Raw genomic sequence first — 72,089 nt, forward strand, 5'->3', positions numbered from 1 at the left:
GACTTTTAAGTTTTGTTAAAGAATAACCTCCATTTGATAATAGGCGTATGATATATTTTTTTGTTTACCAATATAAATCTTTCTATATAACGATACAACAGAAATGTGCTCCTATTCGAAGGTTCAGTATTGTAGTTAATTCGTCGAACTATCAATGTCTATATTAAGAAGGCATAATATTTGTCAAGGGACTACCACCTTAAATACCTAATGAGCACTTGTTATTCTTGAGTAATAATATTGTTAACATTCAAACACCTTTCTGCAGATAGACACAGCACGTATTAAATCGTAATACTCTTTGTCATACGATAAGTTCACTATGTGACTAGAAGAAAAAAAAAAGAAAAAAAATCAATTTGGTTCAACAACTCTTTCAAAGGTAGTATGCATGTGGCAATACTATAAAGACCTTGCCTTGTCAATTGACACGCCCTTCGTCTGACCATCGTGACCTTCGTCAACCCTAACCCACTTGTGCAACAACAAAACATTTCAAAAAGAACATGTGAACATTATAACTCTAAACTCTTGCCACACAGGACAGTGTCAGAACTACAATGCACAGTTACAATGACAGTCAAGATGTGTTCTTAGGAAAAGTTGAATTTGGTTTAACAATGTATTCAAAGGTATAATACCACAAGTATGCTCGTAGCAATACTGTAGAGACCTTGATTGTTGTCTCGCTCAGTATATTAAGCCTATCATTACAGATTACGCTTTAATCTTGCTAACGCATTTAGGAATGTGTATTATTCTTAAATTAGTGAAGGAGAATATTACTCCATCTCTTCAATGTGTGCCTATCTAGAAAAAGATCAGGCGTGTATCACTTTTTGGAATTTAAGATTGAAAGGCATCCGCTTTATGTTCAAATTAACAATAAGCTTGGCATAATGTTAAAGAGCATGACATACAATCAAGAATGTATCCGATTGCACTATTCGAAAATTCAGAAAATACCAAATTCCTCTTTTCTTTGATACGTCAGTATCTGGATCTAATAGGTATACACTTAAGTTTACTCTCATGGATTTGTTTTTGTCTTGTTTTAAATAAACGTTTTATAGACAAACAACTTACAGTAATTGTCATAAGACATTCACCTATTGGTGATAAGCATAATGATCGAAAAACCTTTGTCTTCAACGATACCTTCATTGAGGAATGTGCCACTGTTCAAATGTCTTCGAATTATCAATGAGTGCATTGATCATGTAATCAAACCGTCTTGATTATGACGGTCAAGTGACACGCCCAACGGCTGACCGTCGTGACTTTCGTCAACCTTATAACCCACTTGTGCAAGAACAAAACATTTCAAAAGAACATGTGAACATTACAACTCCAAACTCCTGTCGTATAGGACAATATCAGAATTACAATGCACAATTACAATGATGGTCAAGATGTGTTCTTAGGGGGAAAAAAAAATCAGTTTGGTTTAACAATTTATTGTACGTGACGATACTATAGCCTAAAGACCTTGCCGTGTCAAGTGACACGCCCTACGACTGACCGTCATGACCTTCGTCAACCTTAACCCACTTGTGCAGCAACAAAACATTTCAAAAGGAAAATATGTGAACATTACGATTTTAAACTTCTGTCCTATAGGACAATGTCAGAATTGTAACGCACAATTACAATGATAGCCAAGATGTGTTCTTAGGAAAAGTTCAATTCGGTTTAACAATAATATTCAAAGGTATAGTACCACAAGCATGCTCGTGACAATACTAAAAAGACTTTGAGTGTTGTCTAGAAAAAGATCAGGCGTGTATCGCTTTTGGAATTTAAGATTGAAAGGCATCCATTTTATGTCCAAACATCAAGTTTGGCACAATGGTAAAGAGCACGACATGCAATCAAGAATGTAACCTATTGCACCCTTCGAGTATTAAGACAATACCGAATTCCTCTTTTCTTTGATATATGTCAGTATCCAAATCTAATAGGCGTACACTTTAGCTTACTATCAGGGATTTTTTTTCTTCTTCTTTTAAATAAATAAAACAACTTGCAATTGTTGTCATAAGACATTCACCCATTGATGATAAGCATACTGATCGAAAAACTCATGTCTTCAACAATACATTCAGTGAGGAATGTGCCACTGTTTAAATGTCTTTGAATTTTAAATGAGTGCATTGATCATGTTGCTGTTCATTAATCGATTGCAAAAGTTTCAAAATAGTATCGGATCATTAAAAAAATTAAATCTGATAGAACATAAATACACATTGAAATATGGTTCAGGAGGAAATAGAAAGTAAAATTCTAGCGATGAATGTGTAAAACGAATTGGACTTACGGAATAATAATTGACATATGAAATCACACAGGGAAAAGTTTCGTTCATTTACATTGTTTGCAATATTATCCCTTGTCAGTAAAAACAACTTTAATTGTCTAATATCCAGACATGTGTGCTATTTTGTAAAACATTGCTATTTTTGTGAAATGTACTAATAAAACTAAAAATGCATTTTTAACGTTATTCATTGGCTGTTGTCAGGGTTTCACTGATATAAGTTTATTATGGTTCATTTATTTAAAATTATCATCCCAGCTGAAAGATGAAAAAATACAGATGCTTTTAAATTACATGATACAGACAAAAAGACATTAATGAACATTCAAAAACCATTATTACTCAACTTGAATTTGTTATGATAGAAAACGGGAAGGTATGAATGAACAAATAGCTTTATATGAGAGTATAATAAATATATAAAGCAGACGTCGATACATTATAAAAGTTTGACACAATTTGAATGAAGAAAAAATTGAGAGAACTGTGATGAAAGAGAGAAAAGACGAGAGCTGAACAGAAAAAAAGAAAATAATAGAATTAGAAAAGAAGACGAAAACGAAGAAGAAGAATAAAAGAAAATATGAAGTATGCTGTAGCCCTCCATTGTTAATAATAAAACATGACCTTGGCTTTTTGTTTGTTCTTGTATATATTTGTTTTTAACTATCTATTCAAGACAGTGTATGTATTTACATATTTCTAGCTGTCTCTTCCTGGATCTTGGATCTGAAATTGAACTCGAGCCTGAACTTTATTGGAACACATTTTGGTCCCATTGGGGCATATAAAGGCTTAAAGGAGCAAACAAATTAAACAATTATACAATCTACATTTACAGCATATTTACAAGGTATATACAATTGTCGCTAAGTTTACGACCCGATGAGGGGGGGGGGGGGGGGGAGGGGGGTACTCAGATTTGGTTTGGCTGGGGGTGTGCGGCTTAGGCGTCTTAACCCATACCCATTGTCAAGGGTCATTTTGGCAGAAAATGGGCATTATTAGGGACTTCCATTTAAAACGCAACCCATGTTTAAGATTTTAGGACCATCGGCGATGACTTTTTCCTTGACTTTCACGATGTGATTTCCATGAAAGCTAAAAGGTCCGAAAATTGTCCATAAATATAGGTTTGTGATATCATACATTCGTGTCTTTACACATACCTTCATCTCAAGAGTTAGGACATTCAAAAGTGGGAGTGCTGGTATACATGTAGGGTATATCAGTGGGAAAAGTAGCACTGTGCTTTCCGGCAATAATCTGCCTAAACATTGGCACAAATGGAGTGATTGAAAGACGAAGGCGTTAATGCAAATGTTCAGACAATCTACTCCTAACATATACTGTACAGTAATGGCGCTTGTATACTGAAGAAAATGAGGCTAACGTTTATGTTTAGTTCTGTTCTAAGGGGAATTGTTACAGTTTAAATCTAAAAAGACCGGGCTATTTTGTTACACAATTCAATTCAATTCAAATAATTTTATTTCTAAAAAATGAGTTCTCGAGTATCATGAAAATGTATTTCTGCTATTTCTACCATTAACCAGTCTACTGCACAAGAGCAAAACCAAGGTATTTGGCCATTTGGGGTATTATATGCATGACCACATATATTATGGTTTTCTAAATATGATTGACATCAGATGCGTTTGCGACTTTATATTTAGTCTGATCCAAGCTCTAGTAAGGCTATTGGCTTAATACATGAATCAGATATACTAAACTCTGAGATGTGGACAGAATATATGAAACACACTAGCCCTAAAATAAGTCAGACCGTTACTACTCGTTGGGGATCAAGTCATTGGTCCTGAGATTAATGGTTAGACTTTTCACCAGTTTATTCCAGAAAAAATCGTGTCCTCTCACGTCCTCGGTCCAATGTAGGTAGGGTCTGCCATCACTTAAATATAACCTTGCCAGAAATGGTATATCCTCGTCAGGGATGTCTTCGAGAAAGACCACGACTACGAATTCGGTCTCGGTGTCGCTCACATGGTCCATGGCGGTGCGAAGTTTAAGCATGAACCAGCGATCGTGCACGGCAGCTCTGCTGAGTAGAATGAGTGTTTTATAACTATGACTCACCACGTAGTCGACGGCGTCCAGGTAGTGCATACCAGGAATGAGGTCTTGATCACCAAAGACATTCCTCTGGAACTGCGGAAGCCGTGCTTCCAGAGCTGGTTGGAGTTGTTGACGAGCCCATTCTTCGTCGTCATCGTAGAAGATGATATTCAAGTCAAACTCATAGTCGTTGTGGTCCCGGGCGTCCCGCATCTCTTTATATCCAATTACCATTAGTTTCAAGAGAAAGAGTTTGTACTTCAACTGCAATCGGTTGTGATAAAGGACTGCAACGATGACAACCAAGAAAATGCCGGCGAGAGGAGTCAAACACACAAGAACAATATTGAGTCCACAAAGTTTATTTGGATCAAAATCAAGCAAAGGTTTCTCGCGAAGAGGCTCTAAAGAGGCCGATGAACAGACTGTTCTGTTTTCGTCAATGACGTCAATATGTCTACTCATCCAATCGCGGAACCATCGTAGATCGCAATTACAGTCGATAGGGTTCAATGACAAATCGAAAGATAGAAGCGAAGATTTTATCGGTTCAAATGTCTTTTCGTTGAGAATGGTTAATTTATTGTTTGATAGCAATAGAGTAGTCAGTCTGGGATTGTTTGAGAATAGTTGTTCATCGAGGTATGCCAAAAGGTTGTCATGAAGATCGATAATAGTCACTTGATCTAACATTTTGAATATATCAAAATTAAGTTGTTGAATTACGTTTCCACTTAAATTTAGCACCCGAAGCGATTCCAATCCCGTAAAAGCTAATGGATGAAGGCATGAAATATGACAGGCTTCTAAACTAAGGTTCTGGAGAGCAGAGAGTTGTTTGAAGATCCTAGCTGGAAAATCAGATGGAAAGTAGTGGTCTAAATAATTTTGGCTAAGATCCAAAGTAATAAGATTTGACAATCCGTCAAAAAGAGAAACATTCAGGATTTCATCCCAGAGATTGAAATTCGACAGCCCCGAATTACGGATTTCCAAATTCTCAAGGCCTTGTGAATCTTCGAAGGTTATTCCAGGTGCCATCATGATCATTTCGGCGATCATGTTATTCATGAAAAGGGTTGTTAAGTTCGGGGCTACCGGTTGAAATATGTCCTTAATGCAAAAGTTGCAAAAGTTCAAGGCGATGGTTTGAATTCCCATCAGTTCCGAAAACGACGTGATATTCAGGACCTTAAGGTCTTTGTTCAAGCTCAGATCTAACAGCGTTAGATTTCGCAAACCGAAAAATGCGAATTCTGAGATTTCTGTCAAAGAATTGCTGCGTAAGTACAACTCATTTAAGTCCAGTGTCCATTCGTCAGTATTTGGGTTTATATATTTTATTTGATTGAAGTTCAAGTTCAGAACTTTTAGCTCCCGCATGCCTTGAAAGAATACTGGTTCAACAGTGATGATTTTGTTTCGCGATAGATCAAGTTCCACGAGTCTTGTCAAGTTTGAGAACACGTATTGAGAGAGAGATTGTAAATTGTTGCCGGTGAATTTAAGCACGGGAGGAGAACAATTACGCAAGGGACTAAAGAAATCTCGTGGCAAGACTGCGAAATTGGCACCATGTATACTGAGCTCCACTATTTCAGAGCGACAGATCCCGATAAAAGTATCCTTCAGTACCTCAAGTGTGAACGGGTAGTCTCCAAGGTCCAGTGATCGGACACGCAACGATGCAATAACATTCGGGTCTACTGATTTAATAGGATTCCCGCTCAGATTAATATAATCACTTTGACATCCGACGATGAAAGATTCTGCGGTGAGATGCTCGATGTTATTATAAGCCAATTCAATTTCCTTTGCTCTGTCACAAAGGCTCATGTTTACGAAAGCGAGATTGTTGAAGCTAAGGTATATCGACTCCACAGACGGGCTCCATTTCAGAGTGTCGTTTGGAAGCAGTTTTAGATTCACAGATGCCAGTTCCAGGGTGGACAGGTTCTTAGACCACCTGAACAGGCCTGTAGCTGGGAGAACAACAAGTTTATGGCTGTTTGATAGGATTAAGCGATTCAATTCCTTTAGAGGGTAAAAAGATGCAGGTTCTATCATTCTGATGTCGTTAAAGTTAAGATCCAAGTCCTGGATCAAGGGGTATCTCTCGAAAGAAGAATTCAAGATGAAATTGATATTGTTCGAACTGACGTCCAGCTCTTTAATATCGTCTGGAAGATTCTGAGGGATGGAGTCCAACCCACGATGATGGCAATCAGCTTTCTTCAGCTCGGCATCGTAATGACATATCATAGAAGGAGTGAGCATGGCATCTTGGTGTATGGTTTGGATGAGCGTTGGTGTTATAATACACGCTACAACCAATGATAGACAGCGTAAAAGAGGTGCTCGTCGTATGAATGCCATGATAACTGATTCCTGTCTGAAAATAAAAACAGAAGAAAATACACTACAGATTACCAACCTCCGCATTAACAATTATAACCCTGATCACGACACAGGCCTTTCACTGACCTTAACTCTTACCCTAACCCGAATACATTCTACTGATGCTTAGTAACGTATTCTTCACTTAGGTCATGATAAATAAGAGTTTTGTTTTGTTTTTATAAGAAATAACAGCCCATTTGAAAAACTATTTGTTTTATTTTTTGTTGGCGTCTACACCATTCAGATTTATGGGTATATAAGTAAAACAATAATGTTATTAGAAGTAGTCCAAGTACTTCACTCGAAAATGTTGAAGAAAAAATATGAGCTTATTGGTTAGCAAAAAAAAATCGCAATTAAAAAAAAAGATATTGAGCTAATGTAGAATTACTGTGTAAATCTACCCAAGCAGTGTGCGGTAATACAATAATATTAAGAAGAGATATTTTGCAATACATTTAAAAGTGCGTAACCCTTATGTTTGTACATTCCATTTACATACATCAAAGTAAGAAACAATCGTAAGAAAATAAGAATCAATCGTTCATTTCCTTTTTTTTTATTGTCAGAGTTCACTTCACTTTTATATTTACCTCAACTTTAAGAAAGATCAATAGAATATTCCCAAAAAGGTCTTCAGCGGACTCACAGAATCTGGCAATAACGGCTGACTTGGTTTGGAGAAGAATCAATCTACACTAATGCGAGAAGAGCTTCACGAAATCACATTAACTTTTATGCCCTGTTAAATAATCACTTGATGAATGCTCCGGTTTCGATTTGAGAGCAAAACTAGAATATTTTAATCCAGGCAGCACATTTCCTGCAATCAAAACATCTTATTTCTGCTGGAAAGTGAAACTGCTGTATACTGTACTTTACTAAATGCTTAGTCATATTATTTGCCTCTTATAGTCTGGAGAAAAAGTAAATTCCCGGGAACAAACCGAGGCAATGTAGAATCATTTCTCCATTATTGAATATCTTGATTTCTATACAGTTCGTATTAAAAAAAGAGTATACAACTTTGGTAGCTTCTAATTAAAAAGTTATAGCCTATGTGACATTGAATCATTATTTTGTCATACGCTGTCGAATGATGCCATATTCATAATTGTGGTGCCACGGATGGCTAAGCAACCGGCTTTCCAAAAAGTATTGTCAAAATCCTCTTGCACCAAGTTTGGGCTGAAGCAATGAATTTGAGTCAAAATCCATTATGTGTGTATTATCTCATTCCAAAAACACCAATATCGCTCACTTATTTGCATTGGCTATTGGGTAGTTATAAAGAAAAGGTTTTAATATCAACTCGAGCTGAAGGAAATGCCTATTCCCAGCAAAATTTATGATATTTTCTTTAATATGATGATTACAATCTTGCCTTTATTAGCATCCCTTGTTTAAGGTAACCCTTCTCATTGAGGTGATACATAATGGTTAAAGTTTATTTGGGATGTTATCCTTTGTATAAAAGTATACTGTCAATTTCTTCGATACTTAGAATCATATGTTTATTCTTGCATTTGGGTTTAGTAACCTTTGAGTTTTCATTTGCTATTCGAGATAAACACCTTAATATGCTCATTACGCGTGTGAAATGGCGTAGCGGACATATGAGCAGAGAGAACTTAGATATCATGAGTCAAGAAGTTAGTAGGCTGTTCAAAATAAATAAAGGTCATTATGGATTGAATTGCATCATTTTAAACAATTTAGCACTGAAGCACGGGGCATAGTTTAACCTTTTAAATGGATTTAAGACCAAAGAAGCACATGCATATGGTCTGACCCGAATTCGTTCCATCCGCCCGAACTTGGTACAACGCGATTTTGACAACCCTTTTTAGAGACCCTGGTGCTCTTTCATCTCAGATGAACAATATTTGACCAAGTCCCTTTAAGCTTGGCGTCGGATTTCAATCATATAGTAGAACAGGGGCGGCACTGTCTCACATACATAATCGCAAAGACTGTCGAAAAAAAAATCAACCTTAGTCAATTTCAATTGTCTTGTACACAACAATTCGACTCTTGTCCACCGCCCTTTGAAATGTGCACACTTTACAGACGTGTCCCGTAATCTGAACATGATTTTATATCGGATTCTCGAAAGTCTTTGCGATCGCACCTTCACACACAGTGATAAAATACCGTTTTAATCGTCACGTTGTGATACAATGTTTTCTTCTTCTTTTGAAAGATATTTTATTGTTAATTCAATGCACAAAAATAGTAACAGAATGATAATATACATATGATTTAACATAATATTACAAGATATTAAAGATGATGTGGTCACCCGGCGACGATCACAGTGTGTATAGATACAATCATATTCACTTCAATACTATTTAGAGAGTCACATTTACTGTTGTCCAAAAGAGAACCACAAAATATATTGACATAACATTATTACGTGTATGCAGGCGCGTACGCAGGATTTTTTCAAGGGGGGGGGGGGTTTAACATTTATAAATCGGGCCGAAAATTTCGCAACGACTCAGCCAGCCGCTGAAAAGGTCACTTTTTTTTTTTTTTTTTTGAGTCCCAAAAAAATCGCAACGACTCAACCGACCGCTGAATAAGCGGAGGGGGGGGGGGGGGGGGGGATAAGAGGACACTTTTTTTTGGGGGGGGGGAGGGGTCTCTGAATTTGAAAATTTGACATTTTGCTCCCTTGGGGGGGGGGGGGGGGTAAGGTCACCTTTTTTAGGTCAGCCATGGGAATAAATTCCGGGGGGGGGGGGTTGAGGAGGGTTATGGGGGGGGGGGGGGGTTTACACACAGAAAATTACCAAAGGGGGGGGGGGGTTAACCCCCCAAACCCCCCCCCCCCCTGTGTACGCGCCTGCGTGTATACCCCTACACAAAACAAAAACAACCGTAATAAACGGTTCAAAATTTATACAAAAATAGTATGTAGGTGCCGATGATCGTTGCGTATACACTTTACTAATATATTTGATGATATCTTAATAATGAATATGTGAAATATAATCAATATCAAGACAATTTAGATACTACACTAAGATATTTACACAACCAAAACTTGATAGATCTTTTTATAAAACACATCTTTGCAGATGCCGATGATCGTTGCTTTTACACGTTATCAACATATATTCGATGATATCTTAATAATAACATTTCATATATAACCAATATCAAGACAGTTTGGATAGTACACTTAGATATTTACACAACACAAACTTGATTGATCTTTTTATCTAATACCTCTTATAGATTGAGACAGAGAAATGTATTACGAGTATTCAATGACTAGTTGTTTTCAAAGCTAATAGAGATTAACCCATTTCATAGTGTCATCTTTTAGTGACCTTTATTTTTATTTTGAAATCTCTGAAATGGTAATGGAGAGTGAAATTCATAATCACTTTGTTCTTGTTGAAATTGGCAATTTGTAGTTGATTTTCGTTGTTGCAATTTTGATTCACACAGCTTTTAGTTTTTAATAATGAACGAGTGGGAAATACGAAAACATTGTTTCATATTTGAGGAGGAAAAATAGATTCATTTATATAACCGTGTTCAAAAAGTTCGTTCCGCCCATATCTGCCAACTCAACTGCTCATATGACTACTTTAGTAATAGTAATAGTCTGTTATCAACCAAATGTACATGTACTGGATGTATACTAATGCATCCAGCCTGCGGAAATTGACAACACCATTGCTGGGCTGAGATACGAGGTCAAACATTAAAACGGAGGAATTTAAAGGTCTGTAAACCTCAGACATTTAAAGATGGCGCCCAACAAGAACAACAGTAGCTTGGAGAAGGAAAGAGAACTGGCCAGAAAATTTGACAGAACTGAACCCCATAGAGAAACTATGGGCTATTATGAACGAAAAAGTATTTGAAACTCAATACTGCATAACAATAACTGAACTTAAAGAGGGGATCCGACGAGCATATAAAAGCCAAGACATGAATAAGGACCTCCTTGCGTCATTAGTGGACGATAACTGGACCAAGCGTGTTTCACAGGTGATCGACCACCAAGGAGAAATAAATTTTAAATAAATTGGGAAGTGACATCTCAATAATGCTTAGAAATGAGAAAATTAACAAAATAACCTGAAATGCATGGTGCAAATTGAGTTTTAAACACAATAATATGCTTTTCTGTAGGGGGGGGGGGAACAAACATTTTGAACACCGTATACCTGCAGAAAAGTTTCTGTGAACTGCTATGAGTTATTTAGTGAGAATGTTGGAAAGCTGGATCAAAACCAAAACAGATTGTTATAAACAAAAAAAGCATGACTGTCAAGTTTTTAGCATTTGGGACTTTGGCTTTCGAAACAGTTGTACTAATCAAACATTACTACTTAACTTTATAGCTAGAAATAGTATCCTGCGTTATTTTTAAATCCCTGATTGTGATAACGTATTATTTATGAAAGACGTAAACTTAAGATTAGTACAGAACAAAGATAAAAAGGAAAGAAGAAAATAATACAACATATTAAAGGTGAAATTCAAAGAAAATCACAAATACGTCAACTAATGTATCACTAGAAACTGGTAAGCTAACAGATGGCCATCGGACAAGTTTTTGGTCAACTACATATCGGGTGATTTATAAAAAATACAAATACAACCACCTCCATAGCAGCTTGGATATACGAGAGATTCGCCGGAAAAATAACGATGTTTTAATGACGTCACTAATGGACCAGCACTGCCCAAGCAGACGACATCCCATAGAGAATGAATACAATTCAAAGCTATTACTTCTCAAATTATAACGAGTTTAGTGTATATAAATGTAATGGCATGTCAAACCATTCAAAAGGGGATATGACCTGATTCTGATAACTAAAATCTTTTGCTTGTAAATACACAGGATAGGGGTTAATTAACAATCAAAGAAACCAGACTTTGATTGAAAAACCCCCGGAATGATAATAAGGACGACATTTGTTCCCTCTTGAAACGCCGAACATACCCCGGTGTGTGCAGCTGAATATACAATGGCGTCTTATTTTGTTTACAAGCGACAGATTCCTTTATTTTTGTATCGCTGCATTTTTCATCAAAATAAAATCATGTGCGGGGTTTAGAGTGAGGCAATAGATTATACATTTAGCATGACGGTAGTGAAGTAAGAGAAAGAACTCAAGAGAAGATGAAAACGCGGGCACTGAAAATGTGTGAGATGTCATGGGACATCGTCTACTTGTGCAAGTCATGTCCATACTGTGATCTCACACATCTCAGCAGCGTTCGGAGAGCTCTTCAGGTGCTATGCCGGGGTTGTATTTAAGCGTTTTGTAATTTATAATAATCATTACTTCGAATGTTTCCAAGCATGGAATTTTGATAATCTTGTCGAATCAAAGTTTCAACTTTGCAATAATGAAAATAAAGTTAGTTTTTAAATTCAATGAATATCTACTTTTAAAACGTAGTACAGTCTAACCTGGATGAATAATCACGTTGCAAAAAACCGCTGTGCGTGTGGGTGTGTGTTTTCGTATAGAATTGTGTTTTGCATACGAGTATATACAGGCCCACTTTTAGGAGGCGCGATGGCTCAGTGGTGGAGCACGGGTTCTCAAACTTTTTCCTTGACGGTCCAGATGAGATTTCAATGAAAACTGAAAGGTCGAAAATAATGGACAAATTTAATGTACTAAATCAATTATTTTCATAAATATAGGTTTGTGATATTATACGTACACATACCTTAATGATTAGAGTTAAAACAGTTGGAAGAGAAAGTTCTGGTATACATATAGGGTATCAGTGGGAAAAGTAGCACTGTTTTCCGGCAAAAATCCGCCTAAACATTGGCACAAATGGAATGATTGCAAGACGAAGGCATTAATGCAAATATTCAAACAATCTACTTCTAACATTTACAGTAATGGCACTTGTTTACTGAAGAAAATGAGGCTTGTGTTTAGGTCTTTATCCTATATCTGATCTGAGGGGAATTGTTACAGTTTAACCCTAAAAAGACCGGGTTATTTTGGTACACATTTTAATTTACTTCAAATAATTGTATTTCCTAAATTAAATCAAAATATGAGCTCTCACCCAAGGCCAGGGGAGGGGGGTGGGCGGGCGTGGTTGGATATAAAATAAATAGAAAATCAAAAGCTATATTAAAGATCAGATATACAGTTTGAGAGTAGGTTCAGGACATCTTGATAATATTGTTCATTAACAAATTGAAACTAAATGATTAAACTGTAACATTTACGTGAAGTAGATATAACAAATAAATCGATAAAATACAATTATTAAATATTGTTATGTATGATCTTTATGTATACGTGATGTAAAACCCGACTTGAAAACATAAAATTACATTTACTAAATTACATTTATTGAAATAACATTAATAATTATTGGATTGATCAACTTGCATTTATCAAAGTTAAATTTAAAAAGTCAGATAATATACATTGTTGTTCTGAGTTGCATAGATTGGCAATAAGAATATATTTTATAATAATTTATCGGATCATTTTTGTATAAATGAAATGATAGGAGATTGAAGGGTAAGATCGCAAACATCCAGTCTCACATGGTTTCTTAATAATGAGTTTAAAGGCCGATCATTGAGTAAAATAAAAGGCTAACTGTTCAAGTAATGCGGTCTCCATTAGATGATAAAGAGATTATTCGAAAATCGAATTATTAATCATTTTTTTAAACATACAATACCTGATATTAAAAAAAACGACTTGCAATATAGAAATTACACTTATCAAAATTGCATTTAATTAAATTATATCTCTAAAAACATTTCTTTTCTCAAAATAAAATTCTTAAAAACTACATTTTATCAAAGTTCTATTTATTAAAATCATATTTATCAAAACTATATTCATAAAACTACATACAAATTCAAATAGAGGTTTGGGATTAAATAGCTAGACCTATATGAGGAGGTCGGGATTCCTATTTAGTAATCGAACAATTGATGGAATACTAGAATTGTAATATCTTGTGGTCCTGCATTTTGGTTCATGGAGAAGATGTGATTTGGTCATTTGGTGTATCATAATTATGCATTACCACATATATAATGGTTTTCTAAATATAAATTGACATCAGATGTGTTTGCGACTTTATATTTAGTCTGATCCAAGCTCCAGTAGTGCTCTTAGCTTAATACATGAATCAGATATACTAAACTCTGAGATGTGGACAGTAATGTAGAATGGATCTCACTATCACGAAAATAAGTCAGACCGTTACTACTCGTTGGGGATCAAGTCGTTGGTCCTGAGATTAATGGTGAGATTTTTCACCAGTTTATTCCAGAAAAAATCGTGTCCTCTCACATCCTCGGTCCAATGTAGGTAGGGTCTGCCGTCACTTAAATATAGCATTGCCAAGAATGGTATCTCCTCGTCAGGGATGTCTTCGAGAAAGACCACGACTACGAATTCGGTCTCGGTGTCGCTCACATGGTCCATGGCGATGCGGAGTTTGAGCATGAACCAGCGATCGTGCACGGCAGCTCTGCTGAGTAGAATGAGTGTTTTGTAACTATGACTCACCACGTAGTCGACGGCGTCCAGATAGTGCATACCAGGGATGAGGTCTTGATCACCAAAGACATTCCTCTGGAACTGCGGAAGCCGTTCTTCCAGAGCTGGTTGGAATTGTTGACGAACCCATTCTTCGTCGTCATCGTAGAAAATGATATTCAAGTCATACTCGTAGTCGTTGTAGTCCCGGGCGTCTCGCATCTCTTTATATCCAATTACCATTAGTTTCAAGAGAAAGAGTTTTTGCTTCAACTGCCATCGGTTGTGATAAAGGACTACGACGATGACAACCACGATAATGCCGGCGAGAGGAGTCAAGCATACAAGAGCAATGTTGAGTCCACAGAGTTTACTGGTATCAAAATTAAGCAAAGGTTTTCCGCGAAGAGGCTCTAAAGAGGCCAATGAACAAACGGTTCTGTCCTCGTCAATGACGACAATATGTCCAATCATCCAATCGCGGAACCATCGTATATCACAGTTACAGCTGAAAGGGTTCGATGAAAAGTCTAAAGATAGAAGCGAAGATTTTATCGGTTCAAATGTCGTTTGGTTGAGACGGGTGAATCTATTGTTTGATAGCAAAAGAGTAGTCAGTCTGGGATTGTTCGAGAATAGTTGTTCATCGAGGTATGTCAAAAGGTTGCCATCAAGATTGATAATTGTCACTTGATCTAACATTTTGAATATATCAAAATTAAGTTGTTGAATCATGTTTCCACGTAAATTTAGCACCCGAAGCGATTCCAATCCCGTAAAAGCTAATGGATGAAGGCCTGAAATATGACAGGTTTCTAAACTAAGTTTCTGGAGAGCAGCGAGTTGTTCAAAGATCCTAGCTGGAAAGATAATTGGAAAGCGAATGTCAAAAGAATTGTCGCTCAGATCCAAAGTAATAAGTTTTGACAATCCGTCAAAAAGAGAGACATTCAGGGTTTTATCCCATAGATCACCTGTCGACAGATACGATTTACGGATTTCCAAATCTTGAATGCCTTGTGAGTCTTTGAGGAATATTCTAGGGGTCGTATAGGTCGAAGGGATGTTCATGTTATTCATGGAAAGGGTTGTTAAGTTCGGGGCTACCGGTCGAAATGTGGACATACTGCATTGGTTCAAGTCGATGGTTTGAATTCCTGTCAGTTCCGAAAACGACGTGATTTCCAGGACAATAAGGGCTTTGTTAAAGCTCAGATCTAACAGCGTTATATTTCGCAAACCGAGAAATGCGGATTCTGAGATTGTTGTCAAAGAATTGCCGGTTAAGTACAACACATTCAAGTCCAGTGCCCATACGTCACTATTTGGGTTTATATATTTTACTTTATTGTTGTCCAAGCTCAATACTTTTAGCTCCCGCATGCCTTGAAAGAATACCGGTTCAACAGTGGCGATATTGTTTTGCGATAGATCAAGTTCCACGAGTCTTGTCAAGTTTGAGAACACGTATGGAGAGAGGGATTGGATCTCATTGCCCGATAAGCTTAGAAAAGTAAGAGAGCAATTACGGAAGAAATCTCGTGGCAAGACTGTGAAATTTGTATAAATTATAGCGAGCCCCACTTTTTCAGAGCGACAGATTCCGCTATAAATATCCTTCAGTATCTCAAATGCCAACGGGTAGTCTCCAATATCCAGTGATCGGACACGCAACGATGCAATAACGTTCGGGTCTACTGATTTAATATGATTCCCGGTCAGATCAATATAATCACTTTGACATCCGAAGATGAAAGATTCTGCCGTGAGATGCTCGATTTCATTAAAAGTCAAGCGAACATTCTTTGCCCTGCCACAAAGGCTCATGTTAACGAAAGTAAGTCTGTTGTTCATTAGGTTTATAGTCTCTACAGACGGGCTCCATTTGAGAATGTCGTTTGGAAGCAGTTTCAGATTCGAATCAGACAGATCCAGGATGGACAGGTTCTTAGACCACCTGAACAGGCCTGTAGCTGGGAGAACAAGATTAGGGGGCAATGTATTAAATGAGAAAGTTTTCTTTGTTTTTATAAGAAATAACAGCCCATTTGAAAGACTTATTGTTTTATTTTGTGTTGGCGTCTACACCATCCAGATTTATAGTAGTAGAACAATTCTATGTTATCAGTAGTAGTCCAAGTACTTCACTCGAAATCGTGGAAAAGAAAAAGAGCTTATTGGCAAGAAAGAAATTCTCAATTGAAAGAAAAGATATTGAGCTGATGTAGAATAACTGTGTAAATCTAAACAAGCAGTTTGCGATAATACAATCATTTAAAGTAGAGGTATGTTGCGATAAATTTAAAACTTCATAACCCTTGTGTAAGAGTCCACGTCGTTTTTTTTTCACATACAGCAAAGTAAGACAACAAATCGTAAGGAAATAAGAATCACTCGTTCATTTCAATTTTTGTATTGTCAGAGTTCGCTTCACTTTTATATTTACCTTAGCTTTAAGAAAGATCAATAAAGTATTCCAAACAAGGTCTTCTGTGGCTCTGAGATTCTGGCAATAACGGCTGACTTGGTTCGGAGAAGAATCAATATACACCTCTGCGAGAAGAGCTTCATAAAAGCACATTGGTTTATACGCCCTGTTAAAACCATCTTTGATGAATGCTCCGATGTTTCGATTTGAGAGCAAAACAAGAATATTTTAATCCAGGCAGCACATTTCCTGAAATCAAAACATCCTATTTCTGCTGGAAAGTGAAACTGTATACTGTACTTTACTAAATGCTAAGTCATTTTATTTGTCTAGTATAGTCTGAACATAATTAAACTTTCGGGAAAATACCGAGGCAGTGTAGAATAATTTCTCCATTATTGAATATCTTGATTTATATACAGTGCGTATAACAAAAGAGTACCCAATTTTGTTAGCTTCTAATTTAAAATCGATAACCTATGTGACGTTGAATCATTAGTCATAGTAAATAGTAACTAATACCCTGTCTAATGATGCCATATTCCTAAATGTGCTGCCACGGATGACTGAGCAGCAGGCTTTTCAAAAAGTATTGTCAAAATCCTCTTATAAGCTTGGGCTGAAGCAATGAATTTCAGTCAAAAGCCATTACGTGTGTATTATCTCATTCCCCCAAAAATGACTTATTTACATTGACTATTAGGAAGTTGAAAAGAAAAGGTGTTAATATCAACTCGAACTCAAGGAAATGCTTATTTCTACCAACATTTATGATACTCTTTTTGATATGATGATTACAATCTTGACTCTATTAGCATCCCTTTATAAAGGTAACCCTTCTTATTGAGAGATACAAAATGGTTAAATTTTATTTGGGATGTTATCCTTTGTATAAAAGTCTACTGTCAATTTCTTTGATACTTATCATCATATGTGTTCTTTGCATTTGGTTTTAGTTTCCTTTGAGTTTTCATTTGCTTTTCGAGATAAACACATTGGCTCGAATTCACAAAGGAGGTTTAAATCTAATCAATGGATTAAGCCTCCTTTAGATCATGGTTTAGACCATGGGTTATCATTTTACAATTCACAAAGGAGGTTTAAATTTGTCCCACGGTTTAACAGCGTCATATGACGTCATATTTTTAGCCTGTTCAGAGGTGGGGGGGGGGGGGGTTTAAAAAGCGGGTTAAATTTAACCCACGGTCTATATAAAACCATGGGTTAAATTTAAACCTCCTTTGTGAATTCGGGCCAATATGCTCATTACGCATGCGAGATGGCGCAGCGGACATTGTGAGCAGAGAGAACTTAGATATCGTAAGACAAGAAGTTAGTAGGCTCAGGAAGCTGTAATGAATGGAGATCCCGTCCAAGAGGCCCCTTTGAAGTCATCCGTGGCACCGCGCGTCTTTTGTTTCCCCTACCGTAATCCCCTTAACCCCCCTCCAAAACCTTACAGCTCCCTAGTAGCACTAAGTCCTCCCTTTCCACACACAGCCCAGCCCAGCGAGCACGGCGGCTTTTGCTTTGCCGGCCCGTACTTTGGGTGAATAGTGGTGCTAACTTGACAACTTCTAGCCCTAAATCAATAAATGCGCAAACATACAACACAATTTCATTTAGTTCTTTAGGAAGATAAACCTTTGGACTACCTTCCTAGCTATGTACAAATTTCGGAAATTTTCGGAAAATGTCAATAATTAGATGAGAAAATCATGATTATGAAAATCTTTCATTCGCTCTAACTCATGATTTCCTTGGTCGATTTCGCTGGTTAAAATGGCCATGTCTTCAGTAGAGCTATCCGAGAACGGAAGACGCATTTGATGACTAATAGAAAGTTGCATTGGTCATAATGTTGTGAATTCTGCATTTTATATGTTATAGCTAAATACATCTTCCATGAACATGACTTAATTTGTCGGTGCCACGCATGGCTTCAAAGCCCGATGCTTGCATATTTTTGCAAACGAGTGAATAGAGAACTTAGGGAAACAGATGGCGTTGCGTAACATTTCGTACTATTTGGAATGCCAGAGAGGGACTGTGCATTGATATGGACAGCTGTTGATGGAAATGATGGCTGGAGAGGGTTACATTTCTTTTTGTTAAGCCAGGTTAATCTTGAATAATTTTCCCTCAGAAAATTCTTTCGAGACGGTATCTCCATTCATTACAGCTTCCTGGTAGGCTGTTCAAAATAACAAGGCTCTGTGAAAGTCTAGATTCATTGCGTCATTTTAAACAATGATGCACTGAAGCACGGGGCATAATTTAACTTCTGGATGGATTTAAGACCAAAGAAGAACATGCATATGGCCTGACCCGAATTCGTTCCATTTAATGCCAACGGAAACAATGTATAAGTGTCCGGACAACCCAATTTCTTTGAGAGACTGATTCATTCCTTACCATACAAACCAGGAATGAGAATCAGAATGAGGAAACGAGTGGGCTCAGTTGGTAAAGCGTCTGTTTGTCGAATTAAAGATCGTGGGTTGTAATCCCACCCAGGCGGATGACTGAACTCACTGAAGCCTGCGTTGTGTGTTAACGTGTCGCTCCACTGTTTCATATATACACAAGCTAGGTTGCAGTGGAAAACATTCAGTCCCTCGGATAAGACGTTAAAAGGTAGCCCCGTATAGAGGAGAATCACCACCTTTGCAAGTTAAGAACCCACTGCACTATTCCTATAATAGTGGGGGGGGGGGGGGAGGAGAGTCCGTTGTAGATATCCACCTCCACATCCCTAATCAGTTATACCAGGAGGGGAGACCGGAGGGTCACAACAGTTTGCCCCTCCCAGGCATAGGGGACGCAATGATAACATTAGTAATACAACATATGAATAATTAAAAGATAACTTTATACAAATATTAAATACATACTACTATACAGAAATATATATCAGTGGCGTAGCTACATCGGGGAACAGGGGGCGCCTGCCGTGACCCCCAGCCCCTCCAAAAAGTTCCGATGCCCGCTCATGATCTGGACCCACCCTACGCCACTGTGCAAGCCGACATTTACACCGTATTTTTTGTGTCTTCTTTCACAATGTTTCTCAAAAATTGTGTGTGTGTATGTGGGGGGGGGGGGAGGGGAGGTGGGGGTAGCAGTGAACCTTTACACATGCAGGGCCTTTGTTCTGGAATACTCTCCCTCGAGAGATTAGAAATAACGGATCAGTCGAAGTGTTTAAAACAATATTTAAAATAGTTTGATTTGGCTTATAGTTAGTTGTGCCTTTCTTCTTATGTCGATTTCATATATCTATCAATCTCTATATCCTTGCTTTTGTTGTTTTGGTTATTACTATTTGTTGTCGTGTAGTTACGTAGCATCATTATTATCATTATTATTATTATCATTATTATTATTATTATTATTTCCCCAGATCTGTGCCCGAGACAGAACGTAACCGACCTAAAGGGCACCTTCGAATGGGACTACACCCCCGCGGGGGAGTACGCCTTCTTACCCTGCCCTAATGGGGGCTGGCTGGAGGAGTACTTCCCCACCGCCCCTCCCATGATGATAGCCTACCGCCCCTGCTATCCACCCATGGTAAGAAAGGGGCTGAGGCAGCTGTTCTACGACGGGGCTTTCTGGGGCGAGCCGGTGACGGACATCTGTCGATGGAGCTCGGAGACGAGATGGATGCTGGATGAGATCCGCAAGGCGATCAGGGAGGAAATCTTGGATATGGTATGTCAGCAGGGTGTAGCAATAATATTAATGATAAAAATGATAATAATTTCTTTTTTATACTATGATTAATAATAATGATAATGATAATTTCATTTTGTATTTTATTCATAATAATGATTCTCTTAAATGAATGGAATGTCGTGACCGAGTGGTTTAAGGCGCTTGACTGGGGATCCAAAGGTCGATAGCTCGAAACCCGACACGGCACTAATATCCTTTGGCAAGATATTAACATGTACTTGCTATATATGAACATGACAGACAATGAAAGCGGACAAAATATACAGTTCCTCAGGAAAACAAAGGAACATCCCTTCACTGCTATTATGTAAAAATGTGTAGAACAGGTGAATATGCATGTGACACCTGTTCTACACATTTTTACATAATAGCAGTGAAGGGATGTCCCTTTGTCTACCTGAGGAACTGTATATTTTGTCCGCTTTCATTGTCTGTCATGTTCATAGTGATTCTCCACCCAGGTGTCAAATGGGTACCCGGTAGGTTGCGACCGTTAATGTTGGTCAAACAGTTTTTGAGCGTTAAGGAACGCCTGGCTGGAATGCTCCCCAGGGAGTGGAGATTTTGCACACAGTGTGTGCGGGCAAGCATTGAATCCAATGACCTGGGTAATAGTATATCTGTAAAGTGCTTAGAGACATCGTATTAGGCGCTATATAAGAGCGGAATATTATTATTATTAATGCCTGTCGCACACGGGGTTATCTGAATGATTTTACTTTCACATGACCGCAGCAGTTACTGGTGAAGTCCTACGTCATGCAAGTATGCCTCCTCTGCAATCTCCTTTGATTTGTCGATCACTATATTGCGTCAATCTCCTTAGATCCGCAACACTCCCAGCAACAACTTCAACAGTAACAACGTCACCCGAATCATCTACCACCTCCGTGAAGCCAGTCTCTTGATCAACTCTGTCCCCACCGACTACCTCACCGAAGTTGACGTTCTCATGGTCGCCTCGGTGATCGACACCTCCGTCAGCGCCGGCGTCGAGGGACTCTACACCGTCACCTCGGAGCTTGGGCAAGAGGTTGTCAACTTTGCCGACCGCATCCTGGACATTGATATTTGGACGCTGCTGAAGGCCCACAGCTCTTGCCTCAGGTACGAAGGTTCAAAGTTCTGCAGGCCCAGGCTCTTATTCGACATTTTACCAGAATTTATAAAGCCTTTAATTGAGCAGAGCCTAGATTTGTCAGTCTCTGGCCGTGTCCGGAGCAGCTACAGTAATGAGCTAATGTAACATGCCGTGCAGCCTAGTCTCACGTGCAGACACTGTTAGGACATCATAAGGAATAACAGGGGTTTGTGGCTGCAAACTAGTTCGATCGACTTACCCATTGCAGATAACCAGACATTTAAAAGGCCCATTAAATTTTATGTGTCCAAATAATCCTACAAGAAGAAGTTGTTGGAAGATTTTCTGTCATGACACATGTCATGATCGTCGAACGATTCGAGGTCGAGCCATGATTAGGAGAGTTTGGCCAACCCGGTTTCGATTTGGGCACAATATGGCGAATAGCCCTACCGTGTTGTTGGGCAATCCCACGAATATGCGCCATGTTGATTGTGACCAAGCGATACTTAGATGGCCTAACCGTATGTATAGATGGCTCTGAACGATTCGTGTAAAAAGCAACCTCTTTTAATTAGCCATACATGATGATCTCATCAGTCTTTTCTTTCTGTTTTTATATCTCTCGATCCATTACCCCTTTCTCCACTCAATCTCTTCACCACTGTCTCTATCGGCACACATTCTCTCTCTCATCGACCAGCCAACCTGCCCTTCCTGTTCTTCAAGAATCTTTCCGCACTCTTCTTCGTGTTTCTGCCTGTTAGTTAGTCCTTATTTGTGCTTCAATTAATCACGACACACATTTTGTTCTTCTTTTTGTAACCTTCGTTAGCATTCAGAACATAAGAATATGCGCCCTTGGTGTACCGATAATTGTTCCCTCAATTGCATCGCTATTGATTAAGCCTGCACGATCTTTGGGGGGATCGGCATTCATGTAGTTATCGATTAAAAAAAATCACACAAAAAGTATCATTTAAGCATCTTTTCCGAGTAATTTAATTACATCAGATTGCGTGCTTTACGCGGTCAAAAACTCTGAAAGATTAATGGACGTCTTGTGATAAAGGGGGATGTTGGTCTTTTTCAGCTTCTACGCAATACCAATTTTGTTATCTGTATTCGGGTGAAGGTTGAAAGAAATTCATGCACTTCGCGGCTGGTTTACTGATCGGATTAAGAGATCATTTTGATTCTATATTTGAGACACAAAGTCCCAGTGTCAATATCATATCACGTGACTCTTATCCATTATTGAGACGTTTTTTCTACTTTATTTTGTTGAGTGATGTATAATAATAATAACAATATTGAATATTTAGGAGCGCTAAAAACTAAAAGAAGTACCATAGCGCTTACAAATACAATATATGAAAAGAGGACAGAAAAGTACAGTAGAGGAAGTAAATCACATAGATCATTGGGGGAAAAGGTGTATAGTCTACTTTAACCTGTCTATCACGGCTACTCAAGGGTTATTGATACTATTTCTTTATTCATAAATAGTAGAATACATACGGAGTACATATAATAAATCCAACATGGTTCGAGAAAAGAACTAACAAAAAGTGGCCATACGTGATTAGCCAGTGTAGACATATTTTAAAACACGCATTTCCTTCTGGAGGGGGTAAACATGGGTCATCATTATAGACAGTTGCGTTTCCAGACAGTTTTCTTCTGTTTTTGTACAATGTAATCGCGTTACCTATATACTGAACATTATCCTTTTGCTAAAAATAAAAATAATAATAATTTTCCAACTTTATTTTCCTTCTTCATATCTAGTATTGCTGATAATCTCGAAATCTGCACGGAACGCGTCAAGATGGGTATACTCGGCGACAAACTGACGCATTACGGTCGCAATCTTTACATCGAAGTCGAGCAGACGACACCTGAATAATTATGTCGAACATTCACCCAACAGATGGGTGGTGGCACCAGATACTGTGGGGACTTCTGAACCGGAACCAGTTGTCTCCATTGACTTCCCATGGGGAAAAATTGCAGGTGAGAATGGGGAATGGCGGAAATCTTATATATACATTGTATAATCGTATACATCAATCAATGTATCTGTATTATCTTTTCAATTATGCACCACAGCAAAACAAAAACAAAACAAACAAAAAACAACAACAACACATTATGCAGGAAATGTATGGTGTATAAATTTTAAGCTTTCAGAAACATTTTTTTTTAATAATTATTATTATTTAAATAAATACTGTGCGAACAGTACAATTATATATTACATAATCCGAAGATGATTTCTATACGCAATTTGACCGTAAGTAGATTTTCGAAAGTCCCCGTTCTCTTGGTCAAAATAGGTTCAGACAAATTCATGAAAAGGAGAATACTATAGAGATATCGACTGCTACGAGAGGACTGGTTGTTTTTATATGCTCAAGGGAAATTTGCCTCCGCTGCTATCACCACGAGGCGCGCCTGGGTGAGTGGCGCGCCTCGTGGTGATAGCAGCGGAGGCAAATTTCCGAGAGCAAGTATAGAAACAGCCTGTCCTCGAGTATTAAAGCAGTCGATATCCCTTTTATATGCCGAATTCAAACAAAAATCTACCACAAATTCTTACCTTATCCTTATATCGAGTAAAGATTGGTTAAAACATCATGGAAAATCGGAGAAAATGTATGTTTATCACCGTCGGAAAAGTTACTGAACTTTTCGATCAGTTCGGAATCGCAGACAAAAAGCACTCTTTGGTGTCCACGCTCGCTCAAAGAACATTTTAACACGTAAACCAATGGGTATCGCAGCAAGATTTTATTATTTTCCCGGTAACTGGAATTTTGGGGGATTTTACTCTTGAACATTTAAATGGTTTAGACATTTTTCGTTTCTTTACGGTAATGGCTAAAATCACGACTGCAATTTCGACCAATCAGATGGCTGGATTTCTTAAGTGAAGTATATAAAAGTATATATCAAACAAGAAAGGAGTTTCCATCAACATTTGGCCTATTTTGTCTTTTGTATTCCTGCTGTAAAACGACGAAATCAAACAGATGGAAGATCTCATAGAATTCGGGAGAGAGATCGCGAAACCAGGCGGAACAGGACTATCTTTGATGATCGGTTGAATAGGAGAGACCCTGAGGCGTATGCCGTACCTACGTCTATGCTGAGGACCCCCGCTATTGTTTACTACACAGGTATGATGAATGTGCCATTGTTATGGGGAGGATGATTTAGATATCTCGATGTATTTAGATACATACATATAGTAATTAAATATCTGATACACTAATTTGACACCGGTAATAGTAATTCTCAAGGATCTTTAATCCAACTGTTTAAATTACTACTTCATAATAACCCCCTCCGGCCTCTTCGAGACTTTTATTCGGAATGATCTTTGAGAAGAATAAATATCTATTATTCACTTGAACTAAGATTACATTTCATACATTATTATCAATACCTGTAATGAAACTATTTTTTCCAGTTTTAGTAGCTTAATGCATTTCCTTGTTTTTTATGAACTAAAGATTCCTCTATTATACTATCTTTTTCCTCTAATATGCTCACCGTCGTCATATAGGAAAATTCTTCGTGAGCGAGTTATCTCAGATCGCCCCCGTTGATGAAACTGTGCTGGTATACATCAAGGCATACAATGACGGTGTGCCGTTGGAAGAGATCCCCGAACCGCTCTCCATTACCTTCTATCATACGACTGATGGCCAGGTAACTAGAATATCAAACTTTGCGTTTTCAATCTCACCATACACATTCCCCGGATAAACCTTTTTTTTTTAAAGGAAAACAAAATAAAAAATTGCGCTTCTCTCTGCTTGCTGGGACCTTCAATAAATAATGAGGGTCTTTTAGGCATCACAGCTGATTAATGTAAAATAAAAAATATGATTTTGTTTCTTTGGAAATTAAGGGTAAAATATACATTGACAATTATTGTCAAGTCCGTTTCGAAAACGCTCTTTTAAATTCTGTAGGCTTATGTTAGGTATTTTACAATAAAGTGTGCTTAATGTAGTAATAACAGGTTTTTTTTCTTCTTCTTGATTTGCTTTTTTTCTCATATTAAGTAGGGGGGGGAATTAAAGGAAAGAAAATACTTAATTATTTCGGCAGAATAGGAGGTAATTTTAAAGTCCTGAAAGATTCATTTGCTACTCCTCCAATACAGAGATCCCTTCCAATTCTTGTTTGCTTGTTTTTATTTAAAGGACATTTCAAAGTTTAGATATTAAGGCTCTTCTGTTGAACAATCGATTAAATAAAATGTATATTCCGCATTAGTTTCCTTCGCCATCAAATCGGTTTTTTCTGTTAATTGGGAATGTTGCTCGATCAAAAATTCATTTGGAGATTTCACAAGTTTTTCTTTTGTTGGTTTTGCTTCGATTTATTACGTTCAAGTTCAAGTTCAAGTTTTATTGTCCAACATTTTACCAAAAATATAGACATACATATAAAATAAAAATTGTACAATACATGTAGTATATATGAGCACGTCTCAATGATTGTCAATTCATATAATAAATTAAGTAGAATGTGAGGAACCTATTAAAAATTAGTGCTTGTATGTTATAGGTCCGAGGTAAAATAAGTATTGTAAATGTTCATTTTTTGTAATGAGGGCAAACCATGAAGATTCTTATTAATAACGTAATGCGTATTATTGTTATATCTCCCCCTCCCCCCCCCCCCCCTGAACCGTCTCCTAGGGTGATCTACCAGACTGGGCTGGATTTGCCTGTGGATCAGCTCGACTCCATAGCTCTAGAGAACCTGTACCTGATCTTGTGCAGCATGGTAAGATCATCATCTTTTGTTGTGTACTCAACTATGTTTTCTACCTAACTATATATATTTAATTTATTCCTGGAGACCAGCCCTTGATAGGTCAATGGCCTCTGCTGGCTCCACTACATTCTCTATTCTAAATTTTAGGTGCTCTATATTCTTTTTTATATTGAATTATGCTATTTTCCTGTTTTGTTGTGTTAATCACATAGTGTTTGTAAACTGTTATATATTTTTTTTGGATAATGATAATAATAATTGATAATAACGATATTAACAAAGATATACCATTCCTTTCACGTATTATATCTTCTTCTTTTTTCATTTTCGGCAGTTGAACTTGAATGGGACTCTTCGTACTGCACGATGAATTTTACAAATGATAACTACACAGTCTGTATGTGTACCGTCTTAGAAATCATTGGTCTGATAAAGGATGCAATACCAACACAGGAACCGGTAGGTTTTACCTCCGAATATCAAGTAATGATTTAGCAATCTTTAAGGGTCGTAAGGTCGGTTATTAATTGTATTACGTCATCATCTTCCTATCAAAAACCTCGATGGCAAGATAACTGTTTATCACTCTACCCCCTTAATACTATAAACATCAACATCATCTTCTTCACCATGATCATTTTTGCCCCCACTCCGATCGTAGGCCTACCCATCACTAGCAAAATAATCGTCACCACCATGTCGTCGTCGCCATTCTAATCATCATAAACCAATACTATGTTAATCCAAGCACTTTGATGGTTACCACCCTCTACCATTGCCAATTGAAAAAAAGTATATGTTTGATGCTCTCCAAAGGACTTCAGAAACTCTGGAATTGTTCGTAGTAAATCCCAGAACAGAACAAGTAGTGAATAAGTAGATGTAATTGGATAGAGTTTATCTTCATGTAACTCTTTTTTTCTTTGTCTGTTTTGTATAGACCACACCAGAAACAGCACCCGGACCACTTGAATTCATTGTAAGTTTATAACAGTACATCCTTTTTCTTGACCCATCTTTGTTACGAGTTTTCCTCCAATAAATAAAAAGAAACCATATCCTCCAAGAAAACAAACATTACGACCGCATTTTGCTTCATGTTAAGAATTGTGAGGTAATAAGGCATTCATTTACATTTGCCTCTTTAGACCCAGGTGAAGGTAGGAAATCCCCTAATGCTGTGTGCGCCGAAATCGGCATTGCCTTGCTATAGCTAAAGCACCTTGAGTGCTGGCTATGAGCGCCATAAAAATATCAAAAATTATCTATATTATTGTTATTCTTATTGAACTCAACTGTATCGGATTAGAGCCATAATACATGTATTATGCTGAAATTGTATAGTATTAATGACTCCTTTGAGAGAAATAGTTGTTTTTATACGCTCAAGGGAAGGTTAGAATTGTGCTATTACCCGAGGCGTGCCGAGGGCAATAGCCCAATTGTAACCTTCCCGAGAGCGTATAAAAACAACTTTTTCTCGAATATTAAAGCAGTCATTAATACTTTTATATGCCGAACAAAAATAGACTAAAAAATAAAAAATAAAAAATAAAAAAACTTTTGTCGAAGATGGGATTCGAACTCTTGCGTACAAAAGGTGATGTAACTAAAATCAGCGCATTAAACCTCTCGGCTATCGCGCTCTGTTTCCTCATTTCGCAGTTTTCTCTAATATATACATTAAAATGGATTGACAACGGCTTCGGTGGTGGATGCTTCGCTTCTGCTCCATTAAACGGGCCCTTCTTTTACTTTTGCAATGCATATTGGCACGAACTTAGATCAAGATCTATCGGCAGATGTTGTTTTTTTGTTTTTGGAAGTTTATTTTCGTCTTCATGTCAACAATGCAAGATAAAATTGTCGGTAAGATCGATCGAGATTCAATTGTATTGAAATTACCGACCAATTCTTCGCACACGTACGGTATCCTCCATCGCTCAGACCATTTTTTTAACATGTAAACCTATGGGGTAACCATGGAGACTGACCTATTTTCCCAATAACCATGGTTATTGGGATTTTGAACTGTTTTAACCATGGTTACCGGGAATTTTACAGGAACAGTTGAAGTTTATGAATGCAATTTCGACCAATCAGATGGCTGGATTAGTTAAGTGAGGTATATAATATTGATTATTATATAACCACATTTGATGTGCAATTTTTCAAAATGGAAACAAGAACTTATATCTTAAAACTGCCCTAGAGTGATATGAAGTTGACAATTCGCATCGTAGGCTAGACATTAACCCCCGCTTTTATTAAGTTCAATATCGTCCTTTTAGTTTGGCCTGGTCCCACTGGCCGATGGACACAAAACGTATGCATAAAGGACACAGCGGACGAGCAAAATTTCATCCGCTCCAGAAATGGACAAAATTGACGAAAATTTGCGAAAACAGAACGGAAAATAACGTAAGTGGGTAGTATGTAGCGGGGATGTTAAACGGATGTTCATCGGAAGCCTAGCGGATGAAAGCGGATGGAAGTGGATGACAGCTTTCAATACTGTCACAGCTATTTCCTCATGTGTTCACAAATTATTCAGAAAAACCGATCAAATGATAAGAATTTGCGGACTTTCAGCTACATCACAGTATATTTTTCTTTTACAAAAATGTCAGATTTGAGGATTTATGACGATTTTCCGAGAAGCCATTCAACAAGCCATAACATTCCACAGGGACTGAATTTCAGAGGGAAAAAAGTTTGATGACCCCAGTACAGTTGTGGCTACCTTGAGTGTAAACAACAAATTGATTCAATGAGTGAAACACATGAGGATATTGCATTTTTGTAGGGGAGTTTTATACATTGAGGTGCATTTTCACCACGCAGAATAGCAGCGCGAGTCAATGGGCGATCAGCGGGCCATGTCACACAATGGCTGAAAAGACAACATTCTAATTAAATCATTTAACATATTTCCCACATGCCTATAACAATGAAACTACACAGAATTGTAATTAAAGGTATGCTTGAAATATATGTGAAATAAAAATTTAAAAATATTGTTTAGTTTTTTTTTCCACCAAATTACTGACTGCTGTTGTGTGTGTGTGTTCGCGGGGCAGACTGTGTGCACAGGCAGTGTGATCACCCTAATATTACATATTCGTGTGTCCCACTTCCCGAATATGAGAAGATGAGAAGATTTCGGCACCTCACTGCCCTAATGACGTAACGTGATTGTTGCAGAAATATATTTTTCGGAAATCTTATGATGCCGTAAGAGGGGAACAGCAAACTGAAACACTTAAGGGTATTAACATGCAAAGGTGGTGACTCTTCTATACACGGGGCCTTCATTTAAAGTCCTGTCCGAGTTACGGGGTGTTTTGTTCTTCACTGTAAGCTACCTTTAATCTATGAAAAAGGTTTTGTTTTTCTTCTGGGTAAGTTTAAAACCCACGATATTTGGTTCAACAGAAAGACGCTTTACCTACTCAGCTTACTTGCCTCCTCGAGTGTTATTACATCATACACCCCGGGTTCTTCTTTTCCATCTTACGTCACGTGACAGCTATACCTCTCGTCATTGGTCCGTCGACCAACCTTTATAATTGATTAATGTCTAATCTATTCTTTTCAATTTCAGGTATACCACTATTCGTCGTGCTAATAGCAGCTGCAGTCAACATTGAAATCTACGACGGGGTCCTCATCAATTGTACATTCAGGTAACCATGATTACGATCGAAGCCTCAAGTATGGTTGTAAAAATGATGGTGCAATCATTTAACCCCCGGATTGGAGTAATCGATTACTAAATGTAATAATAGGATTAATGAGAGTTTAGAAAGTTTTGTTTTAATATGTGTTAGGCGCCGGTAAATTTCGTTTAATTTTCATGACGAATTTCAGTGATTCTTGTCATCTCATAAAGGCCAGATAAAAGTAATTCCTGGTTTCTCGTCTCCTCTTTCCCTTTCTTCGGCAGGCCTCATATTTCTTGTTACGTGGTACTTTTATTTTAAAATAAAATGATGAAAATCTGAGGGCATCTAGAGAATGGTGTTCACAAAAATTGTTAATAATGGCATTTCACCTTGTTTGTAGCAAAACTGCACAGCTGTTTTTCAGCATCTCTAATGCATGGAATTGAATTAACAAGATCTGTGTCAAACTTGACCGAATGGCATTTGCACGTACACAAACAAATTATCAAATATCAAGTAAAACTGAACCCCTTCCTCATTTTCAAAATATCTGACCGAGAATCTAAAAATCAATTCTACTTGGCCCTTATGTTATCCTATTTGAAGTTATATAGCATACCGATTATGATTCTATTCTATTGTATATCTAATTTCAAGTTGAGGAATAATATTCCGCGCCACACATACAATTAACGTATATTGGCGAGAGACTTCAAACGTCGTTACTGGCATTTGACAAGCTATCTACGTTTTTTTACGCTCGGTGGATGTTGCCAACTAATATTTATAAAAAATTGTCTATATACATTTAAAGTGGTTTCCCCATGGGGCACAGGGGACAGTGGACCCCCAAATTATTCTGATACCTAACACAGATATGTGCCCCGTTTCAAACATAAAAACATGTTCTATTCGTGAGAAATGCAAAAGAAAAAGCTAGTGATGCCATGCTCGTTCTATCTCTTTAATTCTCCAGCTGTCGTTTGAGTACCGTCGCGTTCTACGGTCTTTTCCTAACCCCGATGCTCATCATCGTCCTCTTCAACAGCATCGTATTTGGGCTCGTTCTCCGGGTTATCAGAAAAATATATAAAACAGGTAATCTATGAATCTAGGTCTGTTTTACTGTTGGTGAATCCAGGCTATGGCCGGAAAGAAGGGAGGGTTGGAAGTAAGGGAGTGTGGGGGTAAAAGTCATCAGATATTAGTCCCAAATTCCATGACAAATAGAAATAAACAGAAGGAGAAGCGGAGAAGAAGAAGGAGGAGGAAAGGAAGAAAACAAGAAGGAGAAGAACAAGAAGATGACAAAGAATAAAAGAAAGAAAGAAGAAGAAGAAGAAGAAAAATTATCATATTTTCAGGAATCGCTGCTTAAAGGAGTCACACCAAGAAGCAAAAGTGTATTGAATTGATGCAAAATTCATATCATTGCGAAGGGGAAGCCTTACTGATCAAATACAACAAATTTCCTCTTCAAAATATGTTTGGGGCCCGCAGAAATCAACTTTCAAAAATGTTAATTTTGAGATCCAGATTTACTGCCTTCAGCAGTCCTTCGTATGACGTCACTACTGTGACGTCACACCCTGGACACGGCTGTCTAGCTGCAGACTAATACACGCGCGACTCCGGTATGCGGCCGGTGCCGAGCTGTTTGTCCAGGGTGTGACGTCACTATTCAGAGCTCGCTACGCTCGAGTGTTTGGCTTACGTTCGGGGGCGCTTGGGGGTCTAAGAAGTGTCTTGAAAAATTGCATTTTACGCCTTTCCATGATATCTATATGATTTCTCAGCAAATTATTCGTGTTTTTCAAGAGAAAATCTTTCCATCCATATGTAATTTGTTCTAATTATCAGTTGTTAGTAAATTTTCTTTATGTAGCTCCTTTAAAGTAGTGTGATTTTGATGTCAACACCGTGTATCAGATTTCTTTAGATTTGTGTTTATAGCAAAACTGATTTTGCTTTGTTTTTATTCAGTTGTGATTGTCGCTCTCCTTCACACTCTTAGATGGTAAAAGACGCCATTGAATCAGTTGAAAGGTGCCGTTGCTCTCCTAGTCCTTCTTGGTATCTCATGGATCTTTGGCGCGGCGGCCGCCGTCAACTTCACAATCGTTCCGTCAGGATACGAACTCCAAGCTACGGCAAACACTTTTCAGGTCGGTTCACGTTGTAGATCGTCATTTTATAACCGCCCTTCTCTCCCACTTACTCTCTCTCCTCTCTCTCTCTCTCTCTCTTTCTCTCTCTTTCCTCTCTCTCTCTCGCTCTCTCTCTCTATCTCTCTCTCTCTCTCTCTCTATCTATCTCTCTCGCTCCCTCTCTTTCTCTTTCTCTCTCTTTCTCTCTCTCTCCTCTTCTCTCGACCCCCTCTCTCCATCCTTCTCTCTTTAAAACAAAATCTTTGTTTTCTGCTTCAATCCACTTCCCCTAATTCTCTGTTTCAGTTTTTTCTTTCATCCTTTTTTCTCTTTCTTTCTTCTTTATTTTCCCCCCCTCTTTTTTTCCCCTTTCAAAAGAATCTCGATCGCGTTCTCTCTTGCTCTCTTATCTTAATATTCTCTTTGTTTACCCGTCATTGTGAAGTATTGTCTCCTTCTTAATTTTAGATGTAGGCTATATTTTTCCAGTGATTTTTTTTCGTCACTCCTAAAAGTCGACGTTGCCATGGTTGCTGTATTTTGTCATTGTTTGTCTCCGAAATATTGGTCACCCGACTGGTTCAATTGAAATCATAGCTATTATTCTTAGGCGTTATTGAGGACTCTAGAAAATGCCTTTTGGGACATGTACGTCCTAAGATTATTTATTTTACAGAAGGCTATTGGCTATCTCGATACTAAAAATGTCAGGTCATCGTAGTCTTTAGGAAAATGATATGTTAGAAACCACAACTATTCCCCCAAATTTGTTTAATCTATATTTTGTTTTCCTCTCTCTCTCTCAGGCTCTCTTTGCAATCAGCGTTGCTTTCCAGGGCTTCTTCATTTTTATCTTCCATTGTGCAAGATACCCGGATATTAGGCAACAATGGTAAACGACTCTGACTCCGAAGAGATGCAGACGACAGAAGAGGAAATCCAGTTGCATTCCAACCGTGTCGACCGGTTCGGGGGTTGACGGCATTCAAGTTACGCGGTTATAGCAGGAACAGTTAGCGGTAAGGGAGAATGTGATGCGGTAAGCTTCGGCCATCATCGGTAAAACTATGGAACAGGATCTGACTGAGTGCTATCTTAACCGGTGTCACAACAAAAAAGAAACAATGTTTTCAGCCGTGTCTACCGGTTCGGGGAATGACGGTATCCAAGATGTGTGGTTAGCGGTTAGGGCTAAAGCGACGCGGTTATCTATTTGTCAGTGAAGCTAAACGAAAGGACCTGCTACTAAGACTCCGATTCTATACCCGCTTTCACGCGAGAAAGGAAATCAAAATGTATTGTAACCGTGCATGTGACCGGTCTGAATAACGTCATTATCAAGGACACGGGACTATCGCTGGAACTGTCAGTGGTTAGGGCTCAATTAGCGACAAGGTAACTACCTGCCAACCTCAATAAAATTAGGGAAGTGGAGCCGACATAATGCTACGTGACTCCGATCATTTACCGATGTAACAACAATGAAGAGTGTTGCATTCCAACCGTGCCTTCCGGTTCGGGAAACGACGTGAACCCGGTGACTCGATTAAGCACGAAATGTGAGCGGTTATAAACCTTCAAATATGACATTGTCCTTGAGTGTTTGCAACTAGTATAAGACCGGCAATGGAATTTAGTCAGTACTATTGACATTTTCGACAAATTATGTGTGCTATTTTTAAAGGGTTGTTGCACGCCGTCTATAGTCCAGATGCGACGTGGTATAAAAGGTACGGTGGGCGGTAGAGTATTTACATACCCAGTAACTGATAGCCGTGAGGGCAATTAGAGCAAACTCAAAACAGTTTTCTTCTGAAACTACGATTCCACATGAAGCTCAAAACTTTCAATAGAAAGCAATCGTTGACCCCTTCCATGTTTATTGGGCCTGCGAAGTGTCTGCCTTGAAAATTAGTTGATATCTATGAATTTCGACTAAGAAACGAACATCCGCAGATTGTAGTGTGTAACATCAACAACCGTGATTTAGTTAACGTCGACGGCGGATCCGCGGAAAAGTGGTGAAAGTTATTTGATAATCGATCGATTTAGCCAGTGACTTAAAATTGTAGTTGAGTAAAATTGTACGTTTTATACTACATGCAGTGCATTGTAACTTTGTATAGTATATAAATAGTATACTCTTGGTATATAATGCCATGCAGAACACATATGCTGTTGTTGTTGTTGTTTTCCTTAGTAGGTTTTACAATACACCAGTTTACGGTAACAACAGTGCGCATGCGCAGACATGGGCGCCATTTTAACTTACGGGTTTACGCGTAAATTAAGACGGCGCCCATGCAAATATTATGTGAGCGCACAGCGCAGGCAGTGACGCAACAATACATGCGCATCTGAAAACATTGATGACACTACCTGCGCTGTGCGCTCACATGATATTTGCATGGGTGCTATCTTAATTTACGCATAAACTACTGACCTCTAGAGGTCAATGGTTTGTTTACCCGTAAATTAAAACGGCGCCCATAACCGTAAACCATCAGGGCCTATACATGCATGTAAGAAACGAAATTCCCTGGATATTCGGATCGTATGGGCCTATACCTCCATCAATTATGTTAACGTTGTGTTTTGATTGTGAATTAACAATCGCCATGAAGTAGATGCTGACGAAAGATACTGTCAATGAAATTATGTTATTTTGTAAGGGTTACCCGTCAAACGTTGAAAATAAGTGGCAATAGGTCAATTATTCTCCTTAACGAAATGAGAAGGATCACTTTTATACATGAACTCTGCAATTGATTTATCAACAGCGCCCTCTTGTGTGTCTAAATCAATCATCATGGTGTTGTACTTCCTTGTCCAATTTTCCACTTTTCCTTTTGGTTTCAATTCAAAATTTGTCCCTTCAGTGACAGAAATGCGGAAAAACAAAAGCAATTAAAATGGCATCAAGGTTATTGAACCGCCCAGCAAATCTCTCATGAAGCCTTTATGTTTTTTTGTTTTGTAATATTGTTTTATTGTATTCATTCAGTACAAAATATATAACAAACAAACATACAGCTTCATTGATTAACATATATCAAAATATAAAGAAAATTGTACATCTCTCAAAAATACTTAAGATAGTTTAATACACAGTACATAATATTTACATTGAATTATACTGAACGAATATTATAAATCAAAGAGTATACCTACAGACAGACAGACACACCACACACGCTCACATACTCAGACACACATACAAACTGACATATCCCCCTCCCCCCTTCATTCCAAATCTCAACAAATCCCCCCTCCCTTCCCGAGCATTCACATCTACATATTTGTTGGAAATCCTGTCTCTTCCTTTTCCTTAAGACCAAATTATATATTTAAAAAAAAAAAAAAAAAAAAAAAAAAAAATGTCTGAGTCTGAGAAAGAAGTATTTGCCTCGCCGTCCTTAACTATGGAAGTTGTCCCATTTTTTGAAGTGAAGTGTTAAAGTGCCTCTCTCCCCCGCTAATTTCTTTTCTTCTTGCCTATTTTCTATAATTCTTTTTTTAATTTCTTGAGGAATTGGGGGTCTATTTTTAGTTGAACTATATTTAAAAATCATATGTTTTGTTAAAAGAATAATGTGATTTAACAGTTGTTCTTCTCCCGCATTAGATCTTTTTATCCCGATATGAATTTCTTGCCAATGTAGATTTTTTAACGCTGATAAATCAAAAAGGTCACCGCAGTCCTTCCAAATATTTGCTACCTTTTCACAGGTAAAAAACAGATGCTCATAGGTTTCTTCGTGTTTATTGCAAAAGGAGCAAAGATTGCTCACTGCATGTTTGAAAGTGTATAGATGCTTATTTGTATAAATTAAATTATATAACATTTTATATTGAAATTCCCTCAGCTTTCTGTCTAGAGTGGATTTTCGGGGTCTTAAGAAAATTGTTCTCGTGTCATTTTCGACCATATTGTATGTACGTTCTAAGTTGCATGTAGCATAAGATTTTTCCGTTCTCATTTTTAACAATATACTATAGATATATTTTGATGTTATGCCTTGCAAAGAGTGAGGGTTTCCGTTAATAATGAATTCTAAACTTAATTCAGTATCCTCACATGGATGTTCATATATATTCAAAAGAGTTTTCCATGAGAATGGAATGCCTTCATATAACTGTTTTATTATATTTATTTCTATGTTGTTTAAACCCATTTTCTTAAATTCTGTGATAGATTTCAATTCACCTTTCTTATCAACAATATGATGTATTTTAAAAACATTTTTCAGAAATAAGTCTTCATGGAAATATATTTGCCCCTGAATGCGGATACATTTATTATTGTAAATAATTTGATTTCTTTTTGAAATTTCGTTCTTAAGCAAAAAGGCTTTTGTCCCCAGCCAAGCCTCCAGCATGCTACGGTAAAAATCTGGTAATGACAGTGCAAGTAAATCTGGCGATACATTACTGAAAAAAATCAATAGGCCGCCATATTTTCTAGTCAGGTATTTAAAATAACGTTTCCAAATCATATTTGAATCTCCTGTTATAAGTCTTTTCATCCACATGACTCTTTGTGTTCGAATAAATAATTGAAAATCTGTCAATTTAAGACCTCCCTTATCGTAATCTAAAAACATAGTACTCCGTTTGATTTTATCTTTTCCATTCCATAAAAAATCAAATATTGACACTTCAATTTCACGGAATGCCCACGGCGGTACAGGTGTGAGTGATGATACATATACTAATTTTGATAGAACAAAAGTCTTAATTAGTTGAATTTTCCCCATCAAAGTCAAATCTCTTTGTTTCCACCACATAAGCAGCTTTTTAATTTTACTTAAGATTTCTTTGTAATTGATTTTTTCCTGGCTTTCCACGTCTAACGTAAACTGTATCCCTAATATCTTTACAATGTTTACTATCTTACCAAATGGAACTATTACATCTTTATCCGCGTTAGGACCCAACAATAATACAAAGGTTTTGTCTCTATTCATCTTCAATCCAGACATATCTGCAAAACTAGTAAACAATGAGTTTAGTCTTTTAAAAGATTCAATATCTTGAACAAACAACGACATGTCATCTGCATAAAGAATTTGTTTAACGTGAATATTATCAAAGGGAATCCCATGAATAGCCGAGTCGCTGCGGATTGCGCGAGCAAGAATCTCAATGCAAAGTAAAAATAAATATGCAGACAAAGGATCACCTTGTCTTACACCTTTCTGAATAGAAAAATATCCAGATGATACGTGTCCATTGAAAACACAACTTTGAGCCTTATTATAAATTATTTTCACCCATTTACAAAATATCGGTCCAAAACCAAAGGCTACTAAGACCTTTTGTAAAAACATGTGTGAAACCGAGTCAAACGCTTTTTCAAAATCTATCGCTAACAAATAAGCAGGTATTTTATTTTGAGTTGTATGAAAGATCATGTCGTCAATTAACCGAATAGCTTCACCTATATTTCTTCCCTTAAGATATCCCACCTGATCAATCCAAATAACTTCTGGTAATACTTTTTTAATTCTTGTTGAAAGAGCTTTGGTTAAAATCTTGTAGTCCACATTAAGTAAGGAAATGGGTCTGTAGTTTTTAATTTGTAACGGATCTTTGCCTTCTTTATGAATTAAAGTAATTACTGCCTGTTTTTGTGAGTGGGAGAGTTCTCCCTCACAAAAGGATTCATTCAAAGCATCGACCACTACGTCTCCTATTACCGGCCAAAATAATGATTAAAATTCAACACTTAAACCATCGTTACCTGGTGTTTTGTTAAATTTCATTTCTTTCAAAACTGCCATACATTCCCTCTCTGTAACTTTCCCTTCACAAATATCCTTAGAGTCTGGATTTAGTTTGGGTAGATCTGTGAAAAAAGCATCACTAGAATTGAAATCTACCGTGGAATGCGCATATAGTTTGCTATAAAACTTGTGTATTTCTTTAATTATATCTCTCTGATCAAAATTTATTTTTTCTTCATTTATCATAAGTTTTCTGATTACTGTTTTTCTCTTATTTGATTCCATTAATTGGGTAAAGTAATTAGTATTTGTTTCTCCTCTTTCAAAGTACGATGCTCTAGAACGAATTTTAAGTCCTTCATTAATATAATCATAGCATGCTTTTAATTCTCTTCGTTTCAGTTCTAAAGATGCAATCTTCTCATTATCTACTGCTTTCAAAAGATCGTCTTCAAGGAAGAGTATTTCTATTTCTAGATTCCCAATTTTTTCTTTTCTGAGCTTTGCTTTTTCTTTCGAATATTTTCTGATAAAACTGTTTATTTTCATTTTCAAAAAATCCCATAGAACTCTTTTACTTTCTATTTCTGTTTTATAGTCCTCTTTCAGTTCAATGATTGCGGTTTTCATTAACACGATGAACTTTTCATCTTTACATAAACTATTATTAAATTTCCAATAAGATCCCTTGAATTTGATATCATTCGAAGGTAAATTAAAAAAGTTTAGTTGTACAGCTGAATGATCAGGAGCTATAGATGATATTATATTGCATTTTGATATTATTTCATCTAGTTTTTCGGATACAAACCAATAATCAAGTCGACTTTGCATAAAAGGATTGATTTGTCTATACGTAAATTGCTTTTTCATTCCATTTCGTACTCTCCAAATATCAATCAAATCTAATCTATCCACAAAATTTTCAAAGAGTCTACCAAATTTTGAGAGAACCTTTCGTTTACCAGTTCCCATGTAATCCAGGTTAAAATTGCTGATCGTGTTGAAATCACCTCCTATTATTAGCTGATTATTTTTTCCATTAACCGTTGTAAGGGCTTTTTCAAACTCGAGTAAAATATTAATTTGTTCTATTTCCTTCGAACGAACTGGGAAATATACATTGGCTATTGTAAGCCTTAACCCTTGTATAATGCACTCTATTATAATAAACCTACCGTTATCATCTGCAATTGCATTAATGACTTGAATATCTAGTTTAGAATCAAATAAAATAAGAACCCCTTTACTATGACTTGTCCCATGACTAAAATACGAACTACCATTCCATAGTACCTTCCATTCGTCTTCTACTTCCTTGGTGCTATACGTTTCCTGTAAAAACACTATATCCGACCGTTTATCTTTACACCACATCAATATTTTCTGTCTCTTTAATTTTTCTCGAATTCCCTTAACGTTTAGAGAAAGAAAGTTACATACAAAAGATGTACTTATATTATCCATTGATTTTTAAAAATATTTCTGCCCTTTTCGTAATCAAATTTGAACATTGAATATTTAGCGGAGGACGACGAAGCAAAGTAATATATCTGTTTCAAGTGATACCTCATGATACGAGCAGGGGCGTCGCCAAAGGGGGGTGTGGAGGGGTGCGACACCCCCCCCCACTTGTCAGGATATTGTCGGTAAAATTGCGCTGCCGTCGGGAAAAAAAGAGAAAAGGGAGAGGGGAAAAAAGAGGGAAAGGGAAAGAAAAGAAAAAAAGAAAAGGAAAAGAAAAGAGAAGAAAGAAAAAGAAAAAGAGGGAGGAGAGGAAAGAAAGGAAAAGAAAGAAAAGAAGGAAAAAAAAAGAAGAAAAGGAGTAAAAGGGAAAGAAAAGAAACGGGGGTGAAAGAGAGGAGAGATGAGGGAAGTAAGAGCCTGAGAGAGGAGTGCGAGTAAAAGAGAGAAGGGGGTTGTTGGGTGGAGTCGTCTCGTCGAGGGAGCAAGAAAGACACGGGTAAATATGTTGCTGTGTCGGGTCAGTTGTGTCGGTATTCTTGCTCGATCCTCGTGTACTATATCAATGCAGAAGTTTGACGTCGGTGAGATGTATATTGTCGGTCGGCCGACAAGTTTTTTTCCGCTACGAACTGTGACTTTTAATCCGCTGTGACGACTTCGAGAGTGACTACAACTACAATACTTGTATTTTCTCGAAGTTTCACTTTCCTATAATATCAGCTAAAGAAATCAGAATTTTAAAATCTTTGGGGAAACTAAATTCAAACAAGGTTTAAGAGTCAACAACGGTACGACGAATCGTTTTCCCTTCTCTATATTGTGATGAAACGCCAAAAATTCCACGCTTCGCGCAGAAGGGGAAAACTTCATTTAGACGAGTCGAGAACGGTACAACGAATCGTCTTGTTTCTCTAATAATTTAAGGAAACGTCAAAGCTTCCGCGCCTCGCGCGAGAGGGGGAAACGAAATTCAGACAAATAGGGCTTATTAAGAGTCGACAACGGTACAACGAATCCTCTTCTTTCTCTAATAAGTTAAGGGAACGTCAGAGCTTCCGCGCTTCGCGCGAGAGAGGGAAACTGAGTTCAGATGAATAGGGCTTAATAAGAGTCAAAAACGGTACGACGAATCGTCTTCCTTTCTCTATATTGTGATGAAACGCCAAAAATTCCACGCTTCGCGCGAAGGGGAAAACTTAGACGAGTCGAGAACGGTACAACGAATCGTAATTTTCTTTGTCTAATAATTTAAGGAAACATCAAAGCTTCCGCACTAAAGGGGGGAACTGAATTCTGACAAATAGGGCTTATTAAGAGTCGAAAACGGTACAACGAATTTTCTTCTTTCTCTAATAAGTTAAGGAAACGTCAGAGCTTCCGCGCTTCACGCGAGAGAGGGAAACTGGATTCAGATGAATAGGGCTTAATAAGAGTCGAAAACGGTACGACGAATCGTCTTCCTTTCTCTATATTGTGATGAAACGCCAAAAATTCCACGCTTCGCGCGAAAGGGAAAACTTAGACGAGTCGAGAACGGTACAACGAATCGTACTTTTCTTTCTCTAATAATTTGAGGAAACGTCAAAGCTCCCGCGCTTCGCGCGACAGGGGGGAAAACTGAATTCAGACAAATAGGGCTTATTAATAGTCGAAAAACGGTACAACGAATCCTCTTCTTTCTCTAATAATTTAAGGAAACGTCAGAGCTTCCGCGCTTCGCGCGAGAGAGGGAAACTGGATTCAGATGAATAGGGCGTAATAAGAGTCGAAAACGGTACGACAAATCGTCTTCCTTTCTCTATATTGTGATGAAACGCCAAAAATTCCGCGCTTCGCGCAAAGGGGAAAACTTAGACGAGTCGAGAACGGTACAACGAATCGTAATTTTCTTTGTCTAATAATTTAAGGAAACGTCAAAACTTCCGCACTAAAGGGGGGAACTGAATTCTGACAAATAGGGCTTATTAAGAGTCTAAAAACGGTACAACGAATCCTCTTCTTTCTCTAATAATTTAATGAAACGTCAAAGCAGAGGGGGAAACTGAATTCAGATGAATAGGGCCTAATAAGAGTCGAAAACGGTACAACGAATCCTCTTCTTTCTCTAATAATTTAAGGAAACGTCAGGGCTTCCGCGCTTCTCGCGAGAGGGGGAAACTGAATTCAGATAAATAGGGCTTAATAAGAGTCGAAAACGGTACGACGAATCGTCTTCCTGTCTCTATATTGTGATGAAACGCCAAAAAATTACGCGCTTCGCGCGGAAGGGGTAAACTTCATTCAAACGAGTCGAGAATGGTTCAACGAATCGTTTTCTTTGTCTAATAATTTAAGAAAACGTCAAAGCTTGCGCGCTTCGCGCTAAAGGGGGAAACTGAATTCAGACATTAAGGGCTTATTAAGAGTCGAAAACGGTACAACGAATCGTCTTCTTTCTCTAATAATTCAAACAAAACTTCCGCGCTTCGCATGGGAGGGGGAAGCTTCATCCAGACAAGGATTAAGAGTCGAGCACGGTTCAACAAATCGTCTACTTTCTCTAATAATTAAATTAAACGTCAAAACTTCCGCGCTTCGCGCGGAGGGGGAGGACTGAATTCAGATAAGAATTAAGAGTCGAGAACAGTACACCGAATCGTCTGCTTTTTCTCATAATTGAATGAAACGTCAAAGCTTCCGCGCTTTGCGCGGGGGGGGGGAGGGGGAGAAACTGCATTCAGACAAGGATTAAGAGTCGCGCACGGTTCAACGAATCGTCTACTTTCTCTAATATTTTAATTAAACGCCAAAACTTGCGGGAGGGGGAGGAACTAAATTCAAACAAGGATTAACAGTCTTGTAATGAATCGTCAAAGCTTTCGCGCTTCGCACGGGAGGGGGGGGGGGGTGGAACTTCATTCAGACAAGGATTAACAATCGAGAACGGTACAATAAATCGTCTTCTTTTCCTAATAATTTAAGGAAACGTCTAAGCTTCCGCGCTTCGCACGGAAGGCATACCACCCACACCCCCCTAATGAGCGCGCTTCGCTTGCTCACTACCGCCCCTCCCTAAAATAAGATCCTAGCTCCGCACCTGCGTTAAAATATATAGCTATGAATGCTGACTAAGTTGACGAAATAATTCGTATATTTTTGTCGTCGTGGAAAATGACCATTTGCGCATACGCAAGTACTACAGATAGTCCATAGGAAAAACAATTTAGCCTTCGGCCCCGGGTTTATAGGGTTAAATGTGTAGATTTTGGACATTTAATTTTGTCGGTAATTGGTGGCTAGTTTTGTCGGTAATCTTTGGCCTCTACACCCCCCCACTGAAAAAGGTCTAGCGACGCCCCTGGATACGAGAACAATTTACACATTTACCTAAGAGACTGCGATTCCCGCAAAAAATGAGAGTAACCCCACCAACACACACACAACAGCATACCCAAACATAATATACATACACATTCAACATTACAATCAATAAACAAAAAATCCCCTTAAAAAAAAAAAAAAAAAAAAAAAAAAAAAAATTAAAACCTTACAATTAAAAGAAAAACCACTCAAGAAAGTATTTATTTCCTGAGTAGTAGCTTTGCAAGACCTTCCCAAGCAAAGACTGCCCACAATTCACCCCCTCCCCCTTCCTTGAAATAAAATAATCAAAGCAAAAACCCGCCAATGTCCAACATACCCATTCCTCTTTTCTTTAACCTGTCAGTATCCGAATTAATGGCATAAAACGACTTATTGTCACAGCTTCTACTCGACCTTTATAAACAAAGTTATGCTATCAATATATATATATATATATATATATATATATATATATATATATATATATATATATATATTTATATATATACAGAAGAAAAAGAAAGAAAAAAAAAAAAAAACAAAAAAAAAAAACAGCTCCATTGTCTGATTTGAAAGTACGAGTCAGATCGACTTTTAAGTTTTGTTAAAGAATAACCTCCATTTGATAATAGGCGTATGATATATTTTTTTGTTTACCAATATAAATCTTTCTATATAACGATACAACAGAAATGTGCTCCTATTCGAAGGTTCAGTATTGTAGTTAATTCGTCGAACTATCAATGTCTATATTAAGAAGGCATAATATTTGTCAAGGGACTACCACCTTAAATACCTAATGAGCACTTGTTATTCTTGAGTAATAATATTGTTAACATTCAAACACCTTTCTGCAGATAGACACAGCACGTATTAAATCGTAATACTCTTTGTCATACGATAAGTTCACTATGTGACTAGAAGAAAAAAAAGAAGAAAAAAAATCAATTTGGTTCAACAACTCTTTCAAAGGTAGTATGCATGTGGCAATACTATAAAGACCTTGCCTTGTCAATTGACACGCCCTTCGTCTGACCATCGTGACCTTCGTCAACCCTAACCCACTTGTGCAACAACAAAACATTTCAAAAAGAACATGTGAACATTATAACTCTAAACTCTTGCCACACAGGACAGTGTCAGAACTACAATGCACAGTTACAATGACAGTCAAGATGTGTTCTTAGGAAAAGTTAAATTTGGTTTAACAATGTATTCAAAGGTATAATACCACAAGTATGCTCGTAGCAATACTGTAGAGACCTTGATTGTTGTCTCGCTCAGTATATTAAGCCTATCATTACAGATTACGCTTTAATCTTGCTAACGCATTTAGGAATGTGTATTATTCTTAAATTAGTGAAGGAGAATATTACTCCATCTCTTCAATGTGTGCCTATCTAGAAAAAGATCAGGCGTGTATCACTTTTTGGAATTTAAGATTGAAAGGCATCCGCTTTATGTTCAAATTAACAATAAGCTTGGCATAATGTTAAAGAGCATGACATACGATCAAGAATGTATCCGATTGCACTATTCGAAAATTCAGAAAATACCAAATTCCTCTTTTCTTTGATACGTCAGTATCTGGATCTAATAGTTATACACTTAAGTTTACTCTCATGGATTTGTTTTTGTCTTGTTTTAAATAAACGTTTTATAGACAAACAACTTACAGTAATTGTCATAAGACATTCACCTATTGGTGATAAGCATAATGATCGAAAAACCTTTGTCTTCAACGATACCTTCATTGAGGAATGTGCCACTGTTCAAATGTCTTCGAATTATCAATGAGTGCATTGATCATGTAATCAAACCGTCTTGATTATGACGGTCAAGTGACACGCCCAACGGCTGACCGTCGTGACTTTCGTCAACCTTATAACCCACTTGTGCAAGAACAAAACATTTCAAAAGAACATGTGAACATTACAACTCCAAACTCCTGTCGTATAGGACAATATCAGAATTACAATGCACAATTACAATGATGGTCAAGATGTGTTCTTAGGGGGAAAAAAAAATCAGTTTGGTTTAACAATTTATTGTACGTGACGATACTATAGCCTAAAGACCTTGCCGTGTCAAGTGACACGCCCTACGACTGACCGTCATGACCTTCGTCAACCTTAACCCACTTGTGCAGCAACAAAACATTTCAAAAGGAAAATATGTGAACATTACGATTTTAAACTTCTGTCCTATAGGACAATGTCAGAATTGTAACGCACAATTACAATGATAGCCAAGATGTGTTCTTAGGAAAAGTTCAATTCGGTTTAACAATAATATTCAAAGGTATAGTACCACAAGCATGCTCGTGACAATACTAAAAAGACTTTGAGTGTTGTCTAGAAAAAGATCAGGCGTGTATCGCTTTTGGAATTTAAGATTGAAAGGCATCCATTTTATGTCCAAACATCAAGTTTGGCACAATGGTAAAGAGCACGACATGCAATCAAGAATGTAACCTATTGCACCCTTCGAGTATTAAGACAATACCGAATTCCTCTTTTCTTTGATATATGTCAGTATCCAAATCTAATAGGCGTACACTTTAGCTTACTATCAGGGATTTTTTTTCTTCTTCTTTTAAATAAATAAAACAACTTGCAATTGTTGTCATAAGACATTCACCCATTGATGATAAGCATACTGATCGAAAAACTCATGTCTTCAACAATACATTCAGTGAGGAATGTGCCACTGTTCAAATGTCTTTGAATTTTAAATGAGTGCATTGATCATGTTGCTGTTCATTAATCGATTGCAAAAGTTTCAAAATAGTATCGGATCATTAAAAAAATTAAATCTGATAGAACATAAATACACATTGAAATATGGTTCAGGAGGAAATAGAAAGTAAAATTCTAGCGATGAATGTGTAAAACGAATTGGACTTACGGAATAATAATTGACATATGAAATCACACAGGGAAAAGTTTCGTTCATTTACATTGTTTGCAATATTATCCCTTGTCAGTAAAAACAACTTTAATTGTCTAATATCCAGACATGTGTGCTATTTTGTAAAACATTGCTATTTTTGTGAAATGTACTAATAAAACTAAAAATGCATTTTTAACGTTATTCATTGGCTGTTGTCAGGGTTTCACTGATATAAGTTTATTATGGTTCATTTATTTAAAATTATCATCCCAGCTGAAAGATGAAAAAATACAGATGCTTTTAAATTACATGATACAGACAAAAAGACATTAATGAACATTCAAAAACCATTATTACTCAACTTGAATTTGTTATGATAGAAAACGGGAAGGTATGAATGAACAAATAGCTTTATATGAGAGTATAATAAATATATAAAGCAGACGTCGATACATTATAAAAGTTTGACACAATTTGAATGAAGAAAAAATTGAGAGAACTGTGATGAAAGAGAGAAAAGACGAGAGCTGAACAGAAAAAAAGAAAATAATAGAATTAGAAAAGAAGACGAAAACGAAGAAGAAGAATAAAAGAAAATATGAAGTATGCTGTAGCCCTCCATTGTTAATAATAAAACATGACCTTGGCGTTTTGTTTGTTCTTGTATATATTTGTTTTTAACTATCTATTCAAGACAGTGTATGTATTTACATATTTCTAGCTGTCTCTTCCTGGATCTTGGATCTGAAATTGAACTCGAGCCTTTACTTTATTGGAACACATTTTGGTCCCATTGGGGCATATAAAGGCTTAAAGGAGCAAACAAATTAAACAATTATACAATCTACATTTACAGCATATTTACAAGGTATATACAATTGTCGCTAAGTTTACGACCCGATGAGGGGGGGGGGGGGGGAGGGGGGTACTCAGATTTGGTTTGGCTGGGGGTGTGCGGCTTAGGCGTCTTAACCCATACCCATTGTCAAGGGTCATTTTGGCAGAAAATGGGCATTATTAGGGACTTCCATTTAAAACGCAACCCATGTTTAAGATTTTAGGACCATCGGCGATGACTTTTTCCTTGACTTTCACGATGTGATTTCCATGAAAGCTAAAAGGTCCGAAAATTGTCCATAAATATAGGTTTGTGATATCATACATTCGTGTCTTTACACATACCTTCATCTCAAGAGTTAGGACATTCAAAAGTGGGAGTGCTGGTATACATGTAGGGTATATCAGTGGGAAAAGTAGCACTGTGCTTTCCGGCAATAATCTGCCTAAACATTGGCACAAATGGAGTGATTGAAAGACGAAGGCGTTAATGCAAATGTTCAGACAATCTACTCCTAACATATACTGTACAGTAATGGCGCTTGTATACTGAAGAAAATGAGGCTAACGTTTATGTTTAGTTCTGTTCTAAGGGGAATTGTTACAGTTTAAATCTAAAAAGACCGGGCTATTTTGTTACACAATTCAATTCAATTCAAATAATTTTATTTCTAAAAAATGAGTTCTCGAGTATCATGAAAATGTATTTCTGCTATTTCTACCATTAACCAGTCTACTGCACAAGAGCAAAACCAAGGTATTTGGCCATTTGGGGTATTATATGCATGACCACATATATTATGGTTTTCTAAATATGATTGACATCAGATGCGTTTGCGACTTTATATTTAGTCTGATCCAAGCTCTAGTAAGGCTATTGGCTTAATACATGAATCAGATATACTAAACTCTGAGATGTGGACAGAATATATGAAACACACTAGCCCTAAAATAAGTCAGACCGTTACTACTCGTTGGGGATCAAGTCATTGGTCCTGAGATTAATGGTTAGACTTTTCACCAGTTTATTCCAGAAAAAATCGTGTCCTCTCACGTCCTCGGTCCAATGTAGGTAGGGTCTGCCATCACTTAAATATAACCTTGCCAGAAATGGTATATCCTCGTCAGGGATGTCTTCGAGAAAGACCACGACTACGAATTCGGTCTCGGTGTCGCTCACATGGTCCATGGCGGTGCGAAGTTTAAGCATGAACCAGCGATCGTGCACGGCAGCTCTGCTGAGTAGAATGAGTGTTTTATAACTATGACTCACCACGTAGTCGACGGCGTCCAGGTAGTGCATACCAGGAATGAGGTCTTGATCACCAAAGACATTCCTCTGGAACTGCGGAAGCCGTGCTTCCAGAGCTGGTTGGAGTTGTTGACGAGCCCATTCTTCGTCGTCATCGTAGAAGATGATATTCAAGTCAAACTCATAGTCGTTGTGGTCCCGGGCGTCCCGCATCTCTTTATATCCAATTACCATTAGTTTCAAGAGAAAGAGTTTGTACTTCAACTGCAATCGGTTGTGATAAAGGACTGCAACGATGACAACCAAGAAAATGCCGGCGAGAGGAGTCAAACACACAAGAACAATATTGAGTCCACAAAGTTTATTTGGATCAAAATCAAGCAAAGGTTTCTCGCGAAGAGGCTCTAAAGAGGCCGATGAACAGACTGTTCTGTTTTCGTCAATGACGTCAATATGTCCACTCATCCAATCGCGGAACCATCGTAGATCGCAATTACAGTCGATAGGGTTCAATGACAAATCGAAAGATAGAAGCGAAGATTTTATCGGTTCAAATGTCTTTTCGTTGAGAATGGTTAATTTATTGTTTGATAGCAATAGAGTAGTCAGTCTGGGATTGTTTGAGAATAGTTGTTCATCGAGGTATGCCAAAAGGTTGTCATGAAGATCGATAATAGTCACTTGATCTAACATTTTGAATATATCAAAATTAAGTTGTTGAATTACGTTTCCACTTAAATCTAGCACCCGAAGCGATTCCAATCCCGTAAAAGCTAATGGATGAAGGCATGAAATATGACAGGCTTCTAAACTAAGGTTCTGGAGAGCAGAGAGTTGTTTGAAGATCCTAGCTGGAAAATCAGATGGAAAGTAGTGGTCTAAATAATTTTGGCTAAGATCCAAAGTAATAAGATTTGACAATCCGTCAAAAAGAGAAACATTCAGGATTTCATCCCAGAGATTGAAATTCGACAGCCCCGAATTACGGATTTCCAAATTCTCAAGGCCTTGTGAATCTTCGAAGGTTATTCCAGGTGCCATCATGATCATTTCGGCGATCATGTTATTCATGAAAAGGGTTGTTAAGTTCGGGGCTACCGGTTGAAATATGTCCTTAATGCAAAAGTTGCAAAAGTTCAAGGCGATGGTTTGAATTCCCATCAGTTCCGAAAACGACGTGATATTCAGGACCTTAAGGTCTTTGTTCAAGCTCAGATCTAACAGCGTTAGATTTCGCAAACCGAAAAATGCGAATTCTGAGATTTCTGTCAAAGAATTGCTGCGTAAGTACAACTCATTTAAGTCCAGTGTCCATTCGTCAGTATTTGGGTTTATATATTTTATTTGATTGAAGTTCAAGTTCAGAACTTTTAGCTCCCGCATGCCTTGAAAGAATACTGGTTCAACAGTGATGATTTTGTTTCGCGATAGATCAAGTTCCACGAGTCTTGTCAAGTTTGAGAACACGTATTGAGAGAGAGATTGTAAATTGTTGCCGGTGAATTTAAGCACGGGAGGAGAACAATTACGCAAGGGACTAAAGAAATCTCGTGGCAAGACTGCGAAATTGGCACCATGTATACTGAGCTCCACTATTTCAGAGCGACAGATCCCGATAAAAGTATCCTTCAGTACCTCAAGTGTGAACGGGTAGTCTCCAAGGTCCAGTGATCGGACACGCAACGATGCAATAACATTCGGGTCTACTGATTTAATAGGATTCCCGCTCAGATTAATATAATCACTTTGACATCCGAAGATGAAAGATTCTGCGGTGAGATGCTCGATGTTATTATAAGCCAATTCAATTTCCTTTGCTCTGTCACAAAGGCTCATGTTTACGAAAGCGAGATTGTTGAAGCTAAGGTATATCGACTCCACAGACGGGCTCCATTTCAGAGTGTCGTTTGGAAGCAGTTTTAGATTCACAGATGCCAGTTCCAGGGTGGACAGGTTCTTAGACCACCTGAACAGGCCTGTAGCTGGGAGAACAACAAGTTTATGGCTGTTTGATAGGATTAAGCGATTCAATTCCTTTAGAGGGTAAAAAGATGCAGGTTCTATCATTCTGATGTCGTTAAAGTTAAGATCCAAGTCCTGGATCAAGGGGTATCTCTCGAAAGAAGAATTCAAGATGAAATTGATATTGTTCGAACTGACGTCCAGCTCTTTAATATCGTCTGGAAGATTCTGAGGGATGGAGTCCAACCCACGATGATGGCAATCAGCTTTCTTCAGCTCGGCATCGTAATGACATATCATAGAAGGAGTGAGCATGGCATCTTGGTGTATGGTTTGGATGAGCGTTGGTGTTATAATACACGCTACAACCAATGATAGACAGCGTAAAAGAGGTGCTCGTCGTATGAATGCCATGATAACTGATTCCTGTCTGAAAATAAAAACAGAAGAAAATACACTACAGATTACCAACCTCCGCATTAACAATTATAACCCTGATCACGACACAGGCCTTTCACTGACCTTAACTCTTACCCTTACCCGAATACATTCTACTGATGCTTAGTAACGTATTCTTCACTTAGGTCATGATAAATAAGAGTTTTGTTTTGTTTTTATAAGAAATAACAGCCCATTTGAAAAACTATTTGTTTTATTTTTTGTTGGCGTCTACACCATTCAGATTTATGGGTATATAAGTAAAACAATAATGTTATTAGAAGTAGTCCAAGTACTTCACTCGAAAATGTTGAAGAAAAAATATGAGCTTATTGGTTAGCAAAAAAAAAATCGCAATTAAAAAAAAAGATATTGAGCTAATGTAGAATTACTGTGTAAATCTACCCAAGCAGTGTGCGGTAATACAATAATATTAAGAAGAGATATTTTGCAATACATTTAAAAGTGCGTAACCCTTATGTTTGTACATTCCATTTACATACATCAAAGTAAGAAACAATCGTAAGAAAATAAGAATCAATCATTCATTTCCTTTTTTTTTATTGTCAGAGTTCACTTCACTTTTATATTTACCTCAACTTTAAGAAAGATCAATAGAATATTCCCAAAAAGGTCTTCAGCGGACTCACAGAATCTGGCAATAACGGCTGACTTGGTTTGGAGAAGAATCAATCTACACTAATGCGAGAAGAGCTTCACGAAATCACATTAACTTTTATGCCCTGTTAAATAATCACTTGATGAATGCTCCGGTTTCGATTTGAGAGCAAAACTAGAATATTTTAATCCAGGCAGCACATTTCCTGCAATCAAAACATCTTATTTCTGCTGGAAAGTGAAACTGCTGTATACTGTACTTTACTAAATGCTTAGTCATATTATTTGCCTCTTATAGTCTGGAGAAAAAGTAAATTCCCGGGAACAAACCGAGGCAATGTAGAATCATTTCTCCATTATTGAATATCTTGATTTCTATACAGTTCGTATTAAAAAAAGAGTATACAACTTTGGTAGCTTCTAATTAAAAAGTTATAGCCTATGTGACATTGAATCATTATTTTGTCATACGCTGTCGAATGATGCCATATTCATAATTGTGGTGCCACAGATGGCTAAGCAACCGGCTTTCCAAAAAGTATTGTCAAAATCCTCTTGCACCAAGTTTGGGCTGAAGCAATGAATTTGAGTCAAAATCCATTATGTGTGTATGATCTCATTCCAAAAACACCAATATCACTCACTTATTTGCATTGGCTATTGGGTAGTTATAAAGAAAAGGTTTTAATATCAACTCGAGCTGAAGGAAATGCCTATTCCCAGCAAAATTTATGATATTTTCTTTAATATGATGATTACAATCTTGCCTTTATTAGCATCCCTTGTTTAAGGTAACCCTTCTCATTGAGGTGATACATAATGGTTAAAGTTTATTTGGGATGTTATCCTTTGTATAAAAGTATACTGTCAATTTCTTCGATACTTAGAATCATATGTTTATTCTTGCATTTGGGTTTAGTAACCTTTGAGTTTTCATTTGCTATTCGAGATAAACACCTTAATATGCTCATTACGCGTGTGAAATGGCGTAGCGGACATATGAGCAGAGAGAACTTAGATATCATGAGTCAAGAAGTTAGTAGGCTGTTCAAAATAAATAAAGGTCATCATATGGATTGAATTGCATCATTTTAAACAATTTAGCACTGAAGCACGGGGCATAGTTTAACCTTTTAAATGGATTTAAGACCAAAGAAGCACATGCATATGGTCTGACCCGAATTCGTTCCATCCGCCCGAACTTGGTACAACGCGATTTTGACAACCCTTTTTAGAGACCCTGGTGCTCTTTCATCTCAGATGAACAATATTTGACCAAGTCCCTTTAAGCTTGGCGTCGGATTTCAATCATATAGTAGAACAGGGGCGGCACTGTCTCACATACATAATCGCAAAGACTGTCGAAAAAAAAATCAACCTTAGTCAATTTCAATTGTCTTGTACACAACAATTCGACTCTTGTCCACCGCCCTTTGAAATGTGCACACTTTACAGACGTGTCCCGTAATCTGAACATGATTTTATATCGGATTCTCGAAAGTCTTTGCGATCGCACCTTCACACACAGTGATAAAATACCGTTTTAATCGTCACGTTGTGATACAATGTTTTCTTCTTCTTTTGAAAGATATTTTATTGTTAATTCAATGCACAAAAATAGTAACAGAATGATAATATACATATGATTTAACATAATATTACAAGATATTAAAGATGATGTGGTCACCCGGCGACGATCACAGTGTGTATAGATACAATCATATTCACTTCAATACTATTTAGAGAGTCACATTTACTGTTGTCCAAAAGAGAACCACAAAATATAGTGACATAACATTATTACGTGTATGCAGGCGCGTACGCAGGATTTTTTCAAGGGGGGGGGGGTGTTAACATTTATAAATCGGGCCGAAAATTTCGCAACGACTCAGCCAGCCGCTGAAAAGGTCACTTTTTTTTTTTTTTTTTTGAGTCCCAAAAAAATCGCAACGACTCAACCGACCGCTGAATAAGCGGAGGGGGGGGGGGGGGGGGGGGGGGGGGGGGGGATAAGAGGACACTTTTTTTTGGGGGGGGGGGGAGGGGTCTCTGAATTTGAAAATTTGACATTTTGCTCCCTTGGGGGGGGGGGGGGGTAAGGTCACCTTTTTTAGGTCAGCCATGGGAATAAATTCCGGGGGGGGGGTTGAGGAGGGTTATGGGGGGGGGGGGTTTACACACAGAAAATTACCAAAGGGGGGGGGGGTTAACCCCCCAACTCCCCCCCCCCCTGTGTACGCGCCTGCGTGTATACCCCTACACAAAACAAAAACAACCGTAATAAACGGTTCAAAATTTATACAAAAATAGTATGTAGGTGCCGATGATCGTTGCGTATACACTTTACTAATATATTTGATGATATCTTAATAATGAATATGTGAAATATAATCAATATCAAGACAATTTAGATACTACACTAAGATATTTACACAACCAAAACTTGATAGATCTTTTTATAAAACACATCTTTGCAGATGCCGATGATCGTTGCTTTTACACGTTATCAACATATATTCGATGATATCTTAATAATAACATTTCATATATAACCAATATCAAGACAGTTTGGATAGTACACTTAGATATTTACACAACACAAACTTGATTGATCTTTTTATCTAATACCTCTTATAGATTGAGACAGAGAAATGTATTACGAGTATTCAATGACTAGTTGTTTTCAAAGCTAATAGAGATTAACCCATTTCATAGTGTCATCTTTTAGTGACCTTTATTTTTATTTTGAAATCTCTGAAATGGTAATGGAGAGTGAAATTCATAATCACTTTGTTCTTGTTGAAATTGGCAATTTGTAGTTGATTTTCGTTGTTGCAATTTTGATTCACACAGCTTTTAGTTTTTAATAATGAACGAGTGGGAAATACGAAAACATTGTTTCATATTTGAGGAGGAAAAATAGATTCATTTATATAACCGTGTTCAAAAAGTTCGTTCCGCCCATATCTGCCAACTCAACTGCTCATATGACTACTTTAGTAATAGTAATAGTCTGTTATCAACCAAATGTACATGTACTGGATGTATACTGATGCATCGAGCCTGCGGAAATTGACAACACCATTGCTGGGCTGAGATACGAGGTCAAACATTAAAACGGAGGAATTTAAAGGTCTGTAAACCTCAGACATTTAAAGATGGCGCCCAACAAGAACAACAGTAGCTTGGAGAAGGAAAGAGAACTGGCCAGAAAATTTGACAGAACTGAACCCCATAGAGAAACTATGGGCTATTATGAACGAAAAAGTATTTGAAACTCAATACTGCATAACAATAACTGAACTTAAAGAGGGGATCCGACGAGCATATAAAAGCCAAGACATGAATAAGGACCTCCTTGCGTCATTAATGGACGATAACTGGACCAAGCGTGTTTCACAGGTGATCGACCACCAAGGAGAAATAAATTTTAAATAAATTGGGAAGTGACATCTCAATAATGCTTAGAAATGAGAAAATTAACAAAATAACCTGAAATGCATGGTGCAAATTGAGTTTTAAACACAATAATATGCTTTTCTGTAGGGGGGGGGGGGAACAAACATTTTGAACACCGTATACCTGCAGAAAAGTTTCTGTGAACTGCTATGAGTTATTTAGTGAGAATGTTGGAAAGCTGGATCAAAACCAAAACAGATTGTTATAAACAAAAAAAGCATGACTGTCAAGTTTTTAGCATTTGGGACTTTGGCTTTCGAAACAGTTGTACTAATCAAACATTACTACTTAACTTTATAGCTAGAAATAGTATCCTGTGTTATTTTTAAATCCCTGATTGTGATAACGTATTATTTATGAAAGACGTAAACTTAAGATTAGTACAGAACAAAGATAAAAAGGAAAGAAGAAAATAATACAACATATTAAAGGTGAAATTCAAAGAAAATCACAAATACGTCAACTAATGTATCACTAGAAACTGGTAAGCTAACAGATGGCCATCGGACAAGTTTTTGGTCAACTACATATCGGGTGATTTATAAAAAATACAAATACAACCACCTCCATAGCAGCTTGGATATACGAGAGATTCGCCGGAAAAATAACGATGTTTTAATGACGTCACTATATGGACCAGCACTGCCCAAGCAGACGACATCCCATAGAGAATGAATACAATTCAAAGCTATTACTTCTCAAATTATAACGAGTTTAGTGTATATAAATGTAATGGCATGTCAAACCATTCAAAAGGGGATATGACCTGATTCTGATAACTAAAATCTTTTGCTTGTAAATACACAGGATAGGGGTTAATTAACAATCAAAGAAACCAGACTTTGATTGAAAAACCCCCGGAATGATAATAAGGACGACATTTGTTCCCTCTTGAAACGCCGAACATACCCCGGTGTGTGCAGCTGAATATACAATGGCGTCTTATTTTGTTTACAAGCGACAGATTCCTTTATTTTTGTATCGCTGCATTTTTCATCAAAATAAAATCATGTGCGGGGTTTAGAGTGAGGCAATAGATTATACATTTAGCATGACGGTAGTGAAGTAAGAGAAAGAACTCAAGAGAAGATGAAAACGCGGGCACTGAAAATGTGTGAGATGTCATGGGACATCGTCTACTTGTGCAAGTCATGTCCATACTGTGATCTCACACATCTCAGCAGCGTTCGGAGAGCTCTTCAGGTGCTATGCCGGGGTTGTATTTAAGCGTTTTGTAATTTATAATAATCATTACTTCGAATGTTTCCAAGCATGGAATTTTGATAATCTTGTCGAATCAAAGTTTCAACTTTGCAATAATGAAAATAAAGTTAGTTTTTAAATTCAATGAATATCTACTTTTAAAACGTAGTACAGTCTAACCTGGATGAATAATCACGTTGCAAAAAACCGCTGTGCGTGTGGGTGTGTGTTTTTGTATAGAATTGTGTTTTGCATACGAGTATATACAGGCCCACTTTTAGGAGGCGCGATGGCTCAGTTGTGGAGCACGGGTTCTCAAACTTTTTCCTTGACGGTCCAGATGAGATTTCAATGAAAACTGAAAGGTCGAAAATAATGGACAAATTTAATGTACTAAATCAATTATTTTCATAAATATAGGTTTGTGATATTATACGTACACATACCTTAATGATTAGAGTTAAAACAGTTGGAAGAGAAAGTTCTGGTATACATATAGGGTATCAGTGGGAAAAGTAGCACTGTTTTCCGGCAAAAATCCGCCTAAACATTGGCACAAATGGAATGATTGCAAGACGAAGGCATTAATGCAAATATTCAAACAATCTACTTCTAACATTTACAGTAATGGCACTTGTTTACTGAAGAAAATGAGGCTTGTGTTTAGGTCTTCATCCTATATCTGATCTGAGGGGAATTGTTACAGTTTAACCCTAAAAAGACCGGGTTATTTTGGTACACATTTTAATTTACTTCAAATAATTGTATTTCCTAAATTAAATCAAAATATGAGCTCTCACCCAAGGCCAGGGGAGGGGGGTGGGCGGGCGTGGTTGGATATAAAATAAATAGAAAATCAAAAGCTATATTAAAGATCAGATATACAGTTTGAGAGTAGGTTCAGGACATCTTGATAATATTGTTCATTAAAAAATTGAAACTAAATGATTAAACTGTAACATTTACGTGAAGTAGATATAACAAATAAATCGATAAAATACAATTATTAAATATTGTTATGTATGATCTTTATGTATACGTGATGTAAAACCCGACTTGAAAACATAAAATTACATTTACTAAATTACATTTATTGAAACTAGACTTTAATTCGTCACTTAGACGAATTAGGTGATACGTATGATAATGGTCTACATAACGAATAATGCATTACACGATATATTATTTTGTAAACTGCTTCTCCCATTCATATGCTTCTCCCATTATGATCTATTCATATGTCAAGATTAAATTGTGTCTCCTTGATCATCATGGATCTAGGGAAGATAGATTGAAACAATATATGACCTTCGACCCTGTGCAGTAACCAGTTACACATTTGACTCTAATTTACATCATGAAGAACACCTTTTGACGATTTTTATCTTATTCAAAGAAATGAAAATGTAATTGATAAATGATTATCATCATTATGATAATGATGATCATGATGATCATGATCATGATCATGAGCGCGATCATGACATCTTATTGAAAAAATGAGGGTTGATTTAGATAGCATATAGTCTCAGCTACAACATACTAAAAAATCAGCAAAATCCAAGCAGAAATAACGGCAATATTGCTCGCAAAAGACAGGAATGTAGACTCCAGATTTGAGAAAAAGTCATCTCCCTTAGGGATTACACGCAAAAAGTAATGGATTAAGTAATAATAGGGTAATGATAAAGTAAAAAGGGTTGTTTATGACATTATTTGCGATTCTACGTGTTTAAATAATCAAAGGAGATGGTGCAGTGAAGGTCAAAAGGAAAAAAAAAAGTGAAGAAAAAAATTGTTGGGGACACCCGGACTCGAACCAGGGATCTCGAGGTTGGAAGTCAAGTGCGTTACCGATATACCAAAACATCTCCCATAGCGATTACACGTAAACGGAAAATGGAATTCAGAAATCCTACTTTGCAAGTGAAATATAAGCATGATCCCGGCATCTAATCGAAAAATAAAAGGCACATTTTTGATAGCTCATTGTCTCAGCTACAACATATCCAAAGCTCAGCGAAAACAAAGCTAAAACAACGGATATTTTGCTCGCGAAAGACAGGAGTGTAGAATCCAGTTTTGAGAAAAAGTCATGTCCCATAGAGAATACACGCAAAATGCAAAACATTGACATGCCTCCTTTAATCGCAAAAATACACCATGATACTTTTGTCAAAAATAAAAATTGTGAATTCTACATTTGTAGAAAATTGTCTCAGCTAGAACATATCAAATTTAAAAAGAAAATTGATCAATATTTACAGAGATACAATCAATTTTCCAAAAATATGCTGACGTCATAATATGCAAATTAAAATTTTGAGTTTGGAGGCCATTATGATGACGTCAAGAGTTAATTGAGGATAAAATGAGACATGAAATCATATCTCCGACTCATAATCTATCCAAATATGACAAAATATTAGGAGTTTCTATCTATTCTAAAGAGTTACAATGAATTTTATATAGGCATGTTTTTGCCCATGTATTGTGGATAAAGATAACGCAAATCCGCGCGTGCTGTCAACTTTGACGGACGCTCATTGCGTTAATAAAAGGTGAACAAATTATCAAAATGCTTGGAAAAATGTACCGAATATGATGACGGAAAAAAATCGGCGATTCTATGTTGCAAAATGCCAGTACGCGCGAAAACGCGCGCGCATGCGCGTGTGCGTAATTTTTTTATCAAATGCTCCATATGGCCTGAAACGTATGCAAAAAAAATTTGGGATGATTTGGAGCATTTTAAATTTTTCCGCGCGCGTAAACGCGCGGACGAACGCGCACGCGCGTATTTGCGCACTTTTTTTGACCTCAACTTGACCGGACGAATATTTATCTTAATCGTGATAATTATGAACGAGAAATACTTTTCCGTTATGAAGATATGATCATTAGTTGATTTTCACAAAATGGCGCCTGGATGACGTCACGATAATTTTGACTCTTTAAAAAGTCACGCAGTTCTAAGTTAGACTAAGATCTATCATCATGGCAAGTTTCATGATAATGGCTTTATTCAGTCTTGAGATATCCTGCGAACAAATTCGAGGAAGAATAATAATAAATAAATAAATAATAAAAATCTTGACGAAATCAAAAGGTGATACGTCTACGTACGTATCACCTAATAACATTAATAATTATTGGATTGATCAACTTGCATTTATCAAAGTTAAATTTAAAAAGTCAGATAATATACATTGTTGTTCTGAGTTGCATAGATTGGCAATAAGAATATATTTTATAATAATTTATCGGATCATTTTTGTATAAATGAAATGATAGGAGATTGAAGGGTAAGATCGCAAACATCCAGTCTCACATGGATTCTTAATAATGAGTTTAAAGGCCGATCATTGAGTAAAATAAAAGGCTAACTGTTCAAGTAATGCGGTCTCCATTAGATGATAAAGAGATTATTCGAAAATCGAATTATTAATCATTTTTTTTAAACATACAATACCTGATATTAAAAAAAACGACTTGCAATATAGAAATTACACTTATCAAAATTGCATTTAATTAAATTATATCTCTAAAAACATTTCTTTTCTCAAAATAAAATTCTTAAAAACTACATTTTATCAAAGTTCTATTTATTAAAATCATATTTATCAAAACTATATTCATAAAACTACATACAAATTCAAATAGAGGTTTGGGATTAAATAGCTAGACCTATATGAGGAGGTCGGGAATCCTATTTAGTAATCGAACAATTGATGGAATACTAGAATTGTAATATCTTGTGGTCCTGCATTTTGGTTCATGGAGAAGATGTGATTTGGTCATTTGGTGTATCATAATTATGCATTACCACATATATAATGGTTTTCTAAATATAAATTGACATCAGATGTGTTTGCGACTTTATATTTAGTCTGATCCAAGCTCCAGTAGTGCTCTTAGCTTAATACATGAATCAGATATACTAAACTCTGAGATGTGGACAGTAATGTAGAATGGATCTCACTATCACGAAAATAAGTCAGACCGTTACTACTCGTTGGGGATCAAGTCGTTGGTCCTGAGATTAATGGTGAGATTTTTCACCAGTTTATTCCAGAAAAAATCGTGTCCTCTCACATCCTCGGTCCAATGTAGGTAGGGTCTGCCGTCACTTAAATATAGCCTTGCCAAGAATGGTATCTCCTCGTCAGGGATGTCTTCGAGAAAGACCACGACTACGAATTCGGTCTCGGTGTCGCTCACATGGTCCATGGCGATGCGGAGTTTGAGCATGAACCAGCGATCGTGCACGGCAGCTCTGCTGAGTAGAATGAGTGTTTTGTAACTATGACTCACCACGTAGTCGACGGCGTCCAGATAGTGCATACCAGGGATGAGGTCTTGATCACCAAAGACATTCCTCTGGAACTGCGGAAGCCGTTCTTCCAGAGCTGGTTGGAATTGTTGACGAACCCATTCTTCGTCGTCATCGTAGAAGATGATAGTCAAGTCAAACTCGTAGTCGTTGTGGACCCGAGCGTCTCTCACCTCTTTATATCCAATTGCCATTAGTTTCAAGAGAAAGAGTTTGTACTTCAACTGCCATCGGTTGTGATAAAGGACTTCGACGATGACTACCAATTATTTTATCTTATTTCAACGCGGATCAGTAGCTTAGGCCAACTGCTGTTCTTCTGCAAGTTCGTGCATACATAAAAAGGAATCATATACAAAATATATACAATTCAAAATAACACGCAATACAAATTATACAATTACAACAGTAAAAGGAAAGCGGATTTAAGATCAATAATTGAATAAAATACATTGAAAAATAATGCGACGAGCGTGATAAATAACATAATATAACAATAACTAAATACAAATATAAAATGAAGTAAATTTAAGTAAAAGTTAAATTTAGGAATTGAAAATTAAAAAAAAATTAAAATTGATATATATGTAAAAGAGTAAACCTCATGATGCAATAGCTCGAGAAAAATAAGCGAATTAGCAAACTGGCAAACATTTTTTTATAACTATATTGAATAAGCAGCTAGAGTGATCGCACAGCATATTACACAGATTGCGAACAAGAGGCATAGCACACAAAGAGAGAGATAGATGGAGAGAGAGGGAGAGGGAAAGAGAGAAAGAGAGAGATAGATGTGAGGGAGAGAGAAAAGAAGAGAGAGAGAGAGAGAGGGGAGAGAGAAGGGGAAAAAAGAGAGATGGACAAATGAAGCCACTACAATACTATTTCACTCTATACAGTATACTGTCCAATTTGAAACTGTAAAGGCTCAAACCTTTTACCTCATGATTCATTCCATCGTTTTGCTCCTCTGTATTGCAGACCTTTCTTTTTAAAGTTAGCTTTAACCGGTGGTACTTGATTTTAAAATATGAATGAAAAACATATTAATTACTGTTACTCAAAACAAATTGATTACATGTACTCTCTGGTAGCATATCATGGGCAATGTTGTGCATTATACGTAAAGTGCGTATATATTTCGCCTCTCCTCAAGTCTTTTGACATCTAATTTTGTAAATAATAGTTCAGACGGATACATCCAATCCACATTTAATACACAACGAAGAGCTCTATTTTGAAGATTTTGTAGATGATCGTTAAGTACTTTTCCTAAGTACTATAGGAAAAGTGTGTATTATCTCATTCCAAAACAAAAATATTTCTCACTTAGTTACATTGCACATTTGGTAGTTGAAAAGAAAAGGTGTTAATATTAACTCGAACTCAATGAAATGCTTATTTCTTGCAAAAGTTATGATACTTTCTTTGTTATGATGATTACATTCTGGACTTTATTCACATCCCTTATTTAAGGTAACCCTTGTCATTGAGTGATACAAAATGGCTGAAGTTTATTTGGGATGTTATCATTTTGATGAAAGTCTACTATCTATTTCTTTGATACTTATCATCATAAGTATGTGTTTCTTGTTGCGTTGGGGTTTAGTAACCTTTGGATTTTCATTTGCTATTCGAGACAAACACCTTATGCTCATTACGCGTGTGAAATGGCGTAGCGGACATATGAGCAGAGAGAACTTAGATATCATGAGTCAAGAAGTTAGTAGGCTGTTCAAAATAAATAAAGGGCGTCCTATGGATTGAATTGCATCATTTTAAACAATTAAGCACTGAAGCACGGGGCATAGTTTAACTTTTTAAATGGATTTAAGACCAAAGAAGCACATGCATTTGGCCTGACCCGAATTCGCTCCATCCGCCCAAACTTGGTACAAGGCGATTTGACAACCCTTTTTAAAGACCCTGGTGCTCAGTCACCCGTGGCAGAAATATTATAAATATGATATCATTGGACAGAAAACTAGTTAATATTCATCATGGAATAGATTTTCTCTCATCTGAACAATATTTAACCAAGTCCCTTTAAGCTTGGCGTCGGGTTTCAATCATATTACAACACGGGCGACACTGTCTCACAAACATAATCGCAAAGACTGTCGAGAAAGAAAAATCAACCTTAGTCAATTTAATTGTCTCGTACACAACATTTCGACTCTTGTCCACCGCCCTTTTAAATTTGTGCACACTTTACAGACGTGTCCCGTAATCTGAACATGATTTTATATCGAATTCTCGAAAGTCTTGGCGATCGCACCTTCACACACAGTGATAACATATCGTTTAATTGTCACGTTGTGATACAATGTTTTTTTTTTCGAAAGTTATTTTATTGTAAATTAAATGCATACAAATAATAACAGAATGATAATATATATATGATTTAACATAGTATTACAAGAAATTAAAGATGATGTGGTCACCGGGCGGCGGTCACAGTGTGACTATATCTAGATGCAATCATATTCACTTTCATACTGTTTAGAGAGTCACATTTACTCTGGACCAAAAGAGAACCACAAAATATATTGACATAACTTGATTACGTATATTACAAAACAAAAACAACCGTAATAAACATTCAAAATTTATTCCAAAATAGTATTCAGGTGCCGTTGATCTTTGCGTCTACACTTTACTAATATATTTGATGATATCTTAATATGGAATAGGTCAAATAAAATCAATATCAAGATAATTTAGATACTACATTAAGATATTTACACAACACAAAATTAATTGATCTTTTTTATCAAATACATCGTGTGCAGATGCCGATGATCGTTGCATATACACGTTATCAATATATATGATTTCTTAATAATACAATTCCAAATATAACCAATATCAAGACAATTTACATAACACACTAAGATATTTACACAACACAAACTTAATTGATCTTTTTATCTAATACCTCTTATAGATTGAGACAGAGAAATATATTACGAGTATTTGAGTATTGTTTTCAAAGCTAATAGAGATTAACCCATTTCATAGTGTCATCTTTTAGTGACCTTTAGTTTTATTTTGAAATCTCCGAAATGGCAACGGAGAGTGGAATTCATAATCACTTTTTTCGTGTTCAGTTTGGCAATTTGTAGTTGATTTTTGTTGTTGCAATTTTGATTCACACAGCTTTTAGTTTTTAATAATGAAAGAGTGGAAAATACGAAAAATTGTTTCATATTTGAGGAGGAAAAGTAGATTCATGTAGACCTGCAGAAAATTTCTGTGAACTTCCATGAGTTAAGTGAGAATGTTGGAGAGCTGGATCAAAACCAAAACAGATTATTATAAACAAAAAAGCATGACTCTCAAGTTTTTAGCATTTGGGACTTTGGCTTTCGAATTGGTCTTACTAATCAAACATTACTACTTAACTTTATAGCTAGAAATAGTATCCTGCGTTATTTTTAAATCCCTTATTGTGATAACGTATTATTTATGAAAGACGTAAACTTAAGATTAGTACAGAACAAAGATAAAAAGGAAAGAAGAAAATAATACAACATATTAAAACGTAGTACAGTCTAACCTGGATGAATAGTCACATTGCGAAAAACCGCTGTGCGTGTGGGTGTGTGTTTTTGTACGGAAATGTGTTTTGCATACGAGTATATGTATAGGCCCACTTTTGGGAGGCGCGATGGCTCAGTGGTAGAGCGGGGGTTCTCAAACTTTTTCCTTGATGGTCCAGATGTGATTTCCATGAAAACTAAAAAGGTCCGAAAAAATGGGCAAATTTAATTTACTAAATCAATTATTTTGTATAGATTTAGGTTCGTGATATTATACATTCGTCTCTTTACGCGTATCTTAATTTTAAGAGTTAAGACAGTGGAACGTGGTAGTTCTGGTATACATGTAGGGTATATCAGTGGGAAAAGTAGCACTGTTTTCCGGCAAAAATCCGCCTAAACATTGGCACAAATGGAATGATTGCAAGACGAAGGCATTAATGCAAACGTTCTGACAATCTACTCCTAACATTTACAGTAATGGCACTTGTTTACTAAAGAAAATGAGGCTTGTGTTAAGGTCTTTATCCTATATCTGATCTGAGGGGAATTGTTACGGTTTAACCCTAAAAAGTCCGGGTTATTTTGGTTCACAATTCAATTCAATTTAAATAATTGTATTTCCTAAACTAAATCAAATATGAGCTCTCAGTCAAGGTCAGAGGGGGGGGGGGCAGGGGTGGTTGCCCCCTTGGAATCTCAGTCATGGAATGACAAAAAAAACTTGGCATATTGATAGGGTATCTCATAAAGAATAAGTCCATGGAATTTCATATTTATGTCTGAAATGGCGTTTGAATGATAACTAATTAACTATTCACATATCCGATATGATAACTAATTAACTATTCACATATCCGAGAAGAAACAATTCTTCATTTTTGTACAGAACATAATATATAGGGAAATGTTCATTTTGGCAGCGCGGTGATTGTTTACACTACGCAGTGACCAATGGTACCCTTTGGTCGAACGTATATACATGTGAAACCAAAAGGCCCTATTAAAGGTACTATGTCCCATTTGCAGGCCCAAAAAATGAAAAAGTTAAATTCCAACTGCATTTGAAAGATAATACTTATTTAGTACTTCCCTAAAAAAGGTGGGGCATGAAAATGTCTTCAAGTGGGAAAATAATGACTATTAGTTGTCAAATCGACTTTAGGGCTATAGAGCCCAAAAGTAATAGTCTTGATTTTCAGACAATTATTGTACCGAATGGTCATACGTTTTATGCTGCGCAAAGGTTCAATCAGTTTAATCTTGGCCATCACAAGAAGTCGGTTATTGATGTAGACAAATGCTCATGTACCCTTTACAACTCTTTTCATGTATGCTATTACCAAAGAAGAAAAAAAAGCCAGTCAGTCACTCAATAGTGTCTGACTGTGAAGTCTAGCAAGTAAACGGGTTTCCTTGCATAATTTGAATATGAGGACACTGCTAACGTTTAAATTTCACAGATAGGACATACATGACATATTCATAATTCCTGCAAAGTTCAACAGAATTTGAGGTTGGCTGCAAAAGGGACATAGTATCTTTAAGGTTTAAACAAACAAAAAAGTTCCCCCGGAGGTCCGGATTAACATGTCCAGCGGTCCGGACTTTGGGAATCCCTGGGCCCCGTCTTACAAAGAGTTGATATCAATCGCAACTATGTACATAAGAGATAGGAGACTGCAAATTTGCGATTGATTGGAGGACTTGCGATTGATTTGGATCAATCGCAACTGTTTGTAAGACGGGGCCCAGGTCTAGAGTAACATGAAGAGTAATTGTTGCTATTTCTTCTATCAACCGGTATACTGCACAAGAGCAAAACCAAGATATTACGCCATTAAGTGTATCATAATTTATGCATGACCACATATAATGGATTTATTAATATAAATTGACATCAGATGTGTTTGCCACTTTACATTTAGTCTGATCCTAGCTCCAGTAGGGCTCTTAGCTTAATGCATGAATCAGATATACAAAAATATGAGATACGGACAGTAATGTATGGAACAAACTAGCCCGAAAATAAGTCAGACCGCTACTACTCGTTGGGGATCAAGTCATTGGTCCTGAGATTAATGGTGAGATTTTTCACCAGTTTATTCCAGAAAAAATCGTGTCCTCTCACGTCCTCGGTCCAATGTTGGTAGGGTCTGCCGTCACTTAAATATAACCTTGCCAAGAATGGTATCTCCTCGTCAGGGATGTCTTCGAGAAAGACCACGACTACGAATTCAGTCTGGGTGTCGCTCACATGGTCCATGGCGGTGCGGAATTTGTGCATGAACCAGCGATCATTCACAGCGGCTCTGCTGAGTAGAATGATGGTTTTGTAACTATGGCTCACCACGTAGTCGACAGCGTCCAGATAGTGCATACCAATGATGAGGTCTTGATCACCAAAGACATTCCTCTGAAACTGCGGGAGCCGTTCTTCCAGAGCTGGTTGGAGTAGTTGACGAACCCATTCTTCGTCGTTATCGTAGGAAATAATATTCAAGTCGAACTCATAATCGTTGTGCTCCCGGGCGTCTCGCATCTCTTTATATCCAATTACCATTAGTTTCAAGAGAAAGAGTTTGTACTTCATCGACCATCGGTTGTGATAAATGACTGCGACGATGACAGCCAAGAAAATGCCGGCGAGAGGAGTCAAGCCTACAAGAACAAAGTTGCATCCACAAAGTTTACAGGGATCGAAATCATGCAAAGGTTTCCAGCGAAGAGGTTCTAAAGAGGCCGATGAACAGATGGTTCTATCCTCGTCAATGACATCAATATATCCACTCATCCAATCGCGTAACCATCGTAGATCGCAGTTACAGCTGATAGGGTTCAATGAAAAATCGAAAGATAGAAGCGAGGATTCTATCGGTTCAAATGTCGTTTGGTTGAGACGGGTTAATCTATTGTTTGATAGCAAAAGAGTAGTCAGTCTGGGATTGTTCGAGAAAAGTTGTTCACCAAGGTATGCTAAAAGGTTGTCCTTAAGATTGATAATAGTCACTTGATCTAACATTTTGAATATTTCAAAATTAAGTTGTTGAATCAGGTTTCCACGTAAATTTAGCACCCGAAGCGATTCCAATCCCGTAAAAGCTAATGGATGAAGGCCTGAAATATGACAGGCTTCTAAACTAAGGTTCTGGAGAGCAGAGAGTTGTTCGAAGATCCTAGCTGGAAAGAAAAGGTCTAAATAATTGTGGCTGAGATCCAAAGTAATAAGATTTGACAATCCGTCAAAAAGAGAGACATTCAGGATTCTATCCCATATATCACTTGTCACCAGCCCCGATGCACGGATTTCCAAATCTTTAATGCCTTGTGAATCTTTGAGGAATATTCTAGGGGTCGTATAGGCCAAAGGGATGGTCATGCCATTCATGGAAAGGGTTGTTAAGTTCGGGGCTACCGGATGAAATGTGGACATACTGCATTGGTTCAAGTCGATGGTTTGAATTCCTGTCAGTTCCGATAACGACGTGATTTCCAGGACAATAAGGGCTTTGTTAAAGCTTAGATCTAACAGCGTTAGATTTCGCAAACCGAGAAATGCGAATTCTGAGATTGTTGTCAAAGAATTGCCGCGTAAGTACAACACATTCAAGTCCAGTGCCCATACGTCACTATTTGGGTTTATATATTTTATTTGATTGGAGTTCAAGTTCAACAATTTTAGCCCCCGCATGCCTTGAAAGAATATCGGTTCAACAGTGACGATATTGTTTTGCGATAGATCAAGTTCCACGAGTCTTGTCAAGTTTGAGAACACGTACGGAGAGAGGGATTGGATCTCATTGCCCGATAATCTGAGAAAAGTAAGAGAGCAATTACGGAAGAAATCTCGTGGCAAGACTGTGAAATTTGTATAAATTATACCGAGCCCCACTTTTTCAGAGCGACAAATTCCGCTATAAATATCCTTCAGTATCTCAAGTGACAAAGGGTAGTCTCCAAGGGCCAGTGATCGGACACGCAACGATACAATAACGTTTGGGTCTACTGATTTAATAGGATTCCCGGTCAGATCAATATAATCAATTTGACATCCGAAGAAGAAGGATTCTGCCGTGAGATACTCGATTTCATTAAAAGTCAAGTAAATATTCTTTGCTCTGCCACAAAGGCTCATGTTAACGAAAGTGAGTTTGTTGTCGCTAAGGTCTAAATACTCTACATACGGGCTCCATTTCAGAGTGTCGTTTGGAAGCAGTTTCAGATTCGAATCAGACAGATCCAGGATGGACAGGTTCTTAGACCACCTGAACAGGTCTGTAGCTGGGAGAACTAGATTAAGGTTGTCTGATATGATTAAGGTTTTCAATTCCTTTAGAGGGTAAAAAGATGCAGATTCTATCATTCTGATGTCGTTTGAGGAAAGATCCAAGACCTGGATCAAAGGGTATCTCTTGAAAGAAGAACTCAGGATGAAAGTGATATTGTTGTACGCGACATCGAGTTCTTTAATATCGTCCGGAATATTCTGAGGGATGGAGTCCAACCCCCGATAAGAGCAATCGGCTTCCTTCTGCTCGGCATCATAATGACATATCATAGGAGATGTAAACATGGCATCTTGGTGTATTGTTTGGATGAGCGTCGGTGTTAGAATACACGCTACAACCAATGATAGACAGCGTAAAAGAGGTGTTCGTCGGATGAATGCCATAATAACCGATTCCCGTCTGAGTCTGAAAAAATAAATGGAAGATAATAAACTGTAGAAAACCAACCTCCACATTAAAAATCATAACCCTGACCACATGTCTATCACTGACCTTAACTCTAACCCTAACCCGAATACATTCTACTGATGCTTATCTTCACTTATGTCACACTAATTATTTCTCTCTAAAACTTGAATTATATGCAATGGAATATTACTAAAGTTTAGAGCCATGGCAATGGTTGTTGTCTCTTTTGTCCTGGCAATAAAGGATACAGTTTTAATGATTGATTTAATTTGTGAACGGCGAATACTGCACTGTAAATACAGAACCCTCATTGTTCACTGCGAGTCCGTTTGGTTCTGACAAGGGGGAGGGGGCAATGTATAAATGAGAAAGTTTTCTCTGTTTTTATAAGAAATAACAGCCCATTTGAAAGACTTATTGTTTTATTTTGTGTTGGCGTCTACACCGTCCAGATTTATACGTATCTAAGTAGAACAATTCTATGTTATCAGTAGTAGTCCAAGTACTTCACTCGAAATTGTGGAAAAGAAAAAGAGCTTATTGGCAAGAAAGAAATTCACAATTGAAAGAAAAGATATTGAGCTGATGTAGAATTACTGTGTAAATCTAAACAAGCAGTGTGCGATAATACAATCATTTAAAGTAGAGGTATGTTGCGATAAATTTAAAAGTTCATAACCCTTGTGTAAGAGTCCACGTCGTTTTTTCATTCACATACAGCAAAGTAAGACAACAAATCGTAAGGAAATAAGAATCACTCGTTCATTTCAATTTTTGTATTGTCAGAGCTCGCTTCACTTTTATATTTACCTTAACTTTAAGAAAGATCAATAAAGTATTCCAAACAAGGTCTTCTGTGGCTCTGAGATTCTGGCAATAACGGCTGACTTGGTTCGGAGAAGAATCAATATACACCTCTGCGAGAAGAGCTTCATAAAAGCACATTGGTTTATACGCCCTGTTAAAACCATCTTTGAAGAATGCTCCAGTTTCGATTTGAGAGCAAAACTAGAATATTTTAATCCAGGCAGCACATTTCCTGCAATTAAAACATCTTATTTCTGACGGAAAGTGAAACTGATGTATACTGTACTTTACTAAATGCTTAGTCATATTATTTGCCTCTTATAGTCTGGAGAAAAAGTAAATTCCCGGGAACAAACCGAGGCAATGTAGAATCATTTCTCCATTATTGAATATCTTGATTTCTATACAGTGCGTATACAAAAGGTACCTAACTTTGGTAGCTTCTAATTAAAAAGGTATAACCATGTAGCGTGGAATCATTAATCATGGTAGTCCCATATACATCTTTCTGTGTACAGTGCTTGTAACTTTACTAAGACTGGGCCAAAGTTCTTTCAGAACCTTGCAGTACACACCAATACTTATAGGCTAGATGATTAACCTTTTCTGATCGATTCCACAACGTTTCTTTCAAAATGCAGTCCATAACCAGAACTGGTCTGTACCTTTAACGTGTCACTCGCTTGCTTTATATACGTAGGCTAGGTTACAGTGGAAAACACTTAGTCCCTCGGATAAGACGTTACAAATGGAGGTCCTGTGTAGAGGAGGGTCACCACCTTTGCAAGTTAAGAACCCATTGCACTATTCGCATAAGAGTAGGGGAAAACTCCACACCCCCAATCAATTATACCAGGAGGGGAGACCGGAGGGTTATAACAGTTTTCCCCACCCAGGCATAGGGGACGCAATGATAACATTAGTAATACAAAATCTGAGTAATCCAAAGATATCTTTATATAAATATTAAATACATATATTTGTACAAAAGTATATAGTGACAGATGCATGCAGTGGCGTAGCTACATCAGCGAACAGGGGGCACCTGTCGTGACCCCCTGCCCCCAAAAGTTCCGATGCCCGCTCTGAATCTGGACCCACCCTACGCCACTGTGCAGGACGACGTTTAGACCTACACCGTATTTGTGCGTCTTCTTTCAACAAAAGTGTGTGTGCGTGTGTGTGTGAGTGTAAGTGGGGGGGGGGGGGGATGGAGGGATGGAGGGGAGGGGCAGTTAACATTTGCTCATGCAGGGCCTTTGTTCTGAAATGCTCTCCCTTTAGAAATTAGAATTATCAGTCAAAATATTTTTTTTTAATCCTTAAAATGTTTGACTTGGCTTATAGTTAATTGTGCCTTTTTTCTTTTGGCGATTTCATATATCTATCAATCTATCTATACTTGTGTTTGTTGTTATGGTTATTATTATTATTATAATAATTATTATTATGTAGTTACGTAGTTTCATTATCATTATTATTATTATCATTATTATTTTTATTTCCCCTGATCTGTGCCCGCGACAGAACGTAACCGACCTAAAGGGTACCTTCGAATGGGATTACACCCCCGCGGGGGAGTACGCCTTCTTACCCTGCCCTAATGGGGGCTGGCTGGAGGAGTACTTCCCCACCGCCCCTCACATGATGGTAGCCTACCGCCCCTGCTACCCACCCACGGTAAGAAAGGGGCTGAGGCAGCTGTTCTACGAGGGGGCTTTCTGGGGCGAGCCGGTGACGGACATCTGTCGATGGAGCTCGGAGACGACATGGATGCTGGATGACATCCGCAAGGCGATTAGGGAGGAAATCTTGGATATGGTATGTCAGCAGGGTATGGCAATAATAATAATGATACAAATGATAATAATTTCCTTTTAATGGACAATTTCATTTTTATTTTATTCATAACAATGATTCTCTTAAATGAATGGAATGTCGTGACCGAGTGGTTTAAGGCGCTTGACCGGGGATGCAAAGGTCGAGGGCTCGAAACCCGACACGGCACTAATATCCTTTGGCAAGATATTAACCTGCACTTGCTACTCTCCACCCAGGTGTCAAATGGGTACCCGGTAGGTTGCGACCGTTAATGTTGGTCAAACAGTTTTTGAGCGTTAAGGAACGCCTGGCTGGAATGCTCCCCAGGGAGTGGAGATTTTGCACACAGTGTGTGCGGGCAAGCATTGAATCCAATGACCTGGGTAATAGTATATCTGTAAAGTGCTTAGAGACATCGTATTAGGCGCTATATAAGAGCGGAATATTATTATTATTAATGCAAGTCGCACACGGGGTTATCTGAATGATTTTACTTTCACATGACCGCAGCAGTATCTGTTACTGGTGAAGTCCTACGTCCTGCAAGTATGCCTCCTCTGCAATCCTGATTGTCGATCAATATAATTGCGTCAATCTCCTTAGATCCGCAACACTCCCAGCAACAACTTCAACAGTAACAACGTCTCCCGAATCATCTACCACCTCCGTGAAGCCAGTCTCTTGATCAACTCTGTCCCCACCGACTACCTCACCGAAGTCGACGTGCTCATGGTCGCCTCGGTGATCGACACCTCCGTCAGCGCCGGAGTCGAGGGACTCTACACCGTCACCTCGGAGCTTGGGCAAGAGGTTGTCAACCTTGCCGACCGCATCCTGGATATTTGGACGCTGCTGAAGGCCCACAGCTCTTGCCTCAGGTACGTAAGTTTAAAGTTCTGCAGGCCCAGGCTCTTATTCGACATTTTACCAGAATTTATAAAGCTTTAGTTGAGCAGAGCCTAGATTCGTCAGTCTCTGGCAGTGTCCGGAGTAGCCTTTAAACAAGGTCACTTGTCTGATAGACGCCGAGCGACTAAAACGAGACTAATCGCGAAAACCCGATTGAACGAGAGAGCGAGAAGCCCTCGTGACATTCGTCTCTCGGTCGCGCGTTCACTCCGGGTATCTAGACTCATCTCAGCCGCTTAGCCAGAGTCACGAGGCCTTGTCAAAAGGCTATGTCCGGAGCAGATACAGTAATGAGCTAATGCAACATGCCGTGCAGCCTAGTGTCACGTGCAGACACTGTTAGGCCATCATAAGGAATAACAGGGGTTTGTGGCTGCAAACTAGTTCGATCAACTTACCCATTGCAGATAACCAGACATTTAAAAGGCCCATTAAATTTTATGTGTCCAAATAATCCTACAAGAAGAAGTTGCTGGAAGATTTTCTGTCATAACACTTGTCATGATTGTCGAACGATTCGAGATCGAACCATTGATTAGGAGAGTTTAGCCAACCCGGTTCGAGTTGGGCACAATATGGCGAATAGCCCTACCGTGTTGTTGGGCAATCCCACGAATATGC

At 37.5% G+C, this 72,089-nt stretch overlaps 6 protein-coding genes across 6 annotated transcripts; 2 read left to right on the forward strand and 4 right to left on the reverse strand.

Moving 5' to 3' along the window:
- Positions 1 to 4,108: 4,108 nt before the first annotated feature.
- On the reverse strand, positions 4,109 to 6,769 carry LOC115925984 (toll-like receptor 3). The gene has a single exon (XM_030990123.1). It carries the CDS (start codon positions 6,767 to 6,769, stop codon positions 4,109 to 4,111), a length of 2,661 nt encoding a protein of 886 aa, XP_030845983.1.
- A 6,829-nt stretch (positions 6,770 to 13,598) lies between these two features.
- Positions 13,599 to 17,275, reverse strand: LOC115926194 (toll-like receptor 4). The gene is made up of 2 exons (XM_030990798.1): positions 17,258 to 17,275; positions 13,599 to 16,326 (listed from the first exon to the last, which is right to left on the reverse strand). The coding sequence occupies exons 1-2, from the start codon at positions 17,273 to 17,275 to the stop codon at positions 14,032 to 14,034; spliced, it is 2,313 nt and encodes a 770-aa protein (XP_030846658.1). The 3' UTR covers positions 13,599 to 14,031.
- A 1,901-nt stretch (positions 17,276 to 19,176) lies between these two features.
- On the forward strand, positions 19,177 to 23,463 carry LOC105446114. Its single transcript, XM_030990799.1, has 4 exons — positions 19,177 to 19,201; positions 20,139 to 20,449; positions 21,300 to 21,580; positions 23,346 to 23,463. Exons 1-4 carry the CDS (start codon positions 19,177 to 19,179, stop codon positions 23,461 to 23,463), a joined length of 735 nt encoding a protein of 244 aa, XP_030846659.1.
- A 1,239-nt stretch (positions 23,464 to 24,702) lies between these two features.
- Positions 24,703 to 29,979, forward strand: LOC105437618. Its single transcript, XM_030990800.1, has 6 exons — positions 24,703 to 24,736; positions 25,126 to 25,271; positions 26,273 to 26,360; positions 26,686 to 26,810; positions 27,292 to 27,330; positions 29,956 to 29,979. The coding sequence occupies exons 1-6, from the start codon at positions 24,703 to 24,705 to the stop codon at positions 29,977 to 29,979; spliced, it is 456 nt and encodes a 151-aa protein (XP_030846660.1).
- A 17,415-nt stretch (positions 29,980 to 47,394) lies between these two features.
- LOC115925906 (toll-like receptor 3) lies at positions 47,395 to 50,055 on the reverse strand. Its single transcript, XM_030989949.1, has one exon. It carries the CDS (start codon positions 50,053 to 50,055, stop codon positions 47,395 to 47,397), a length of 2,661 nt encoding a protein of 886 aa, XP_030845809.1.
- Positions 50,056 to 65,275: 15,220 nt separating this feature from the next.
- Positions 65,276 to 67,906, reverse strand: LOC585783 (protein slit-like). Its single transcript, XM_030989950.1, has one exon. The coding sequence runs from the start codon at positions 67,904 to 67,906 to the stop codon at positions 65,279 to 65,281; it is 2,628 nt and encodes an 875-aa protein (XP_030845810.1). The 3' UTR covers positions 65,276 to 65,278.
- Between the last annotated feature and the right edge of the window lie 4,183 nt (positions 67,907 to 72,089).

The sequence above is a fragment of the Strongylocentrotus purpuratus genome, unplaced genomic scaffold (assembly GCF_000002235.5).
Source record: "Strongylocentrotus purpuratus isolate Spur 01 unplaced genomic scaffold, Spur_5.0 spur5_scaffold_19, whole genome shotgun sequence".
NCBI classification, from domain to species: Eukaryota; Metazoa; Echinodermata; class Echinoidea; order Camarodonta; family Strongylocentrotidae; genus Strongylocentrotus; species Strongylocentrotus purpuratus.

Bases quoted from the DNA above. Each gene is read 5' to 3' on its own strand.
- LOC105437618 (XM_030990800.1), top strand. From the start codon at position 24,703: ATGCTGAGGACCCCCGCTATTGTTTACTACACAG. The intron at 24,737-25,125 runs GTATGATGAATG...GTCGTCATATAG, and splicing joins CGCTATTGTTTACTACACAG to GAAAATTCTTCGTGAGCGAG. The intron at 26,361-26,685 runs GTAAGATCATCA...CATTTTCGGCAG, and splicing joins ACCTGATCTTGTGCAGCATG to TTGAACTTGAATGGGACTCT.
- LOC115925984 (XM_030990123.1), bottom strand. From the start codon at position 6,769: ATGGCATTCATACGACGAGCACCTCTTTTACGCTGTCTATCATTGGTT.
- LOC115925906 (XM_030989949.1), bottom strand. From the start codon at position 50,055: ATGGCATTCATACGACGAGCACCTCTTTTACGCTGTCTATCATTGGTT.
- LOC105446114 (XM_030990799.1), top strand. From the start codon at position 19,177: ATGAGGAAACGAGTGGGCTCAGTTG. The intron at 19,202-20,138 runs GTAAAGCGTCTG...TTATTTCCCCAG, and splicing joins GAAACGAGTGGGCTCAGTTG to ATCTGTGCCCGAGACAGAAC. The intron at 20,450-21,299 runs GTATGTCAGCAG...CAATCTCCTTAG, and splicing joins GGGAGGAAATCTTGGATATG to ATCCGCAACACTCCCAGCAA.
- LOC585783 (XM_030989950.1), bottom strand. From the start codon at position 67,906: ATGGCATTCATCCGACGAACACCTCTTTTACGCTGTCTATCATTGGTT.